This window comes from Lygodium microphyllum, chromosome 25 (genome assembly GCF_053477565.2).
Source record: "Lygodium microphyllum isolate KBCC chromosome 25, Lygodium_microphyllum_v1.1.10, whole genome shotgun sequence".
NCBI classification, from domain to species: domain Eukaryota; kingdom Viridiplantae; phylum Streptophyta; class Polypodiopsida; order Schizaeales; family Lygodiaceae; genus Lygodium; species Lygodium microphyllum.
Window position 1 is genome coordinate 68087611 of NC_141159.1, and position 72089 is coordinate 68159699.

At 42.3% G+C, this 72089-nt stretch overlaps 1 protein-coding gene across 1 annotated transcript; it reads left to right on the plus strand.

Annotated features, from left to right (window-relative positions):
- Positions 1-25579: 25579 nt before the first annotated feature.
- LOC148014332 (calcium/calmodulin-regulated receptor-like kinase 1) lies at positions 25580-50955 on the plus strand. Its single transcript, XM_087667322.1, has 8 exons — positions 25580-25735; positions 26385-26948; positions 27318-27471; positions 33082-33208; positions 49409-49494; positions 49565-49636; positions 49739-49942; positions 50038-50955. The coding sequence occupies exons 2-8, from the start codon at positions 26635-26637 to the stop codon at positions 50341-50343; spliced, it is 1263 nt and encodes a 420-aa protein (XP_087523448.1). The 5' UTR covers positions 25580-25735; positions 26385-26634; the 3' UTR covers positions 50344-50955.
- The last annotated feature ends 21134 nt before the right edge of the window (positions 50956-72089 follow it).

The window sequence follows — 72089 nt, forward strand, 5'->3', positions numbered from 1 at the left end:
ACACGCACATGCACACGCACACACACACACATGCACACGCACACACACACGCACACGCACATGCACACACACATGCACACACACATGCACATGCACACGCACACGCACACGCACATGCACATGCACACCCATACGCACATGCACATGCACACGCACACGCACACGCACACACACGCGCACACGCACACACGCACGCACAACATAGTTGTTATCATTTACACCCTCATGGGCAATTTTCAAATTGTTGGATCAATCATTATAGTATAATGTAACCTAATGACGCAAGTCCTAGAATGACCAAATATAAGTAATATTGCAACTTATTGTCTTGTTTACCTTGTAAATTGACATGTTTCTTTATCAATATGTTTAATCAATTGACAACCAAGACCACAATTGTTGATTGCAACAAAGTGTTTTGAAAGAAGGTGCCAAATCAGTGTTGACTTGGAAACGTGTTTTCATACCAAAGTATGCTCTGAATGTATTTTTCATATCAAAGTAGGCTCGAGATATTTTTCAAGTTCAAACAATCAATATATAACCAAAAATTGATCTCATTGGACAAATTAGTTGAAAAGTGACAAGGGTGAGTGTTTGTGGCGAAAAACCGAGGTTTCATGTCAAGTCAACTAAATTTGCAAAAAAAAAATAAATCTAGAAATTTTTGGAGAGAAAGTTTGTTAAATTTTAAGTCTAGGGTCTCTTTAGTTATTGTGTAATTCAAAATACTAAATATCTCTTAGAAAAGACCTGCAAATTAGAAAGTTTGAAGGTTGTTGTATTGACTTTAAAAAATGATTTCCATGAAAGTTGAAAGGCATATCCATATAAGGAAAAAGTCTATCCTATATATTTGGTGCATCTCCAATGAAATTTTCCTTTAAAAAAGTATTAAAATAGGTTGCTTTCCATCTCTTTTATCAACTCTACTTTTTAACTTTAAAGTAGTATCCTTATGTGATTTCATTGAGCATGTAGAGTAAAGGAGAAAGTGATGATATAACTATAAACAGTTGCCATGGTGTTCCCTTCATTTTTGACAATAGATAGATTTTAATATGTAAAACCAACACATAAGTGCCCAACATCATCAAACAAAATTTTCAATGTGATGCCTCCATAAGAATGCAGAAGCAAAAGACTATTCTCACATGCATTAAAGGAGGCAAGATCCATACTAACATTTGTATGCAAATAGGATAACTCACAAACTATATGAACAACTAGATTGACTATACACCATGACCTTCTCCAAGGAAGTGAAGAGCACCAAGTGAGTGGAGTGGGAAGGAGTCCAATTGTATGTGAACATACCATGAAAATGTATGCATCCAAGCAAAGTGATGTGCTTAACAAGACTTGAACCTACAATCTCATGATAGTCAACCTACCTATCAACTACTAGCCATGACCTACATGCCCCTTATATAGCAAATATTAACATAGATTAGTCTTTAAATGCATAGATCGTATATTTGGTTGGTTGTGAACTAAATATTGAAAATGTTTGACTTATTGGGTCCTTATTTTGAGAGGTTTTTAAAAATATTTTTGGTTATTTTAGTAGACATGTGATAGCAGGGTTAAGAATTTTTTATTTTTTGGAAGGAAAGATGTGAACTTGGGTTTGTTGAGCATGTTGGTGTGTAATTGGGTTAACGAGTTCAAAGTCCCCCATGGTTAACAATTATCACTAGATGACTTATATTTAATTTGATTGAAATCATCATTCCTCCAGCTAGAGGTCTTGTCCTCTTATATCTTATATCCAAATGTCTTATTCTATCTTTTTGTCCCTTCTATATCAAATGATACCCATTAGTTTTCTTCTTTCACCTAGACTTTTAGAATATTACCTTTTGCTTCTATATCTTGTTCACACAATGTTCTTATACCCCTTAATTTCTTGTATTGTATGTGGCAAGACAATAGCTAATTTTTGGTTCATGTTCCTTGTGTCTTATGTCCAGCAACCTACTCCTTTTAAGCTTGAACAAATGATACCATCAAAGTTGCCATTATTTTCAAGCTTGATGACGTATGTTGGGGAAGTGGAGACCACTTAAATACTCAACACATTGTTCATGAAAATTTTTTGGGAATTTTGATGCAAACCTTATCCTTTTTGGGGCAAACCATTTGCTAGACTAATTTCTTTTGAGTTTAGTAGATATTAATGGTAAACCTTGGGCTTTCGATAGCACTATGTATAAGCTTTACAAGGCCTAGTTATGATGGGCTTTGTGCTTTTAGGCTCTCCATGCAACATGATGGTCAAAGAGACACCTACATATTGTTGGATAGACATGACGTTTTCTAGGATTTCATATAGAAATTCAAAGTGTTAATGACAAAGAACACAAACCTCCTTTGACTTGGGGGGCAACCAATCATAATACAAGGGAAACAATTCATAGTATGGGGACACAAACCTCCTGTGACTTTTGGGCAACCATTCATAATATGGAAACATATTGAGGAGAGAAAGTGGAGGTGGCTAGTCTAATCAAGCTATTCAAGAAGTCAATAACCTTTCTAGTATCACTAAAACACCATTCCATCAACCTCCAAATGTGACTAGCCTAGGGCCCATGAGCTAATCACCATGTTGGAATGAGCACAAATGTTTATAGAAACCATTTTTGGTAGCAAGTATAAAAGTCGTCAACGAAGTTTTGGAGGGATTTTCAAGTAAAATTAGATTACAAATTTTTGTTTAATGTTTTGAACCATTGTCATCAAAATTTGAATAGTGTGCAAATTTTATATTTACTTAGCATTTTTAGAAAATCCTCCATGTTGAAAAAGAAGTGCCCTATTCATTCCACGTTTATAAAGGGTCTAGTAGGGAAGGTTGTGGATTATGGTCTACTTGGCCCTCTTTTGAGACCTTTAATTGTGTTATGCAATGCATTGTTAGTAACAAATGTGCACAAAAATTCAATATTTAGTGTCAAGATACGTGTTAAATTTAGAAAAATAATGTGAAATTATTTAATCATGCAAAATATTTCAAGTAAAGAAAACTACATCAATTAAAAATAGCAGGGGATCTTGCATGGGCAAAAGCTATATACCAAAAGTTCTAACAAAAACTTCTTAAGGGTATTGCGAGCTAACTTATATAGTGATTTTTTTTCCTATAGCTTTTGCATTTATTTTTTGAGTCAACTAATATGATAACCTTCCAAAAGCCTAATGAGAGGGAAGTAATGGTTGGATGTAGAGTCAAAGCTATGGACTTAAAGAGGGTTGAGAGAGAGAGAGAGAGAGAGAGAGAGAGAGAGAGAGAGAGAGAGAGAGAGAGAGAGAGAGAGAGAGAGAGAGAGAGAGAGAGAGAGAGAGAGAGAGAGAGAGAGAGAGAGAGAGAGAGAGAGAGAGAGAGAGCACAAAATATAGTTTTGGTGGGTACAATGATACCCTTCGAAGGTTGCTTGGAAGTGAGCTATGGCGGAGAGCAAGAGCAAGAAGAGAGAGAGACACAAATGGGAACTCCAACAGTCACAATGTGTGACCGAGCCATCCTTTATTCAAACTGTTACTAAAAGAATAAAGAATAAAGTGAAGGTGATTGGCGCCCGCCACCCGCAGTGTGTAGTGGCAGATACTGTCAGTGTAGTAATACAAGGGTGACTAGGCAAAGGTGCCTTTATCCCCAACAACCTCCCACTTAAAGGAAAATCTGCCCTAGTGAGGAGTGAAAAGAAAAAGAAAAGACAGTACAATGTACACATGTACAATAGGATGACGAAAAACGTCATCTCATCCAATGCCCATTAATCTCCTGAAGAAGGCAAAGTGCTCAGTAGTCAGGCTTTTCGTAAGCAGTTCTGTAGGATTTTCATTAGTAGAGATCTTGACAAGGTCAACAAACTTGTCCTCCACGACCCCACGTATGAAGTGATACCTCACCTCAATGTGTTTTGTCTTCGCATGGAAGACTGGATTCTTGGCTAGCTGAATAGCACTCATAGAATCCGCATGTAGCATAGGTATAGTATCAATCCCAAGATCATGAACCAAACAGCCCAACCATATGGACTCCTTACAAGCCTTAGTGGTTGCAACATACTCGGCCTCAATGGTAGAGAGACCCGTACACTTCTGAGCCCTGGACATCCAAGAAATAGCACCGCCAGCATATAAAGACATAGCCGGAAGTGGACTTCCTACTAAGTGAGAAGCAAGCTCTCATATCTCGTGTAGATACTGAGGAAGGTCGAGAAGCGCTCGTGAAGGACCTGCTCTGATACCAGTTGAAAGGTGAGAAGGATCGAAGCTTGCACGCGAGAGCTATGGCGGGAGAGCAAGAGCAAGAAAGACAGAGACAAGAAATGGAAACTTCAACAACCATAATGTGTGGCTGGGCCTTCATTTATTCAAATTGTCACTAAAAGAATAAAGAATAAGTGACTGTGACGATGAGCGTTCGCCTGTCAGTGTAATAATACACGGGTGGCTAGGTGGAGGCACCTTTACCCCCAACGATACATTGGTTGTTGCATTATTGAATAAGATGGGCATTATTCCAATGAAACCTTTTTGAAAGCCAACAACGTGCATTATAGCGATGATGAAATTGGAACTCACTCAATGATATGCTTTATCAACATCTATATTAATAAAGATGTAGCCTTGGTTTTCCTCTCAAACACAAATCCATATTGCCATGCATGAAGAATTTGAGGAAGAAAAGCTTTGATTCTTAAGGCCAACACCTTAGCCCTCAATTGAAATGAGACATTTGAAATTATTAGTGGGCACCATTGGGACATTTTCAATTGGCTAGTAGGTTTTGATATAGGCTTAATCGAACCTAAATAGCTTCCAAAGGCACATGACCCATATTGCAGTAGTATTTCAAAAATTAGTAGCAATCATCTTCATGCTCCTTGCATATTGCTTTACAAATTTTAAGTGGAAGACAATTGTTAATCATGGTAATGTTAACCCGAATGCAAAGAAAGTGCAAAGAAAGCAAAGAAAATTAAAAAGACGTAGGATAAAGCAAAAAAGGGCGATCCAACAGAAAAAGAGGAGGAAAATAGTCAAAGACGCAAGAAGCAAACTCAAAAGTCCAAGGCAAGTGCAAAAGGGGAAAGACGTATTTTAAATATAAAAGCACATCCTAAATCCTTATAAAAGAGTGCCAGGCTCCCTTCTATGCAATTTGTAAATACCACATGCAAGTCCCCATGTAGAAAAGCCGTCTTGATATCCATCTGGTACAAGTCCAGGTCAAGCTGTGCAACCAAAGCGTAGTTTGGTCATCTTGACCACAAGAGAAAATACTTCATCAAAGTCAACACCGTGTTCCTGCTTAAAACCCTTAGCAACCAATCGAGCCTTGTATGTCGGCTTGGGGTGTCCAAGGGTACTTTTCAGCTTGTACACCCACTTGCATGGAAAAGCCTTCTTACCTTGAGGCAAGGAAACCAAATCCCAAGTCTTATTCTTATGCAATGAGTCAAGCTCAGACTGCATAGCCCTTTCCCAAGAGTGACAATCACCCCTGTGCATAGCCTCATCATAAGAAAGAGGTTCTCCTACATCTATAATCCATAGAGGGTGCAAAACGGTTAGGAGGTCGTCTATCTTTAGTAGAACACCTCAACCTAGGCTCTGCTACCTGACTGACATCCTGTCTAACATCGGGGCCATGAGCATCAGGTGATGCTGCACGCTATCTAGCTGGCCATGGAGCGGGCTGAACGGGAGCAGGTGGCTCCTCTTGAAAGATAACTCTGTGTGCCTCAACCACTTTTTCAGGCTTCATATGCATTTTGTCCTCATGAAAGATGACATCATGGCTACGGATCACTTTCCACAGCTTAGATCCCATAGACGATAACCCATCTCTCCTGCATCTCCATAGCCAATGAAAATCCATTTGACACTCTTAGAATCCAGCTTATTGTGTTTGTCCTTGGGCACATGGCAGAATGCCTCACAACCAAAGACACGCAAATGATCATAAGAGGGGGGTTTGCATGCCCATACCTCCTCTATAACCTGAAAGTTAATGCCACTGCTGGGTGACCTGTTAATGAGATGCATTGCAATAGTAATTGCCTCAGCCCAAAAGTGCTCTGGTAAGCCAGCCTAGCTAAGCATGCTACGGACCCGTTCCTGAATGGTCCTATTCATGTGTTCAGCCATACCATTCTGGGATGGGTGTAAGGGGCGATGAACTGACGCTTAATAACTCGCTCATCACAAAACTGCTCAAAAGCACGTGATACATACTCACCCCCATTATCTGACCTTAGGCATTTGAGCCTTTTCCCAAACTGGTTCTCTTCCAATGCAAACCAACGCTGAAAGGTGTCTAAGACATCGGATTTTCTCTTTATGGGATAAACCGAAACCTTACATGAGTAATCGTCTATGAAAGTAACAAAGTACTTTGCCCCACCAAGTGACTCACAGGGCATGGGCCCACATACATCTGAGTGCACAAGAGCCAAGGGCTCACCCATGTGTTTCTTACCAAACTTTTTATGTGTATTTCTAGTTTGCCTACCATAGAAACAATTATCACAAGAATCAAAATGCAAAGAGTCAAAGGGCGGAAGGTACTGCAAAGCACATAGTATTTTCATTCCTTTAAGAGACATATGCCCCAAACGAGCATGCCAAAGGGATACATGGGGAATAGAACCCACAGACAAAACATGATCCAATGTAGCTCCTGATACAAGTAAGGGATAGAGGCTGCCAGACTTGACACCTTTTGCAAGTATAAGTCTACTACGAGTAATCTTCCATGCAGAGTCTCCAAAAGACACAAAATACCCTGCATCATCAAGCTGTCCAGTTGACATAAGGCTGCGAGTCAATGGAGGTACATGGCGTACATTATGCAGAACAAAATAACTACCAGAAGGAAATTGCAGCCCAACATCTCCAATGCCCACAATGTCAGGAGACCTGTCATCACCAAGACGCACAGAACCATACATGGTATGATAGGTATAAAACCAATCTCGACAGGGTGTCACATGAAAGGACACATCTGAATCCAAGAGCCAGCACTGCGCATACATAGAATATATCTCAGAAGCTTGTAAGGCATCGCATGAAGAAGTTGCAAGTATGTAATCATCATCTGAATCAGTGGCATGCATGACATTAACCTCTTCTATCTTCACACTAGACTTTGCATGTACAATACTGTGCTCAAAAGACTTTTCCTACACTTTTTCTTTTCCCTTTTCCTTACACTTATCATCACGCATTTTATGGCTGCAAGTATGTCATCATCATTTGAATTAGTGGCGTGCATGACATTAACCTCTTTTATCTTCACACTAGACTTTGCATGTACAATACTGTACTCAGAAGACTTTTCCTGCACTTTTTCTTTTCCCTTTTCCTTGCGCTTATCATCGCACATTTTATGGCTCTGCGGCCTAATATGTCCTGCTTTTCCACAATAATGACATGTAAGATCAGACTTTCGTCCACGGGACTTACTGCGACCACGTGACTTGGATCTAGACTTCTGAGAGTCCCTGCCCTTATGATCATTATCATGCCTACCATTTCTGCCACCTCTAATGGTCAATGCATGTGAAGAGCGAGAAGCATCATTGTTTCTCCTATTGATTTCTTCAGTCAATAAAGCACTCTCAACATCTTTGATTTTCATGTAGTTAGTACCATCCAACTTGGCAATGTTAAAGAGAGCTATGTCTTTCAAATGACCAGCCATACTGTCCCAAATCAAAGCAAAAAAGTAAAATTGCAAGTTGTTGTAATTAGCAGAAAATGCACTAAAATCACTGCTAAAATTGGCTGAAAGGGTGGATTTCACCAAGAGAAACACCTATCCACCAAACATGACCAAGATAACATCAAATAGTAAGCATTACCCTCATAGAAGTGCTCAAAATCTGCAGATTTTAGCTTGCTGTAATAAATGACAGCAGTATATAAAACTATCCCAAAATGAAGCAATCATTGACACATATGTCACTGCAACTGCCAAGTAACAAGATACATCCAATAGTGAGTTTCCAGGGGAGGCAAGAAGGTACCAAGAACTGTCAAACCAATAACCTGTCAGGCAAGAGACATCTCATAGGTCCAGAAGTCATGCATGTAATGGGTCTCGAGGTAAGAGAAGAGACCAAGCACAAGCACAACTGATAGAGCAAGAAGCTTAATGTATAACTATCCAAGATGCATACAAAACTGATAAACCTGTGACAGAGATAGATGCCTACCTCAATAGTCATATCAAATCATCCCACTACAAACAAACTGCAGACATAAAGCTCTCAAGAGAGTAAATGCATGTAAATGTCCCTCAAGCTCAAGCTCATCTGTAAATAAGACTCTGTGTACATCCAAATATACCAAGAGACTCCCATTGGAAGCAAAGTCAGATGCAAAGAGAGCAAGCAATGCTCTAATACATCAAATACATAGCATCAGACATGCCAAATCCTAGTAGGGTACATCCGGAGTATAAATCCCAAGCTATCTCAGACCCATAAAGCATAAGCCTGAAAGCATTCAAAGAGCATGTAAGTGACAACCAAACGTAAAGCATAAGCCTGAAAGCATGTAAGTGACAACCAAATGTAATGCCCAGTAGATCCAAAATGCTCAAATACATCTAAAGATGAAGCTACTATCAAGCTGAAAGGTGAGAATGATCGAAGCTTGCACGCGAGCTATGGCGGGAGAGCAACACCAAGAAAGAGAGAGACAAGAAATGGGAACTCCAACAGTCACAATGTGTGACCGGGCCTTCCTTTATTTACTAGTCACTAAAATGAATTTAAAGAATAAAGTGACGTGATGGGCGCCCACCACCTGCAGTGTGCAGTGGCGGGTATTGTCAGTGTAGTAATACATGGGGCGGCACGGCGGAGGCGCCTTTACCCCAACAACCTCCCACTTAAAGGCGAATCTGCCCCAGTGAGAGAGAAAAGAAAAGAAAAGAAAAAGACAGTACAAATGTACATAGGTACAAGGGATGAGGAAAGGCAACATCTCATCCAACGCCCATCAATCTCCTGAGAAAGGCAAAGCGCTCAGTAGTGAGGCTTTTCGTGAGCAGATCTGTAGGATTCTCATCAGTGGAGATCTTGACAAGGTCAACAGACTTGTCCTCCACGACACCACGTATGAAGTGATACCTCACCTCAACGTGTTTCGTCTTCGCATGGAAGACCGGATTCTTAGCCAATTGAATGGCACTCATAGAATCCGAATGCAGTGTAGGTATAGCATCAATCCCAAGGTCAGCAACTAGACGGCCTAGCCATATGGCCTCCTTGCAAGCCTCAGTGGCTGCAACATACTCGGCCTCAGTGGTGGTAGACAAAGCCGTATACTTCTGAACCCTGGACATCCAAGAGACAGCACCTCCAGCATAGGTGAATACATAGCCAGAAGTGGACTTCCTACTATCTACATGTCCTGCATAATCGGAGTCAGTGTACCCCACGACCCCTGTATCCTGGCTGCCATAGCAAATACACATATCTGTTGTGCCCTTCAGGTACCTCATGATAATTAGACTTTTGCTTTATGGGATAAGCCCACACTTTCCTAGAAAAATCATCAATGAAGGTAACAAAGTACTTCGCACCACCCATAGACATACACGGCATGGGCCCACAAACATCTGAATGCACCAAAGCCAAGGGCTCACTCGTGCATGGCCTACCCGATTTCTTATGCGTAGACCTATTCTGCTTACCATAAAGACAATAATCACACGAGTCAAAACATGCATAGTCCAAAGGCGGAAGATACTGCAAACCAGATAACATTTTCATTCCCTTCAAAGACATATGCCCCAAATGGGCATGCGAAAGTGATACATGTGGGATAGAACCCACTGCCAAAACATGGTCTACAGAAGACCCAGATATAACAAGAGGATAGAGGCTGCCAGCCTTGGCGCCTCTAGCAAGCGCAAGTCTGCCTCTGGTAATCTTCCAGGCAGAATCCCCAAAACAGACATGAAACCTTGCATCATCCAATTGTCCTGCAGCGCGCAGGTACATGACGTACATCCCTGAGCAAAAAGGAATTGCTAGTGGAAAACTGCAACTGAATATTTCCACAGCCCACAATATCAAGAGAGCTGTCATCTCCAAGTCTGACTGATCCAGATACAGTACGGTAAGAGTGAAACCACTCACGGTAAGGCGTCACATGGAAGGACGCACCTGAATCCAATAACTAGCACTGTGCATACATACTAGGTGTCTCAGTCAAGTGTGAGGCATCAGAAGAACTAGTGGCAAGTATGAACTCATCACCACCATTGGAATCCTCGGTCCGCGTGACATTAATTTCTTCAATCTTGACGCTGGACTTCGCAGGTACTATGCTGCGATCAGAGGACTTCTCCTGCACTTTCTCTTTCCCCTTATCCTTGTGCTTCTCATTGCGCAACTCATGACACTGTGGTCTGATATGGCCCTTTTTCCCACAATGATGACAAGTGACATTAGCGTTGCGCCCACGCAACTTACTACGCGACTTTCCACGAGATTTAGACCGACCCTTCTGAGAGTCACGGCCACGGCCATTCCCACGTTCATTCCTGTCATTCCTGCCTCTAACTGTCAAAGCATGTGAGACACGAGAGGCATCCAAGTTTTTGCGATTAACCTCTTCTTGCAGAAGAGCACTCTCAACATCATTCAGTTTCAAAGTAGCACTAGAGGCACATAGGGCAGTGCGGAATACATCCCATGACTCATTCAAAGTCCCAAGCAAGAAAAGAGGAGTTACTTCCTCTCCAAAGGTGATATCCTGCGAAGTCAGGTTCTTCAGTATAGCATGGAAATGGCTCGAGTGAGTAGACATAGTCGCATTATCCTTCATGCGTAGATCCATAAGCTGCTTCAACCAGTACATCTGACTCGCCGGACTTTTCTTATCATAAAGATTCTTGATCTTATTCCATAGATCCCATGCACTCTGTGCTTCCTCAAATACATTATAATGTACCTGTTCAGTGAGAGACAATACAATCGTGGACTTGCATAGCTCATCAAGTTCAAGCCAGTCGTCATTGTTCATAGTTGCAGGCTGCTGCCCGCTCAACCAAAGTGGCTTAATCTGAGATTTCTGCACCAAGACCTGCCAAATTTGACTCTTCCAATAAGAGTAGTTGGTACCATCCAACTTTGTGATGTTAAATATGGCATTATTAGTCGAAGAGGATGCCATAATGCAGGCTAGAAATGCACAGACAGTCTAAAACTGCTTGCTGTTTTATTGCAGAAAATGCCCAAAATCCACTGAAATGAGCTCCAAATGGCGAGAAAAGTGTGCCAAAAGATGCTGCCCACTTAGTACTAGATGGGGTACACCAAATCAGGATATTTCAGCATAAAAAATACTGCTCAGTCCACCAATAAATGCTTGCTGTAATAAATTTCAGAATTGCAATAATGAGAGCAAACTGTCCCAAAACTGGATCTAATGTCAACTAAACAATGCTAGGTCCAAAGCTGGCATAAAGAGGACAAAGCAAAGCCAAATGACAGTGAAAATACATGAGCATAACACCGAGAGATGTCAAATAGCATCTGCCAGTAAGAGGCACATCCCAGATAATCTAGGCAAAATGTAGAACCAACTGCCAAAACCTGACACAAATAGGTGTCTGCTCAAAAGAAAGCGGATCCAAAATTGAGACTCAGCTCATAAGCATCTTGTGAACCAAGACATATACTCAATGCAACATCCAATTGTCAAAGTATAATCCCAAAGTCTCAATACATCTATAACTGCTCAATGACATAGACTGCTCCAATAGCATGTAATCCCTGCTCAAGGTCAAGTAAGCATGCAAGATGCTCCCACTGGCACAAAAGGCGTACAATCGAGTTAAGGGCTCAAGCAACCCAAGACAAAGTACCAGTGACAAGTGACCAAGTCAATGCGTCATACGCTTCCCAAGAGCATAACATGCATGAAGCAACTGATGTAGCAACCACTAAGCAAGACATAATCCCAATGGTAAGATCTCTGTCAAGTCAATACATCTAGTAGCAAGCCAAAGTCAATATCCCTGTGAGTCGGAAGTGCTCAAAAACATCTAAATCAGAGCTCCAAAATATCTATCAAGCATGGAGGAACTAAGAGGCATCAACCACGGACCAAAGCATGTAATGCATAAAGCTTATCCATCAAGTACAGACAATAGGCATAAGTGGCCCAAATGCCAATTAAGTCGACCAAACTGCCAATGACAAACCAATAACAACGGAGCAAATGCGATGCTCAAAAGCATTCCGGAATCACGATCATGAGTTCAAAGTCGATCCCCAAAGTGTAATACATCATGACATAACCCATAGCATACATCCGGCTTCGATAGAGAAGCAATACATGTGACAAATGAGCTTCAGCCCGCTCATGTACAGCACCTCTAAACAGTCCAAAACTGTCAATTTCCAGCCCAAAAACAATGCCAAATCATGGGCAAATCGAATGCATACATTCCCAAGACATTAGGCATCATGTAGACCGCATACGGGCATCAAACAAGGTAACCAGAGTAGAGTATAAGCATCAAATGCCAATGCCAAGTGTGGCTGCCCTGTTTCCAGCACTGTATAACAGTAAATGACAGTCCCAAATCAGCCAATATTTCACGCCAAAATCATGGCATAATCATGTGCATACATTCCCAAGACATTCGGGCATCAAGTAGACCGCATACGGGCATCAAATAGCACAACCGAAATGGAGTGTAAGTAACAAATGCTAATGCCAATGTTGCTGCCCTGTTTTCAGCATGTTACGACAGTTTATGACAGTTCCAAATCTGAAGAAATCAGCCCCGAATGATCAAGACCAATGCGCAAAGCTTGAATGACATCAAACATGAAGTCTAATAGCCCTCTTGATCAAGGTAGAGAGCAAGAAGCAATGGCCAAGTGTGGAGCTGAAGTAGACGAGTGATAACAGCCTGAAAAAAAATGGTGCAATCTGCCCTGTTGGTGCTGAACTTGCTGCTGCTCCACATGGGCTGAAAAGGGGGTAATGGGGGGCTCAAGAAGGGCCTATCAAAGGCCTATGACAAGCCTCTTTGAGCCTTGATAGGTGTAAGGCACAATATGAGGGGAATAAGCTTCAAGGGTTTCAAGCCATGGCTGCCCTTGCTGTTTGCAACTTGTAGACTGAAATAAAACCATGAAAGAATGATCAAATACCTCAATACCAATGCCTTGAAGGTGCCTCAATAGGCCAGGAAGGTGCTCGGGAAGTCGGGGAGTGATGGGAGCTCGGGGAGATCGGATATGGCTGCCGGGATGGAGATCCAATGCGTGAAGGGAGTCGATGCGAAGGTAGGGAAACACCGAGTCGAGCTCGAGCAAGAGGAAGCCAAGCTTTGATACCAGTTGAAAGGTGAGAAGGATCGAAGCTTGCACGCGAGCTATGGTGGGAGAGCAAGAGCAAGAAATAGAGAGACAAGAAATGGGAACTCCAACAGTCACAATGTGTGACCGGGCCTTCCTTTATTTACTAGTCACTAAAATGAATGTAAAGAATAAAGTGACGTGACGGGCGCCCACCATCTGCAGTGTGCAGTGGCGGGTACTATCAGTGTAGTAATACATGGGGCGGCACGGCAGAGGCGCCTTTACCGCAACACAAGCATGGGCAAACCAAGTGGTATCCATATCTAACCAAAGCATAAATGCAAGAGGCGTAAATGTCTAGTAGTGACAATAGGCATAGATCGGTCCAAAGCATGCCAACTGTGTTGGGGTAAAGGCGCCTCCGCCGTGCCGCCCCGTGTATTACTACACTGACAATACCCACTACTGCACACTGCAGGTGGCGGGCGCCTGTCACGTCACTTTATTCTTTACATTCATTTTAGTGACTAGTAAATAAAGGAAGGCCCGGTCACCATTGTGACTGTTGGAGTTCCCATTTCTTGTCTCTCTCTTTCTTGCTCTTGCTCTCCCGCCATAGCTCACGTGCAAGCTTCGATCCTTCTCGCCTTTCAACTGGTTTCAGAGCTTGGCTTCCTCTTGCTCGAGCTCGACTCGGTGCTTCTCTACCTTCGCATCGACTCCCTTCACGCATTGGGTCTCCATCCCGGCAGCCATAGCCGATCTCCCGAGCTTCCGACACTCCCCGGCTTCCCGAGCTTCCTCTCGGCATTGTTGGGCTTCTTCAGGGCCTTGCCCTTGAGGTATTGCATCAGAGTTTGAAGGGTTTTACTTCAGTTCTCAGTTTTAAACAGGTGGAAGAAGAGGGGCAACCATCATTTGAAGCTTCAAAGCTCCGTATCTCCCTTGCCCTTTGCTTTGGATATTCATGGCTTTGTGTATGCCCTCTTTGGGGCCTCTTTGAGCCTCCCATCCACACCAACATTGCCACATGGAGTAGTCACTTCCCAGGATAGCCTGCGTTGAATTTGCGCTAGATTTCTGCCTGCCTACTCATCACGTTTTTAGCCTATATTCCTTGGCTCCTAAATGAGCACTTAAACAATGGTTTCTAGAAGGCATTTGAGCTACTTTGAAAGCCTCTTTAGGCCTTGTGCTTGGCATTGAAGCTTTGGGGCTGACATTCTCTGATTTGGGACTGTCATTTACTCTTATATAGTGCTAGAAACAGGGCAGCCACACTTGGCATTGGCATTTGATGCTTATATTCTACTCCGGTTACCTTGTTTGATGCCCCTATGCACCCTACATGATAACTAGTGCCTTGGGAATGTATGCACATGATTATGCCATGATTTTGGCCTGAAATATTGGCTGAAATTTCTCAGTTTTGATAGTCAAACTTGGCTGTAATAACAATGGGCTGAAGGTACTTTGGATGCTTTGTCACTTACCTATTGGTACTGGATGTATGCTTTGGGATTTGCCATCATGTATCTGACATTTGGGGACGACTTTGAGCTCATGTTTGAGTCTATGGAATATATTTGAGCTACGCATAAGCTCCGTCTTGGTTGGTATTCACTGGCATTTGGACCGATTGGTATGCTCTTGGACCGCTTATGCCTCATGTCTATGCTTGACAGTTAGACTTCATACATTACATGCTTTGGTTCGTGATATATGCTGCTTGGTTCGTCTATGCTTTACCGACAGTGGGAGCTTTGCCTTGGATGTATTTGAGCATTTTCGACTCAGTTTGATCATTTACTTGGTTGCTATCGGATGTCATTGAGTTGACAGAGATCTTATTTTGGGATTATGTATTGCTCGTTGGTTGCTTCCATCAGTTGCTTCATATATGTCATGCTCTTGGGATGCATATGACGCATTGACTTGGTCACTTGTCACTGGTACTTTGTCTTGGGTTGCTTGAGCCCTTGAGCTCATTTGTATGCCTTTTGTGCCAGTGGGAGAATCTTGCATGCTTACTTGACCTTGAGCAGGGATTACATGCTATTGGAGCAGTTACATGTATTGGAGCAGTCTATGTCATTGAGCAGTTACAGATGTATTGAGACTTTGGGATTATACTCCGACAATTGGATGTTGCATTGAGTATATGTCTTGGTTCACAGGATGCTTATGAGCTGAGTCTCAGTTTTGGATCCGCTTTCTTTTGAGCAGACACCTATTTGTGTCAGGTTTTGGAGTTGCAAGTACATTTTGCCTAGATTGTCTGGGGGTGTGCCTCTTATTGGCAGATGCTATTTGACATCTCTCGGTGTTATGCTCATGTATTTTCACTGTCATTTGGCTTTGCTTTGTCCTCTTTATGTCGGCTTTGGACCTAGCATTGTTTAGTTAACATTAGATCCAGTTTTGGGATAGTTTGCTCTCATTATTGCAGTTCTGAAATTTATTACAGCAAGCATTTATTGGTGGACTGAGCAATATTTTTTATGCTGAAATATCCTGATTTGGTGTACCGCACCTAGTACTAAGTGGGCAGTATCTTTTGGCACACTTTTCTTGCCATTTGGAGCTCATTTCAGTGGATTTTGGGCATTTTCTGCAGTAAAACAGCAAGCAGTTTTAGACTGTCTGTGCATTTCTAGCCTGCATTATGGCATCCTCTTCGACTAATAATGCCATATTTAACATCACAAAGTTGGATGGTACCAACTACTCTTATTGGAAGAGTCAAATTTGGCAGGTCTTGGTGCAGAAATCTCAGATTAAGCCACTTTGGTTGAGCGGGCAGCAGCCTGCAACTATGAACAATGACGACTGGCTTGAACTTGATGAGCTATGCAAGTCCACGATTGTATTGTCTCTCACTGAACAGGTACATTATAATGTATTTGAGGAAGCACAGAGTGCATGGGATCTATGGAATAAGATCAAGAATCTTTATGATAAGAAAAGTCTGGCGAGTCAGATGTACTGGTTGAAGCAGCTTATGGATCTACGCATGAAGGATAATGTGACTATGTCGGCTCACTTGAGCTAGTTCCATGCTATACTGAAGAACCTGACTTCGCAGGATATCACCTTGGGAGAGGAAGTAACTCCTCTTTTCTTGCTTGGGACTCTGAGTGAGTCATGGGATGTATTCCGCACTGCCCTATGTGCCTCTAGTGCTACTCTGAAATTGAATGATGTTGAGAGTGCTCTTCTGCAGGAAGAGGTTAATCGCAAAAACTTGGATGCCTCTCGTGTTTCACATGCTTTGATAGTTAGAGGCAGGAATGACAGGAATGATCGTGGTCATGGCCGTGGCCGTGACTCTCAGAAGGGTCGGGGTCTAAATCTCGTGGAAAGTCGCGTAGTAAGTCGCGTGGGCACAACGCTAATGTCACTTGTCATCATTGTGGGAAAAAGGGCCATATCAGACCACAGTGTCATGAGTTGCGCAATGAGAAGCGCAAGGATAAGGGGAAAGAGAAAGTGCAGGAGAAGTCCTCTGATCGCAGCATAGTACCTGTGAAGTCCATTGTTAAGATTGAGGAAATTAATGTCATGCAGACCGAGGATTCCGATGGTGGTGATGAGTTCATACTTGTAGCTAGTTCTTCTAATGCCTCACACTTGACTGAGACACCTAGTATGTATGCACAGTGCTGGTTATTGGATTCAGGTGCGTCCTTCCATGTGACGCCTTACCGTGAGTGGTTTCACTCTTATCATACTGTATCTGGATCAGCCAGACTTGGAGATGACAGCTCTCTTGATATTGTGGGCTGTGGAAATATTCAGTTGCAGTTTTCCACTGGCAGTTCCTTTTTGCTTAGGGATGTACGTCATGTACCTGCGCTTACGCGCAGTCTTATGTCTGCAGGACAGTTGGATGATGCAGGGTTTCATGTCTGTTTTGGGGATTCTGCCTAGAAGATTACCAGAGGCAAACTTGTGCTTGCTAGAGGCGCCAAGGCTGGCAACCTCTATCCTCTTGTTGTATCTGGGTCTTCTGTAGACCATGTTTTGGCAGTGGGTTCTATCCCACATGTATCACTTTCGCATGCCCATTTGGGGCATATGTCTTTGAAGGGAATGAAAATGTTATCTGGTTTGCAGTATCTTCCGCCTTTGGACTATGCATGTTTTGACTCATGTGATCATTGTCTTTATGGTAAGCAGAATAGGTCTACGCATAAGAAATCGGGTAGGACATGCACGAGTGAGCTCTTGGCTTTGGTGCATTCAGATGTTTGTGGGCCCATGCCGTGTATGTCTATGGGTGGCGCGAAGTACTTTGTTACCTTCATTGATGATTTTTCTAGGAAAGTGTGGGCTTATCCCATAAAACAAAAGTCCGATGTCTTGGCAGTCTTTCAACGTTGGCTTGCTCTTATTGAGAACCAGACTGGGTATAGGCTAAAATGACTTAGGACTAACAACGGGGGAGAATATGTCTCACGTGCTTTTGAGCAGTTTTGTGATGACAGGGGTATTAAGCGTCAGTTGACCGCCCCTTACACCCCACCCCAGAATGGTTTGGCTGAGCACATGAACATGACTATTCAGGAGTGTGTCCGCTCTATGCTTAGCCATGCAGGCCTACCACACAACTTTTGGGCTGAGGCAGTTAGTACGGCAGTGCATGTCATAAATCGATCGCCTTCTAGTGGATTGGATTTCCAGGTTGTAGAGGAAGTTTGGGCTGGTAAGCCACCCTCTTATGCGCATCTCCGTGCCTTTGGATGTGAGGCATTTTGCCATGTGCCCAAGGACAAGAGGAGTAAGTTAGATCCAAAGAGCATTAAATGCATCTTTCTTGGTTATAGTGATTCAGGAGAGATGGGCTATCGCCTATGGGATCCGCAGGCGCGACAAATAGTACGCAGCCATGATGTAGTCTTCCATGAAGACAAGATGCACAGGCAGCCTGAGAAGGTGGTTGAGATCCGCAGAGTGATCTTTCAGGAGGAGCCTAAAGCTCCTGCACAGCCAGTTGAACAGCCTACAACTGTAGCAGATGCTCATGGTCAGGGTGTTGGACAGGCAGCTGCGCAGGCAGTAGAGCGTGCAATGAGATGGTTTGCTAGAGACAGACGTCCACTTGATAGATTTCAGCCCTCTATGCATTATGTTTTGGTTATAGATGCAGGAGAGCCTTTCACTTATGATGAGGCTACGCATAGGGGTGACAGTCACTCCTTGGAGAGGGCTATGCAGTCTGAGATCGACTCCTTGCATAAGAATGAGACTTGGGATTTGGTTGCCTTGCCTAAGGGCAAGAAGGCTTTGCCATGCAAGTGGGTGTACAAGCTGAAAAGTACCCTTGGACACCCCAAGCCGGCATACAAGGCTAGATTGGTAGCAAAGGGTTTTAAGCAGGAGCATGGTGTAGACTTTACTGAGGTCTTTTCTCCTGTGGTTAAGATGACCACCCTGTGCTTGGTCTTGGCTTTGGTTGCTCAGCTTGAGTTAGATCTATATCAGGTGGATGTCAAGACGGCTTTCTTACATGGGGACTTGCATGATGAGATCTATATGGAGCAGCCTAAGGGCTTTGCAAAACCTGGTAGGGAACATCTAGTGTGCAAGTTGAAGAAAAGTCTTTATGGCTTGAAGCAGGCACCTAGGGAATGGTATCATAAGTTTGATGCCTTTATGCAGTCACAGGGCTACAGCAGGAGTGCTATGGATCCGTGTCTTTACACGAAAAAAGCCCGTGATGGTTCATTGCTTATTTTGGTACTCTATGTGGATGATATGCTGATAGCAGGGAAAGCTCATGATGAGCTAGATGCTCTTAAATCTCAGCTGAAGAAGAGCTTTGAGATAAAGGATTTGGGACAAGCCTCTCACATACTTGGTATGCGCATTAGACACGACAAGCATCAGGGACTCCTCTACTTGTCAGAGAGGGAGTATATTCATAAAGTCCTTAAGCGCTTCCGCATGCAGGACGTAAAGCCTATTGGCTGTCCATTGCCTTCTTATGTGAAGGTATCACAGGCCAATTGTTTGCAGACAGATGAGCAGAGGGCCGAGATGGCCCAGATCCCTTATGCTTCAGCCGTGGGCAGTTTGATGTATGCCATGATAGCCACTCGTCCAGATATTGCCTTTGCAGTTGGTGTTGTGGCACGCTATATGGCTACACCTGGTAGGAAACATTGGGATGCCGTGAAGGGTATCATGAGGTACCTGAAGGGCACAACAGATATGTGTATTTGCTATGGCAGCCAGAATACAGGGGTCGTGGGATACACTGACTCCGATTATGCAGGACATGTAGATAGTAGGAAGTCCACTTCTGGCTATGTATTCACCTATGCTGGAGGTGCTGTCTCTTGGATGTCCAGGGTTCAGAAGTGTACGGTTTGTCTACCACTGAGGCCGAGTATGTTGCAGCCACTGAGGCTTGCAAGGAGGCCATATGGCTAGGCCGTCTAGTTGCTGACCTTGGGATTGATGCTATACCTACACTGCATTCGGATTCTATGAGTGCCATTCAGTTGGCTAAGAATCCGGTCTTCCATGCGAAGACGAAACACATTGAGGTGAGGTATCACTTCATACGTGGTGTTGTGGAGGACAAGTCTGTTGACCTTGTCAAGATCTCCACTGACGAGAATCCTGCAGATTTGCTCACGAAAAGCCTCACTACTAAGCGCTTTGCCTTCCTCAGGAGATTGATGGGCGTTGGATGAGATGTTGCCTTTCCTCATCCCTTGTACCTATGTACAGTTGTACTGTCTTTTTTCTTTTCTTTTCTCTCTCACTGGGGCAGATTCGCCTTTAAGTGGGAGGTTGTTGGGGTAAAGGCGCCTCCGCCGTGCCGCCCCGTGTATTACTACACTGACAGTACCCGCCACTGCACACTACAGGTGGCGGGCACCCGTCACGTCACTTTATTCTTTACATTCATTTTAGTGACTAGTAAATAAAGAAAGGCCCGGTCACACATTGTGACTGTTGGAGTTCCCATTTCTTGTCTCTCTCTTTCTTGCTCTTGCTCTCCCGCCATAGCTCACGTGCAAGCTTCGATCCTTCCTTTCAAACTGAAGCCAAATGCCAGTGAAGAACAACCAAGTTGGAGATTAATACAAGCTCAAAAGCATTGTGGAACCAAAGACAAGCTCGATGTTGTACCCCGAAGGTCAATACTTCATTGCATATCCCAAAGACATAGCTTGAAGCCAATAGGCATAACCAAACATGAGATAATAGGCTTCAGCCCATTATGGTATATCAGTGATTTACTATTCAAAACTCAGTATTTTCAGCAAGAAAATCAGTCCAAAATGATGGCATAACATGTGCCTTGCATCCCCCAAACAATCAGGCATCAATAGGTACCAAACCAGTTAAGTAGAAGTGCCCAAACAAGCATAGCATTAGATGCTTACTTCTGCATAACATGACTGTGGGACTGTTGTAAACAATCCTGAGAATGTACAGATCAGACCCAAAACTGATGCCAATGATCAAGGAGGCTTCAACTGAAGTTAGAGACCATTGCCAAGTGCATTGCTAAGCCCGAAGAAGCATGACATAGCCATCTATGAGGAGTAGGTGAGCTATTGTAGTGTGCAGTAAAGAACAACCAAAAAAATGGCGTAAATTTTCTAATCCCTTCTTCTTCTCCTATGCATCCACGTGGCCTCAATGGTAGTGGTTGGAGGCTCTGGAGGGTGCCCGGGGAGGCCCACAACAAGCCTCAAGTGCCCAAATGCAAGAGGAAGCAAGATCCAAGCTCCAAGGGTTTGAGCTATGGCTGCCCTGTTTGACTGCACCCTGAGAATTGAAGAAAAACACTAAAAGAACACTTTAATACCTTTGTAGCAATGCCCTAAGGGTGCCTCAATAGACTGAGAAGGTGCTCGGGGAGCTGGGGAGTGACGGGAGCTCAAGAAGTTCAGCTATGGCTGCTGGGAAGAAGACCCAATGCTGTATGTATTTGAATGGAAGCTAAGAATGCCACGAACCAATCTCGGGAAGTTAAGAAGCCTCACTTTGATATTAGTTGAAAGGTGAGAAGGATCGAAGCTTGCTTGGAAGTGAGGTATGGCGAAGGGCAAGAGCAAGAAGAGAGAGAGACACAAATGGGAACTCCAACAACCACAATGTGTGGCCGGGCCTTCCTTTATTCAAACTGTCACTAAAAGAATAAAGAATAAGTGACTGTGACAGGCGCCCGTCACCTGTAGTGTGTAGTGGCGAGTACTATCAGTGTAGTAATACACGGGCGGCTAAGCGAAGGCGCCTTTACCCCGAACAATGCAATCTCCAGAGATACATAGAGAAGGTTGGCCAGAAGCTTAACCATGGTTAGGTGCATAGAGTTTCTAAGAACTTTTGATGCAAGAAATAAAAGTGGCACGGTAATCGTCAGGAAGGAAGGCTCCCAAAAGGAGAGAAGGCCCTAATTGTATGAGAGTTACCTTTTTATACAATCTAAAGACAAGTCTTTTCCTTGGCTCCATATGTGTATGACCTTCCTCACAAATAAAGGGTTCTATGAAATGGGTGTATTTAGACCAAATGGTAGTGGTTTGATAAGAAAACATGACATAATGGAGTAAGGAAATTTGTATGCAAGTGATGAATTGAGAATATGGATAATTGAGAAGTTTGATTATTGTAGATGAGTACGATAGATTGCCAATGCTTCTCTGTCATGTGCTTCTATTACAAAGCTTTGATAGCACACATGAAATATATGAGAGCAAAGGTTGTGTGTATAGAAAAGGGTAGATGTAGCAACAAAATGATCCACACACTGATGCACTAAATAGAGTGTTGCATGCATGCTTTTTCAAGTGTGCATCCAAAAATGACCACCAATGGTAGGTCCATAAATTACACATGGTATCTAGCCTAATGTCCCTTTAGGTCACAAGGGATGAATCCCTCCCTGCCCCCCCGCGCGCCCCCCCCCCCCCCCCCCCCCCCCCCCAACACCCGACAAAGAGGGGCTCTACCCCCCTCCACACCTCCCCCCAATAATGTTGGTGGGAGAAACTGTGCCACAATAGGGCCTCTAAATAAGAACCTAGTGTAGTAATGACTCTACTTATGTATGTAGCTAGGCTGGCAATGTACCAACCTCCACTGTCTCTAGCTATTTGGCCACACTTGGCCACCATCTAGTGTTGAAACGAGGACAACCTACTAGGTTAATGTGTTTCTCATAGATGCCTTCTCCTCATATGGAGGGCTCACAAAGAGTTAGCAATTACCTATGTAGCTACATGAGGGGTGGAGCATTGATCTCCATATAGGCCCATCCTTGGATCTCATACACGTAAGTGATCTAAAATTGCACTCAAGTGGGAGGTGCTTAATTGTCACTACCTCCTCTAAGAGAGAACATTGATCTTATGGTTAGTCATCAACACCAAGATATTATTAGCATATATTTTATCTAATTGGGTAGCTCTCCATAAGCCTTCACAATGATGGTTGTGCCAAGTGAACATTGGCTATTGTTGAGATCCAAACAAAAGACCCAAGTCATGTAGTTGATGGGTAATTTGATGCTTATTCCACTTCTCCCTTTCCTCAATTATCATATGCCCATTCCAATGCGACTATTTCAAACCTCTAAAGTCATCTTCCAATCTCTTACTAAAAACATCTATTATCCATTCTTTCATTGATCAGAGGCCATTAAACTTACTCTTGATAAACTATTATCTTGATTGCAAGAGTAGAACCTTTCTCATCTGACCATATGGTACTTGGATAGGGGGTGTCCTTAATAAGAAGCATAGTGCCACCCTTCCCTTAGGAGCAACTTCCAACACATGTAACATATCCATTAATAGTGAGTTGCTTGGCCTCTTGCTCTCCAACCTTCATTTCCTAAAGAGCATCAACTTCCAGTTTCCTTGTTTGGATTCTATTGCATATTTAATAGAATTTCTTTTATTTAAGCAAAGGCCTTTGGAGTTTCATGAAAGTAAGGTAATTTTATTGAGGCTTGATCCATCCTAATAATAAATTTCTTCAAAGAGCTCTTCGTCTTTCTCAATGGATGTGTAAAGATGATCCATCAAATGTAATCTTACTACCCTTTTGATAGATACTCTCTTAGGCTTATGTTCTTTATTCCTTTTTCTTGTTAATCTTCAAATCAAGATTTTCCTTGTCAAGTGCTTTAGGATCCTTTTGTAACTAGGTTGATGGTAGCCTTTGAGACTCCTCCTTCTTGTCACCTTCTTTGGTCTCTTTGACAACCTCTTTTTTTGCAGCAGCAACAAGTTTTTCAACTACTAAACCTCCTCTCTTTCCTCTTAGAGAGTTGCTCTTTTGCCCTTGCATGCACCTTTAGTTTCTTCAAACATTCATGCAAAAAGTACCCACCCTCTTTGCAAATATAACAAACATCAAGGAATGTGCCAAACCTGACTTCTAACACCACCTCCATTCCATGAGGTTCAAACACTTTCAAGTATTTTGGGGGATAACCCTCGTATCCCAGAGAATGCAAGGCTTTCTGTGCGGTACGAGAGCTTCATAGGTTGATGCAATTGTTGGCACATAAGGTACTCTTCCCAACACTTTGTCAAGACTAAGATTTTACCATCTAGCTAGAGTACGACATTCGAAATGATATGGAGAGAGGATATTCATGTTGGAGGATTGCTTTAGGTGAAAGGTTGAAATCCAAGGCAAATAATAGACATGATTGCCTTTATATCCAATTGCACATCCAAGCACCTGACTCTCTCCATAACATATCTAAGTAGTGACGCAAAAGAAACCCTTTCCAATGGATCTATATTGCTAGAAAAAAAGCCTTACCTTGGATATAGTTGAAAACCACCTCTTAAATGCATCTTTGATTGGGGGTACCCCATAAAATAGAAAATGATCCTAACATATGCAAAGTTTGCATGATGTTGCTTGACACTTGAGATTAAGAGCACAACATGAGCCTTGAGAATTAGAACACAACATGAGCCTTGACATATCTTCTATCTAGCCATTGTTGCTTTAGCTCCCTTTTTTGCAATCGAAAGTGCTTCAATCACTTCACAATGTCTTCTCCATAACCGTTGTATCAATCCTACTGATGTGAGTAGCAACAACATAAGCCATATCCATTGTGGCATTCTCCTAAGTCATCTAGAGCTTCCCATCCTCTTTGCTTCTCACACACTCCCTTGAGAGGGATCATTTCGCACCCATAGGCATCTCTTGCATGCACAAAGGATATTGGGATGCCACATGTAGGATGGGGGGCGATGGCCTTCAATGATCCTCGAATGGCCTTAATGTGCTTTCATATCCGTGCCTGCACTTTTGGACGACCGCTTCTTGAAATTGCACTTTCAAAATTTCTAACCTTCATCCAACCATGGAATAAATATATGGAGAAAATTTTCTAAATTTCGAAAATCTAGGGTCACTAAGTTATAATCCGGTCAACACGGCAAAATCTAAGAAAAAACTTGCAACTTATCATGGTTAAAGGCTCCAGAATCTAAACGTGAACACTACTAGTAATGTAAATGTAGTATTAAGGATTTTTACTAACGAGTGGCAGCCCATCAAATCCCACAATTGGGCGGCTCTGCGGTGTCCTTACCTTTAGGTGAAAGGTGGGATAATTGCAGTGAAAATTTCCACTGAAAGGTGAATAGAAACACATTTAAAAACTAACGGGACAGGTTAGGGGCTAGGGCTTAGCAAGGAAGCTTGTAAATCTCAGTTTCCACGAAAAATGGAATGTCCTAATCTCAATTATGGTTGCATTTATTTAAAAAAAGTAATTAAGGATTCGCCTTTGTGCTCACGATAAATGTTCTTCCGATCCAATGGGAAAAAGGAATAGATTTAACCCCAGCCAGTTTTGGGAGGGAAATAGCTGGTTTTATAACTAAAATGCCCAAAAAAATGCGGGTTTTCATAAAGACAAACTTCAATCGCAATTGGTCTTTTGAGAATCTTGCCTTGGAAAAATAATACACTAAAGGACGGTTTTTTGTGAACACGTTACATTGCTTTGAACTTGAAGGTTAAAAAGTCAAATCCGCATTTTAAAAAAAATGTAATTAGGGATTCGTCTTTGAACTTGGAAGGTTAAAATTTGTTTATCAACGTGTTTGACCGGTCTCTTTTCTTTACACGTGGCAAGAATGAACGAGCACTTTTTTTCGAGGAATTTTCTCGTTTTTTACTTTTCTGGTAACAAAAATCTCTCTCTCTCTCTCTCTCTCTCTTTTCCCGTCTGGACTCCGGCACTTAACGGAGCTTCCTCCGCTGCTTCTGCTTCTTCTTCTTCTTCTTCTCCTTCTCCTTCTCTCTCTCTCTCTCTCTCTCTCTCTCTCTCTCACTCATATCTACAGAGAATCTTATCATGCAATATCGCCATACTCCAGCTCCGGGTAAGATCTTCAAGCTCAATTCTGTTCAATTGGCCAAGCTCAATCCTGTTCTATTGGTTGTCCTATCTTGCGATCATGGTAATTTCTGCTGCAGTAGTGATTCCGCTTAAGAGAGGGAAATCCCTTTTATAACCATATTGCATGCCGACTGTAGCCCTGCATGCCAATTGCAAATTATGACCTCTCGGGAATCAAACATGGCTCGCAGACATTGTTTCCTCAATGGCTAGAAATGATCGTTTTCTTCCTTCTTTTGAGCTAGCTTTTTTTGAAGAAAACCTGAGAATTTTGAGCTAGCATTTCACAACAAGTTTTTGACATTTTTCCACGTGGGAAAAATGGCTTTTTCCCCTGGTTTTCTCCTGTAGTGTTCAACATCGTGAACTTCTGCTTGGGAGGTGCCGCATACCTGGCTAGGTGCGGTGGGGGGCAGCCAACTGCACCTAGCTAGGTATGTGGTGCCTCCCAAGCAGAAGCTCATGATGTTGAACACCCCAGGGAAGGTATTATGTCCCTCCCTCGCAGAAGCTCATAATGTTGTTGTAATTTACAATGTGGGAATTTGTCTAAAATTTCATGTGTCTGTTTTGGCTGCATTGGATTCGACATGGCCAACTGACGGGCCGAACCTCTCTACACATATTACCAGGACTTAGCACTCTTTAGTGTACCTGCAACGGCTCTGACAGATGCAGCTCTGAGCATGCAGTGGCAAATGATATTTTGACAGCAGAGTGGGCAACAGCAGAAAAATCACCATTGATTCTGAAAGCAAGACTGGCAGGAGCCTGCTGTGCTAAGAGAATCAATTTTGTACTCAGAGAACTACTTTTGTGCGTGACAAAAGCCAGCGATTACCAGATGGACATGACTCCCTCATTTGCTGCCGCCCTTCTGATATGGACCACCCAGTGATAGTAGGGATAGCATTTGCTGTGGCGGTCAGCGCAGTCATCATCATTGCTTTCATCATCTTTTTTGTGCGAGTGTTACTAAAGAGGAGCAGAAATACCAATGCTGTGAAGAAAGAAGCTGCGACTCTGTCACTTCGATTGAATGGAGTAAATTCAAGTGTATTCTTGTCCGATGCCAATCCTCAGCATCAGTATATAGCACATTATCCAGCTATCATGGAGTGTTTTCCATTTTTCAGGAGAAGCAGTAAGAACAATTCAGGTTCATCACACCACAGGATGATGAGATTCACTTACAAGTAAGTGCATGCTGTTAGTCTTGTGGGTTTAAAGTTAGGCAACAGGGACCGCATGAATCGTGAATTGCTGGCTTTTACCTTTTGCTTATTTGAAAATTTGGGGGACCTCAACAAGCTCAGAAAAACAATTTTTTAGACTTGGGCTAGTTCTGTCTATTTTTTGTGCTAGAGACCTTGGAACCGAATGGAGACACATTTTTCAGTTGGTCTTTCTTGTTGCTCATGTGGGAAATTTAGGAAATGCGGGGATTTGGGGTTTGTTTTGCTATCCAGAACATTCAGGAATTCAAGCAGTTTAATTAAGCAATTGCCTGAAGTTGAACCAGTCAAAGGTCAAATCTCTGAAGTGTTTTGAGATTTTTGGATTAGGGATCTGCAAAAAGCGACAGATAATTTCACAACATTAATAGGAAAAGGAGCATTTGGAACTGTTTACAAAGCAATGTTACCAAACGCTGCAGTAGTTGCAGTGAAAGTCCTGGGAGCAAATTCTAAACAAGGCGAGAAAGAGTTTCAAAATGAGGTTTGTTTTCCCATCTGAAAGCAGGTGTTGTTTTTGTTCAGACTGGATACTATTGAAGCATCTTGTTGATGAATGAGAAGTTGAGCTGGATAAATGGATCTGTCATGATTCAAGCGAAAAAGTTTAAATGCCTCCTACAAAAAGTGAACCATTGAAGCTCGTTTACAAAAATTGCTATTTTTCTTAAGGAGGTATTACCACAATGCTAACCATAGTCTGTAAGACTAAAGATGTCGTTTGTCTAGTAATCTTTCTGAGGATGTCATGTCATAGAGTATGGCAGCTCAACTTCCGCCCATAAGAAACGATCTATTTAATCAAGGAAAAAAAAAGAGAGACACACCCAAACACCCACGAGGGTGTGCATTCTGCTCCAAACACCAGCCGAAACAACAAGCTAGAGCCACACTAGAATTGTTCCTATGCATAGATAAGATAGCCAAATGAAGAACGGAGCTTGATTGCATTCAGTCTCTATTGCTCGGTGATATAAGGAGGCCCAACTGGGCATTCAAGTGGGCAAGATCCTGGACTTACATGGGCACACGATGTGAACATGGGTTTTCGGCCAACTGATGTGTCAAACAAGATGCTTCCAGAACCTCACTGGGCTATCACCTTGTGAGCTTCAGACCTCAAAGGACAATTTAGATTTTATTATCAGATGATCAGTAAAGTGTCTTATCCTTGTTACTCAATTCTTTGTGGGATCACCTTAAATCTTTCTTCAGTAATATAGCCCTTTGATGAACATTCTAGTCATGTGTGACGCCAGTGTGTGTCCCACATGGAATTAAGTGACAATACTAACTGAAATGATCCATTAAATGTCGGCGAGAGTAGCATCATTCAATCTGCACAATTAGAGAAATAGATTTTTTTCCTGCTTTTGTCCATGCTTGGTTGAGAATTGGATAATGTGGCACACTGCAACCTCTCATGACTGTATGGGTGCAAGGAGTCTCCGTTGATGCTACAAACTGCATTGTAGCAGCTCTCCTCTGCCTGCAAAGGTGGCCTAGTGAATCAGACCCTGGGCACAAACAATGGTGAGAATGTTATATAATGCCTAGTATAACTTTGGAATATGTCTAAGGTTTAGATCAGTAATGAGTATGCTGCAATAGAGAATGTTGTGGGTGTGTGTGAGGGTCTTAAAAGAGATATTAAATGGTGTGAAGGTGTATGTGGATTAGTCATGTTTTCATGTGAAGATGTCCCTCACAACTGGTGCCACATGTTTGTTGAGTTCTCAAATGTCCCCTATTTTGCTCTTGCCACGTTGGAAAGAAAGAGGGGGTTCATTATGGCGATTGCTTGCTCTTGTATTGTAGCAATGCTATAAATCCTTCTTGATTCATAGGCTTCAAGCTTTGATTGGGAGGTCATTGACATGGGAGGCTGAAACCATCTTCGTTTTTAAGAAGAATGGTGGAATCCTAAATAACATGGGGGCACTTTTTGCCCTCTTTAGGAAGAAACCACACACTCATGTGCACTTAGATCAAGATGGAGTTAGAGGAAGCTAAGTGGATTAGAGATGGCTCTCATACCATGTTGAAATATCAGAGTGGCAACATGGAGATGTGTGCACAAGAGGGAGAAGAGAGCTCAAGTACAAAAACAAGATCTTGCTTATTAAGTTGCTCAAGGTACTACTGGTTTGTAAATCTTTTGTATTGATACTCCTCAATATAGTTTTGAGTTGTGCTCTCTCAAGCTTCTTCTTTTCCAAGCTCTGCACTTGCTTTCTTGCAACCCTAAATCCAACTATCAAAGCGGGCTTTGACCTCTTGGGTTGAGTTGTCAACACCCTCCACTTGATTTCCTCAAGTTGGGACTAGATTTGATAAGTGTTCGTAGGACAACAAATACTACGATTGGCCCTTAGGGTTTGGCGCCATTAGATTTTTGATTCAGGCTCATTTTGGCTTCCATTTGCACTACTAGTATTGCGTAGGCTATTTCATTTTTTTGTGGAGAAATTTTGACATCAGTCAATTCTACAGGTAAGAGCCCTTAGAGTCTTCTTTATGGTGTGCTGCTATATAGCAAATGAAGACAATTTTCTCCTCTTGCCTTTGGTGCCCTTCTTTAAGGGGTTCAAAAAGTGCATGAATTGAGGATCATTTGCCAATTGCATAAACATTTCAGCTGCTATCCTTAGCTGATCCTTAAACTGGTTATCAAATTCCTCTTCCTCATATTGGTCATCAGCTTCAAGAGACCTAGAAGGATCCACCTCTTGTCCAATTTCCTCATTCTCAGCTTGCTGCCCATGTTGCGTGCCTTGTCCAAGATCAGACATTGCATTTTCTCCAACACTGTGAATTTTTAGAATGAGAGCATTATCCTTGCTTGATCCCACCTCACTATTTGAAGACATTCTTGTTGTAATGCTCAACTGAATACAATTTCAGCACTAGAGCAAGGCTTTTGACCTTCGATCAAGTGCTTCGGGCCTGCCGATTCGAGGGAATTGATGGTATCCCAGTAATGGAACCATGAAACTAGCCTTCCTGTTTGACAAGGGTGGTGAAACTTGATTAAGCTCTTAATTACAACAAGTAACAAATTCACAAAACTGAAATGCACACTTTACCACATAATCTTGGACATTGGACAGCATGTCGGCCCCAAAACTAGCACCCCTTGTAGTATTTCTTTAACTTTTATTGCAAATGGATGGAGTACAACTGAGATCCTCTGTCCCTCTCTGCTACTCCAAGTACCTCTTGTTGTCAAAGCTGACTAGCAAGTCTCCAAATCAATTTGCCTTTTGGTTTAGGCCTTCACCTTGCTCCTTGAAAGATAAATTTAGTCTCAAATTTGATATTGGCTGCTTGGCCTCTTGAATCTCCCTAAAATTTCTCAATTTTAGGTGTTGGAATTTAAGTCCTAGGTCCTCAATTCTAAGCATGCATCCCGAGATGGTTGTCAAACCCTAATTTCTGCTGTAAATTAATTAGGATTTACAGCAAAGATTGATTGAAATCTCTTCCTCTGATGGTTCAAACAGCTAGAAAATGCTAAGATAACTTGAGAAATGGGTGGGGGATAAGAGAGAATGCTATAGAGAGAGAAATTTTAGAGTTTCATTGTGAGAAACACATAAAAGCTACTGCTGCCCTGCTCTAATAGCTATGGAAGCTATCACCTATAGCTTAGGACTACTAGAAAGACTGCTGCCCCCTCTTGTATGTTGTCATCTGCACCAGAGGACCTTGGGCTTCTGTTACCTGCTCTTGGAGGGCTCCAAAGTGTTGTCACATGCTTGTAGGACTGATCCTTGGTGTGGCTGAAAATCACGAGGCTGCTCTCTAACAGCCGCCTTCTCTCTTACAATGGTTGGAATAGACTTCCACCAGCCCCTAAGAACATTTTTTTCACTTGTATGGGCAAGTTTTGCCAAGTGGCAGCCTTCTAATTCCATTTTCTAGCATTGTCCAGCTTATTGAATTAATTTTCAGAATATTAATTCCGAAAATTAATTCAATAGCTATTTTGGTGCTTAGAAAAATAATTCCACGAGCCAATAATTAAATTTCCCAAGCCAATTTGTCTTCCAAGTATCCCTAAGCAGTAATTGACTCTTAGACTAGCATTAATTTATTAATTAATTAATGCCTAGTCTCTAATATTACCACTGACATTAGTGCCCGATAAATTGGTCTAGGCCCAAATTTGACACCGGGTACCACCTACTACTTGTCAAGCATAATTTATTATAACTTTTGTCTTTGGCACTAATTGATACCTCGGGATCCTGGGTCCCACACTGTGAAACAATTAACTTGCACCTCACATTAGCACATTTGATTAACTTTTAATCAAATGCTAAGCAAAGCAATTAAATTTTACATCCTCGTGATAGGTGAAGCAGTCACCAATAGCTCAACATTAAGGGTGATAGGCAGCAACTTAGAATAGCTAATGCCTGGATAGATGCTCCTCTTCAGTTGACTCTGGCTCCCACAAGGCGATGATACCATGTGAGAGTGCACAGCGGAAAGGAAAGTGAATACGAAGTGAATAGAGAAGAAGGAAATTGAATGAAATACGGAGAAAGAAGGAACAAATTGACAAAGCATTGAATGACACAAGGTTGCAATAGTTAGCCTCAATATGTAGCTCAGAGTATCAATGTGGGCATTGAACGGAAACAGGGGGATGAGATAGAAGAATGAGGAGGGCTGGCTGATGGATAATGACTAAATGGAGTGGGGGGCATGCCACTAAATACGTAAACTAAGGCCACAACGAGTATACAAACAGGCCAATCCCAAAATGTGGGTGCCTAGGTCATCCCACGCAAATGACCAAAATGACCACCATGCCAAAGACGAAATGCAATGATGTCACTTCCATCTGAAGTGTCTAAAACATGTAAAATGATAGATAAACAGTGTCAGAGCTCCAAAAGTCCTTGCTCGACTTAGACTAAGGTACATAGGCAGGAGATTACTAAGCATGACGCATATCACTGCTAATAGAACATTGTTATAGGAGTCAGACTCTTTCTTCTTGGACGAGTGACTTTGGGAGTTGCCCCCATGTCGACCTAAGGACTTAAGGATTGAGCTCTTTCTAGGAGTAGAACCTCCCTCAAAGGCACCCTACCATATGAGCAAGGAGGTCGAGGAACTTCAAGCACAAATTTAGGACCTATTGGAGTGGGGACTGGTTTGGTCAGTTCTAGCCCCTTAAATGCTCTGGTCTTGCTGGACAAAAAGGACGGGAGCTCACACCTATGTGTTGACTGCAGCACTCAACAAGCTCGCCATAAAGCTATTGCTAGGTAGATAGATGAGCTATTGGATTAGCTAGTAGGAAGTGATTTTCAGCAAGCTTGGGGGTCTAAAGTCCAGCTATCACCATATCATGATTACTTTGAAGGATATTCCCATAACTACATTTTGAGACCTGATTTGGCCTATTTGAGTTTGTGGTGCTTCCTTTTGGGCTGTCCAATGTAGTTCCTTACTTTTCTAGCCTCATGACTCAGGTGCTGCAGCCTCTCCATGGGAAACATATAATTTTTTTTGTAGACAATATCTTGGTCTAGGATAAGTCTTGAGAGGAGCAATATGTTCACTTGCAGAAGGTGCTACTTGGGTTGTGGATGGATATTGAGGTGCATGTTATGTGGCATCCTAATTGAACTGGTTATGGTAACATGAATATGCAGATTGCCAATTCACAAAGGGGTTCTAGACTTGAACATTGTGTCTTTGTCATCTCACATGACCCCAGCAGCCCACCTATGCATGCACACTGGAAGTGAAGGGTTCACTCTTCTATTAATACTATCGTAGCACATATGAATCATTGGATCTGCATTCCCTTTTTGGCTTGTATCTTACAAAATCTTCTCTCCGAGAATGTAATCTACTGATATGAAGAACATGAATGAAATAAAAAATGTTGGGGAAGGAAACATTGATGCTGAGAAAATAATTGGACTTGAGGATTGTTAAAATAACACAAGAGATTGAAAGCATAACCTTCGCTTCGCAAGTAAGAATTTGATTATGTCAGAAGTCATCTTCTTATTGTCAATTAGTTAATATCTGGCTTTTTGAATGTAATTTGTAAGTTTTGTAACAACAGGTGATGCTACTCGGCAGACTGCATCACAAAAATCTTGTGACCCTTGTGGGATATTGCTCAGAAGGAGGTCATCGTCTACTGGCCTATGATTATATGCCTAATGGAAGTCTAGCGACAAGACTTCATGGTAAATTGAACCAGCATTTCGAAGTCTGTTTTTTTTTACAAATGTTGGTACTCTTATTTTATTGTGGAGTATATTGAGTAAGCATCATGCTTGAACTTTAAGTTAGTGCCTCTTTATATCATATATCTATAACAGGCTGGCTAGTGACGATCTAAAATTGGACATAGATCTAGAGGCAATGCCTTTTGAAGAAGTTGTGACTTTGGGAGGTTGCTATAGAGCTACATGGTGGGCTGATTTTACCCTCTTCCAAGAGGAGAGAAGCAAGAGATTAAAAAATTGGCATGAGATATGATGCTCATATCCATAGCATACAAAGCCTTGACAGAGCTGATTAGCAGCGGGGCAGTTTTCCAAGATACAGCGGTTTTTTCTGTCCTCATTTTTTGTTTTCTAATTGCAACACGTTTGGTGTCTTCACTATCCAGAGGTGATGATGGGGACACTGCATATCATTTAGAACATTATATCTGAGGTTCAATTGGAATTTCTACATATGCCATCTGATGTGCTTTATTGGAGACCTTAGCTACCACTAACAATCAGCTCTACTAGAACTTTCAAGCCTTTAAAAATGTGAAGATCGTTGAGAAAATTGCACCCTGGAAATATTCTGTTGAGATGTCAGCTGCATTTTGTGCAACCTTCTGACACTGTAATACATTTGGGCATCAAACTCAGTTTGTAGATTGTGTTGGCCACTTTCTTGGGCAGCACTTCAGTTTCTATGGTATGGGGCCACTTTATGCCCTACCTAGATTAGCGTAATATAAACTGGAGTCAGTTTATTAAAGACTGAACAGATTATCCATGCATTATGAGTTTTGCACCAAAAAAGTGCCATATTAACAGAAGTAAGAAATTCGTGAAACCCAGTCTTGGACATGCCATTCCGTCCTTTCTTGGAGTTGTCTAGATGTTGTCCATTGCTACCACTGTCATACATGTCTGTTCCTCTCAGACACCTCCAAATGTAGAGGGTAATCTATATGCCAGTTTCTAGGGAACGTCCAAAACCTCTAGAGGAGGGCAGCAACATGTTCAAGGAAATATAAGCCGGCTGTGTACCAAAAAGTGATCTGACAAAATATGTCACAGAAGATTTCTTGGAAAAACCCTAAACCTCAGCAAAGCTGCTAGAAACAATCCTGGAATTGCTTAAAAAGCTCCAAAACAGCATCATCAACTGTAAACAGCTTTGATTGGGCTGGTCTTGCACATTATTACTTCGCGTATGGTGATCCTGTAGGACTCACATCCAATGGTCACTGAAAACCATGAAAAAAGGAAAATACTTGATGCATATTACTTAACAACTATTACCTTGTCTATTGACCTCAATACTCAAAACAAAAGCAGATTGTTGAATTGAAACACTTTTCACTAGTGGTACCATTGTTGGTTGTCAAGCTGCAGATTGAAATTCAATGGGCTGTCTCCCAGCCACATTAAGATCCTGGATCGGTGTAGTTTGTTGTCTCCCCTTTGCCAGGTCAGAATAATCAGACAATATAACAAACTTAGCATTCCTCATAAGCTGGGCAAAAGTCTCCACTGTAGTCGAAAGCTAAGCAAACCTGTCAATTGCACTAAGCTTGACTCACAAAATCTTCGGGATAGATGTATCCAAGAAGCCTTGAACCTCAGCAAAACTACTAGAAACAGTCTTGAAACTGCTCAAAAAGCTCCAGAACAGCCTCCTCTACTGCATACAGCTTCACTCAGGTTGATTTGAGCTTCACTGAGCCTTGGACAACTCTGCCTAGGCTGATATCGACGTCATTAAGCTATGGAACTGCTCTATCAGAACAGAAACTGCCATGTCTAGTCAAAGGAAGTTCTGCAATGGCTTGGACGGCCTTTGCCTTGCTGTATTTGCCATCCTCCAACTGTGATCAGCTCCACCCAGGTCTGAACAGCTCTGGCGTGACCTAGAAACAGATCCCTCCTGTCTTCTATGGCTTCGCCCAAGATGGTTTCAGCTGTGCTGAGCCATAGACAGCTGCACCCAGGCTGGTTTTGGTGATGCAAAGCCCTATATCAGCACGAATAGTAGTAGAGTGCTCTTGATCAACTTCTGCAGGTGATGATTTACTTCTAGTGGTCATGGATGTCTCTCGGACAACCACGCCTCATTTATGGTGAACTCTAGCACTGGAAAAGCTATGTTCTACATTTTCTTTTGTGTTTTCTAGTTTTTCCCTGCATTAACTTGTTAACACAACTTTCCAAAAGAATAAGTAAATTACATATTATAATTCAAATATTCAGCCTCATAATTTATTAAATTCATTTTTCATTTGGAATAAAAAATCTGGCTTAAATTATTTGTGAGAAATTAATTATGTGTGCACCAAATTTACACATTAACTAACTATGTTTTTAGTTAACTTTTTAATTATTGATGAACTTGCACAACTTGCATGATTTTCCTGGACCTAACATCAGAGACTGCCAAAATAAATCATGTCCCTGTGGCATGTGGATGAGGATGAGGTGATGATCGAGCTAATTTTGGCAGGAGGGCAAGTGTGGGTGGTTGGTGAGGGAGGATGAGTGTGTGAGGGGTGGGGCAAGTGAGGAAGGGTGAGTGAGAGGAGGGTGAGGGGGAGACAATGGTGCGGCGGGCTGCTTCTTTGTTCAGCTTTTTCTTCTTTGTTTTGTTTTTTTTTTCCCCCTTTTAAAGGAATACAAAGGGGGAAGTTAAGAGTGAGAGAGAATGAGTGGAGGGTTGAGACAGTTTTTTCCCCTCTAAAATAATGCACAAGGCAGAGAGGGGGAGTTGGAGTAGTGTTGAGGGCTACTGGGATGAGAGATGTAGAATGCATGAGCTCAAGCGGAGTGAAGGTGAGCTGGAGCAGAGATGAATGGAAAATGTCCATTGCTGGAATGCCAATGGTGTGCTAGAGGGGCTTTGAGGGCCAGCTGTGCTGACTCCCAAGGGTGTGTTGGAACAAAAGAGAAATGCTTGGTTGAGGTGGCTCTAATGGTGGTTACAAGTATTGAGGATCTATTGGGGATGACCATGGTGAACTTAGAGGGAAGAGTTTGCGAGTGGTAGAGATGATGATAGGTGAGGATGCAATGGGTTTTCTGAGAGAAGGGAGAGTGCATCTATTTAGCCTGAAACTACAAACAAGAGGCAAGAGATCACTTGCTAAGGTGTTCAACTAGATGGCTCCTTGGGGAAGGATTTCGATCACCTTGGACCTTGTCATTCTCATATCAGCTTACTTTTACGCTTTAGAAATTTGTTGGAGTAGAACCAAATCATCTCATGTATGGTAGTCTCTATGGTAGTACATCCTTTGGTAGCATACGGCATATACCTCTCTATTTTCCTCATCATTGACACCTTGGTGAGTGGTTGGGATCGTCTTTTTGATAGTGATGTTGGATCTAACCATCCCTTTATTTCTCCCATGGGCACAAATTTGCCTTTTTTTTTTAAAGAAAAGAAAGTTCAAAGTGGTTTCATTGCCTTTATAGTTCCTCGTAGGCCATTGGGCAATTGACAAGAATCCTTTGTCTAACAGGCTGCCCACCATTAGTCTCATCCTCTGGTGCAAGTTTCTCACTCTACTGTGTAGATTTCAGCTATCAACCACCTACCATCTATTGTCCAGCCATCACTGACTACATCCCATCACCATCGAGCCCTAGACGGCCTATTTTCAACCATCACCTTGTTGCAAGGTGTCCATCTATTGCATCATCATAGCACCTGATCAACTTATGTTTTCAGCATCTCGTGCCAAGTGACAAGCTACTACCATCTCTCCCACTGAGCGACTACCGCAGTACCTACGTTTTTGCTATCCAACAAGCAAACACCTCTCCTATTGTCGTCTAATAATTCTTTGTCTCGGCACTCTCTCATGTCCAACTAGTGATTACTGCACTTGGAATTCGTCTCCACTGGATGTCACTCTCCAACACTGCATTGCTTTACCCTTGAGCATTCTATACACTCTTACAATCATTTAGAGCATTCATTCACTTCAGAGTTTCTTCTCTTTGTGTTTGTCTCTGTGTTTGAGTTTTGCGTTTGAGTTTCGCTTGTCTCTGTCTACGTCTTTGTGTTTCAGTCTTGGTCGTACATGCTGTGTTTCCTCAGTGCAAACCCTAGCATATCTTTATAGATCCTCCCAAAAGTTTGGATGTTTGCTTATGGGACACAAAAACTTTGGTATAAATGGAGTTTTGGTGTTGTTTAGGAGAGCTAATGAAGGTCTAGCAGGTAATTCGCCTTGTTTAACTGGTAATTCACTTGTCTTAGCTTAGCACCCCTCTCACGCAAAAAACTAGTTCAAGAAGGGCTGCAAGCATAGCCTAGCTCATAATACTCCAAGGCATCGCACCCCAAAGTAGCCAAGGCATTGATCCAAGGGTGTACCATGGCTGCCCAAGAACCTACCAAGACCACAAAGGCAATGGTTAAAAGGGCCACCCTAGAGAGGCTACTTATAGATGTTGAAGGGTACCCCCAAAAATTAGAGTTTTGGGGAACCACCGAAACTCTCTCAAATTGCATACCAAATTTGCGTTTTTCATTAATTAAGCATGTTTTGGGGTTGTTAAAAAATACTAGTCAGCTATAAAGTGTGTTTTAGCTCAACACCTCCTCTAAGGTCTAAAACTGAGCCTAAAAGGGAAGGCCGGCAATGTTTGCCCCAAGGCATCCACCCCAAAGCAGCCAGGGCATCGGACAAAGGGTGCACGTTGGTTGCCTAGTGGCCTACCAAGACTAGAAAGGCGATGGTTATCTTACCAAGGGAGTCCAAGTAGTCGCCCCAGAGAGGATAGGGCATTGGACAAAGGATGCACGTCAATTGGCCAGTAGCCTACCAAGCCCTACAAAGGCGGATGGAACCACATAGAACTTTTTTTTGTTTATTTGTTTTTCTTTTTGTGAAAAGTTAATTTTAGGGGTGGTGGCCAATTAATTAATAGTGACCCAGAAGATGGGAGTAGGGATGGTACACCCAACACATCACAAAAGAGTACAACTTGACCCAACCACTTAAGGATGTCGACGATGAGGGAAAGGTAATGAAGTATCGTGGGAAGACGGATGGTGGTGTAATTTGCTAGAAGAAATAACTTAGGATCCGTTTGGTGGTGCTTTGCACAATGGGATGCATAGTATGCTACATGTTGAAGAATGCTTATGCAAAAGGTGCCACTTGGGCAGTGTCCCTTGTGGGAAAATAATGCAGTTGCCCAATCGCCCTAGTACAAAGATTATGAAATCATGGAATGCATAGGGGAAGGTACAACGGGGGGGAATGCCGATGTTGAGGACAAGTGGCGAAACTTGTAGAATACTAAGAAGGGTAGGAACCCTCGACCTCAATGTCGATGCCGAAGAAGCAAGAGGAACTTGAGGATATTGGTCTTTGTGTAGTGCCAGGAACCATGTGGATGAAAATTATGAAGCATCCCTATTGGAAGAGCAAGGATAAAAGTCACCGCCATGATAGCATCAAGAGAGATATTGCATGATCCACCGCGGGAGGGGAAGCCTTCATGCTGGTAAAAGAGCAAAACTCCAACTAGATGGAACCATGAAAGGAACGGCGTGCATCTCCTCTCTTTAGCTGAGAAGGATTGGTGTAAGCTTGTATGTTAGCCCTACACTAAAATACAAAACCTTGCAAAAGAGAAAAATTTTGCGAGCATAGAGGTGAGTAGTGAAATGCTCCAAAAAACATAAATTGAAAATAAAAGAAAGCAACGCTAAGTGCAATGTGATGAGTATGTAAGTATGCAGTGGAAGTCTAAAAAGGGAAAGGCTAAGTGTGTGGCCACCATCGCGTACGGCGAGGTGGGGAAGTGGTCTTAGGAGGTGCAATGGATGTCCTAGGAATGGATGCGTAAAGTACAATATGTGAGCCACTAGCAAACCAATAAGCCAATTCTTCAGGAGTAGTGAAGGAGATAATTGAGGCTGTCTGTGTATTACATGTCTAGTAGCCGCTAGGATAGATGGAGCAGTAGTGGGAGGCGTGTGAAGGAAACTGCTAGGGTTTGCACTGAGGACACATAGAGTGTACGACCATGACAAAAACACAAAGAGAGAGACACAGACACAGAGGGCAAAACTCAAACCCTAAACGCAAAACTCAAAAACTCAAATCCTAAATGCAAAACTCAAAACTCAAACACAAACAGAAGAAGAGAGAGAGAACACAACTCTGAAGTGAATGAATGCTGTAAATGAATGTAAGAGTGTACAGTGTGCTCAAGGGCAGAGCAATGTTGGAGTGTGACGTCCACCGAAGATAGATCCCATGTCTGTGACCACCAGTCGGAGTGTTGAATAGTGAATGGCAGCAGGCTAGTCACCAAAATGCAGCAGTCTGGAGGCTGGAAACTGGTAAACGCAGCAATGTACCACCGATCAGAGTCTGGAAACTGGTAAACGCAGCAGTGTATCACCGATCGGAGGTTGGAAATTGTGCACAATCTGTTGTAAACACAGTCTGCTGTAAACAGCAGGCTGAAACAGTGTCTGAGAGTGTTAGGGCCTGCAATGCTGAAAACGTAGGTTGGCTGACCCTGGAGATGATGGATAGCAGGCTGAACAGCAGTCTGGGACGGTCTGGAGCAGTCACCAGCAGTTGAGAGCTGTCGCCTACAGCAATGGACAGGCTGAAGATAATGTGGCTGTAGTCCATGATGGTTGGACAGCAGATGGAGGCAGGCTGCAGGCTGGAAATTGGGCGCCAACAGCAGCAGAGGATGTGTGGATTGGTGTAACTTGCAAACAAGGATGATAGCTGAATGGGGGCAACTTGTCTATTTATAAATGTGGAAGGGTGCCCCAAAAATTAGGGTTTCCACTAAACTCTCTTGAACTGCTCCCTGTTTTAGGGTTTCCACTGAACTCTCTCGAACCGCTCCCTGTTTTAGAGTTTTACTCTAAAAGAGCATTTTTTGTGTGTTTTGAGGTTGTTTAAGAGGCTAATCAGCAAGTAATGTATATTTTAGCTCAACAACCCCTCTCAGGCCCAAAACTGAGCTGAAAGGTTAGGCCAACCATTGTGATGTTTCTGTACCCCAAGGCGTCCCACCCCAAAGCAACCAAGGCATCGGACAAAGGGTGCACGTCGGTTGCCCAGTGGCCTACTAAGACTACAGAGACGATGGTTATCTTACCAAGGGAATCCGAGTAGTGACCCCAGAGAGGACAGGGCATCAGACAAAGGGTGCACGTTGGTTGTCCAATGGCCTACCAAGCCCTACAAAGGTGGATGGAACAACATGGAATTTAAAATTAAAAAAAAGTGAAGTAAAGTTGATGGGATGCGGCCGATTGAGTAAAAGTGACCCAGAAGATGGGAGTAGGGAGGGTACATCCAACACATCACAAAACAGTACAAGCTAATCCATTCACTCAGGGTGCCGATGACGAGGAAAAATAGGTGATGAGGTATTCATGTGATGAAGAAGGATGGTGGTGTGGTAACAACAGCCGCTGTTGGAAACAGCTTAGGATCTGCGCAAGTGGTGCTCTGCACAATCAGATGCAAAGTATGCTACATGTATGCTAAGCAGCAGATGCCACTTGGACAGTGTTCGTCGTGGGGAAATGGTTCCCTTGCCTAAGCGTCCTAGTACAAGGATGATGTAATCATGCAATGCAAAGGGTAAGGTACAATAGGGGAAAGAAGCCGATGTCGAAGACAAAGTGTTGAAGCTTGTAGAATACCAAGAAGGGTAGGAACCTCCTCTCATCCTAGATGTAGATGCCGAAGAAGGAAGAGGAGCCTGATGTCGGTCTTCATATGGTGCCGAGAACCATAAGGAATGAAAGAAGATGAAGTGGATGAAACACCCCGCTAGAAGAGCAAGGTAAAAGTCACCGCCATGATAGCATTGAGAGAGATGCTGCACGATCTGCCTCGGGAGGGGAAACTGCCATGTTGGAAGAAGAGCAAGCACTCCTAGGATGATGAAACCATGAAAGGAACGGTGCGCATCCCCAAGTCTCTAGCCCAGGTGAGACCAAAGCAATTTGTAAGTTAGCCCTGCACTAAAAGACAAACCCTGCAAAAGAGATGAGAATTTGCAAACACAGAGGTTATGGTGAGATGCTCCAAAGCAAAACATAACAAAAAGGAAATCTAACTCAAAATAAATGCAATGAATGTGTATGTGTGTGAGTAAATGCAGCGGAAGTGAAAAGAATGGAAAAGCTAAGGACAATGAATTCTATGGGCCCAACTCTAAGAGTGCGAAAAATGAATCCTAGACTGACCTAGGGTATCCGAAAGGACCTAGAGACATGCGAGTCTAAGAAGGTGGCCACCATTGCGTACGTCCAGTAGCAGGGCTCTGCCAAGGCAACGCCTGACAAGGTGGGGAGGAAGGTGAGATAGATGCATGAAGTGCAACGGGATCAAAACTTGCAGACCAATCAGTCAATCCCTCAAGGGTAGTAAAAGAGATGGGTTGCTGAGGCTGTACTTGAGCCACACGTCCAGGAGCAATGACAGGTGCTGAAGGAGCAGATGAAGTAGGAGCGGAAGGCGTAACCCCACTGGACTGTGTAGTCGTAGTGGTTTGCGGAGGCTTTTTAGGTGGAAGACCTTGGGCCTTGGAGCAACACTCCTTGTCCACATGGCCTGCTCTCTGGCAATGTGTGTAAAACCGGTTTTTCTTAGGGAGTTGCTGCCAGATAGGTCTAGATTCTTTGGTTCCATCTGAGGAAGAGGAGTCACCCTCTGATTGGCTTGCCTTCGCATCTAGCGAGTTCTTGCCACTAGTGGTTGTCCCTCCCGAAGAAGAGGCAACCAACCCCCTCTGCTCTAAATAAGGCTGTGATGAGGAGTTTTTGTGGACTTGATCATACAGCCTCGTGTAACGCAAGAACTGACACTCAAACTCATAGAAGGTTGGCAATGTAGGTTGGGAGATGATGTGTTGAATGAAATTGAAGTACTTGTTGAGCAACTTATTCAAGAAGAATGTAACTTGATCGTCATCTGACTTTGGAGAGCCAGTAGTGGCGAACTCGGCAAGTAACCGCCTATATTCAGCCAGCTTGACTTTCAGATCATCCCCTTGCTTAATAGAAAACTCTTGAAGCTTAAAGTCGAGATTGATGCGCCGAGTACGATCACGGGCCACATAGCGGTCGAGAAGGTGACTCCAACGCTCTGACGTGAGTGGAAAGTGCTACAACTGAGAGTGAAACTCAGGAAGCAATCCCTATATCAGCTCAACATTGGCTCTGGCATTGCGGGCTCTCCATTGATGGATGTAATTAGGGTGAGCTAGTCGAGGGTCCGGCATAGGCTCTAGACCAATGACGAGGTCCCAAAGACCCTGAGACTCAAGCACTTGTTGCATGAAATTAGACCAAGTGGTGAAATTTGACCCGTTAAAACGTGTCTTATCCGTGAAGGCATTCTTGGCCATTGCAACAGGAGTGGTAGTGCTCGGAGATGGATAGTGTGAAAAAGTGTAGTGTGGGTAGGATGGGGGAGTGGAGTACACTTGGGAATGGGCTCCAGAGTGCCCACCAGGCATGCATGTAGTGTGCAAGGTGGATCCATAGGTAGGGATGGGTTGACTAGGCATGGGAGCCACATGAGGAACCCAAGGAGGTGGGACGGGAACACGGTGAGTAGAGGATGGAAATCCATGCGTAGGTGTAACCCAAGGAGAGTGTGAAGACGCACCATAAGCTGAGGATGGAAACCCCTGCATATGAGTGGTCATGGTAGATGTGAAGCTGGGGATAGTGAGGGGGATGCCCATCACAGTCGTCCCAGGAGTTATGGGTGTGCTCATATGCTGAATGGTGAGAGGCACTGTGTTAAAGGGTGGCATTCCCCCTAACGAAGTACCATGGTGCAAAGAGGTAGAGAATGGGGTGGAGAAGGGAAAGGTGCTAGGAGCGGAGATGGAAGATCCAACCCCTAGGGTGTGTGATGCAGATGTGGAGTGTAATCCAAGGTTTTGGAAAGATGATGAGAGGTGTGATATAGAAGAGGTGGGATGGGAGGGAAGTGAGAAGTGTGTGCGATATGCTCAAATGAAACAAAAGTTGTAGATGTACCTGAATTTCGTCTACTTCGTGAGCCCCCTCTATTGAAGTTCACATACGCAAAGCCATCTGGATCCTGTACCTCAAAAGAAGAAACAGGCGGGGTTTTTAATTCATGCAACACAAAAGAATTGTACAAACCTGACATTGGGCCTGGCTGAGATGATGAAGATGGATCGCTAGACGTTTCAAATTTTGTATGTCCTCCATGATCGGAGAGGTGGCCAGTCTCACCAACCGGTCCGGATGTGGTAGCAAAATTGGTAGGAGGGGTGTAAACATCACCATACTTGTTGCAATAGTACTCCTCAAAGTCCTCCTCTGTCATGTTAGTGAAATCTGGTGAAGGTGGAGTGTCGTCCTCCTCACTGAGTCCATAATGCCGTCTCAGGGCCTCAAATGATGGAGAAGCCTAATAAGACATCATAGGAATTGGAGAAGGTGTTTGGGACATTGTGATTCGGTTACGAGTCGTATTGTGTGCCTCACACAAAGACTAGCTCTCCACAATATCCGCAGGATACTCTTTACAAGAGCACCGGCTCTGATACCATGTGAAGGAAACTACTAGGGCTTGCACTGAGGACACACAGAGTGTACGACCATGACAGAAACACAAAGAGACAGACACAGACATAGAGGGCAAAACTCAAACCCTAAACGCAAAACTCAAAACTCAAACACAAAAACTCAAACACAAATAGAAGAAGGGAGAGAGAGAACACAACTCTGAAGTGAATGAATGCTGTAAATGAATGTAAGAGTGTATAGTGTGCTCAAGGGCAAAGCAATGTCGGAGTGTGACGTCCACCGAAGACAGATCCCAAGTCTGTGACCACCAGTCGGAGTGTAGGAGTGCTGAATAGAGAATGGCAGCAAGCTGGTCACCAAAACGCAGCAGTCTGGAGGCTGGAAACTAGTAAACGCAACAGTGTACCATCAATCGGAGGCTGGAAACTGTGCACAGTCTGCTGTAATCAGCAGGCTGAAACAGTGTCTGAGAGTGTTAGGGCCTGCAATGCTGAAAACGCAGGCTGGCTGACCTTGGAGATGATGGACAGCAGGCTGAACAGTAGTCTGGGACAGTCTGGAGCAATCGCTAGCAGCTGAGAGTTGTTGCCTACAGCAATGGACAGGTTGAAGATAATGTGGCTACAGTCGATGATGGCTGGACAGCAGATGGAGGCGGGCTGCAGGCTGGAAACTGGGTGCCAACAGCAGCAGAGGGTGTGTGGGCTAGTGTAACCTGCAAACAAGGATGATAGCTAAATGGGGGCAGCCTGTCTATTTATAGATGTGGAAGGGCACCCCCAAAAATTAGGGTTTCCACTAAACTCTCTCGAACCGCCCCCCGTTTTAGGGTTTCCACTGAACTCTCTCGAACCACTCTCCGTTTTAGGGTTTTACTCTAAAAGAGAAATTTTAGTGTGTTTTGGGGCTGTTTAAGAGGCTAATCAGCAAGTAATGCATATTTTAGCTAAACAAATGGAAGTGTTTGTCGGGCAACTTGTTCAAGAAGAATGTCCAACTTGACTTTTAGATCATCCCCTTTCTTAATGGAAAACTCTTGAAACTTAAAATTGATATTGATACGTCGAGTGCGATCTTGAGCCGCATAGTGGTCAATGAGATGCCTCCAACGCTCAGATGCAAGGGAAAAATGCTGTATTTAAGAGTGGAATTTAGGAAGCAACCCTTGTATCAACTCAACATTGGTTGTGGCATTGCGGGCTCTCCATTGGCGGATATGATCAGGGTGAGCTAATTGAGGGTCTGTGACATAGACACCAACAATGAGGTCCCAAAGTCCCTGAGATTCAAGCACTTGTTGCATGAAGTTTGACCAAGTGGTGAAATTCAACCCGTTAAAACAAGTCTTATCCATGAATGCATTTTTTGTCGTTGCAATATGAGTGGTAGTGCTAAGAGATGGAGAAGGTGTGTAATGGGGATAGGGTGAATAGGGGGGATAGGGTGGGGGAGTGGAGTACACGAAGGAAGGAATCCCAGAGTGCCCACCATGCATATGAGAAGTGTGCACAGTGGCTCCAAAGGTGGGCATGGGTGAATTGGGTATGGGCATGGTAACCACATGAGAAGCCCAAGGTGGAGGGATAGGGACATGAGGAGCAGAAGTTGAAAATTCTTGCGTAAGAGTGACCCAAGGAATGTGTGACGATAGACCATAAGGAGAGGATGGATATCCTTGCATTTGAAAGGTTGTGTGGGGGGTTTGTGAGTGTTTGAAGGTAGTGAGGGGTATGCCCATCACAGCCGTACTAGAGTGAAAGGAGGCAGTAAAGTGGGGGTTGGTGGAAGGGTGTTAAAGGATGGCATTCTACAAACAATCAAGGACTTAATTGGAAGGCATTTAGGAAGGGCCTTGCACTCTGATTGACCTTGTAAGGGCCATGAACTTCTTCTACTAGATACTCTGCACAAGCCATCAACAAAGATCATCACAAAAATTATAATTGATATGTGGAAAGGATCGTACACATAGCATACTAGTACGCATTGTATATGATGAACACAATAGAAAAGCTATAATCAATAATTCTCAAAATACAACTCTACAATAATTAAGCTTATTCATTGATAAAACTCTTTTTGATTATAGCACTGCATTGTTACATAGTATTGTGTTTACAAGTTTTCAAAATTAGATAGAGTGAATCTGTCAAACGAGCTATTGCTAGAGCTTGACTTTGACAGATTATTGGAAGCAATTGCGCCTCCTTGCATTTGTTCAATTTGCATTCTTAAATCATCGACAAGACATCGGAGCCCAGCATTTTCTTGTTGCACTGTTGTGTTATACGCTAGTAGACGCTCTGTCCTTGTGACGATAATTCGCCTCCTTGCATTGCCATCCCCAAAATCTATTCAGATAGTAGCACAATAGGTCTCTTTTCGGGCAGTTGTGGAGCTTGCCCTCTGTGTGCTTGCACCTTATTCGTGATGCATCTGTGGCCTACTCTTGCATTCGATGGCTTGTTATTCCAATCTACTTGTCTCCTTGGAATATAATACATGTAGCGTTGTTGAATGAAATAGATGGCTATTTGATTATTGTTTTGAGAACTACTTTTTTGTCAAATGAACTTGGCTAGAAGGACTTGGCCAGTCTTGTGCTGTATCCAATACTAATTATAGTAGTTAAGAACTCACTATCCATCATAGAGTTGCTGATCATTATGAAGAAAGTCCTCTTCTCCTGTGTATTGAACTGTCGCATTCCTTCATGGAGTTCACAATATCATTCACACAGATTCGATGATTAGAAATCTCTGTCCCCCATCATTTGAAGCGCCTTTGGAGATAGTCATGGACCTCCCACCATACGTCTACCAATGTTTGGATGGCTGTGCTAAACTAGCTAGATTTCCAGATGTTTCAGGAAATCCTGCTATCCAACATCTCTCAGATCTCTTAATACCCCACGCTGGTTGCCAAGGTATCATCTTTTGGTGCTTCATGATATTGGCATGTATCATCTGACATGGCCACCAGCTGGTCCATGGTTCAAGTGATGCACGTGATGAATGGCCATCTGATCCCTCCAAGTGATTTGCTCTGAGAGGGTATCTACTATCTAGAGAGGCAGTGTCAGACCTCTATCCCTTTCTCCTTGCCCATCTGACCTTGTCCAACTTGGCCCATTCAAGCTATGCCAAATACTCAATGCAGAGACTAGTCTCTTCGCTCATTGTCTTCCTCACTGTTTTTGAGTATAGTCCATGACCCCTTGCAATAGCTGCAATCAAGCATGAAATCTTTGTGGAAGGATTGGAAAGTGCCTGGACAGGGGAGATGCTGTATTCATGCCAATGTTGGGTATTGTGGGCCGGAAACTTTTATCTTCCTCCTCTACCTTGTGCCGTACGTAAAGAGTGGTGGGTCATCTGGCTTGTTTTGGGATCCATTTTCCCACTATTACCTCTTCAAGTGGTGGGCCTCTGTAATGCCCAGTTTGGACCTCTGTATAGGCTTGGGGCTCTGCTACTCAGTGTGCTTATGGTGAGGATTTGGCATTGCTGGCTGCTATCAACTTTACTGGAAACACAGCAGACAGTCACAATAAACTATTCTTGCCACAAGTGGGACTTCAAAATGGAAGCTAAAGCATTAAGATGTCCACTAATGGAGCAACGGAAACTCCACCAAAGTCTCCTACTGGGGAACTGGAATCAAAGCTGAATCTGAGAAGATCAGGGTTACAGAAAAGGTCCTTGTCTTCAGTTTTCAATTCCTTTTATGCGAAGATATTGTATCATTTGACGAACAAGCCATTTGCAACTTAAATAAGGTATTTCTCAAGGATAGCTGCCATATCTGTAAAGAAAATTTCATCATGAGCATTTCACATTGAGCATGGCTTTCAGAAATATGGTAGTATCTCATGTTGAGCATGGCTTTCAAAGATATGGTAGTATGTTGCTCCCCAATTTTTCTGTCTGTGAGTAGCTGGCAGTGCATTCCTTGACTGTGGCTGTTTGTTTCTTGCTTATGATCATTGGGTACACTGCATGGCTTTCATTTTGGATTAGCATTTCTGTGCAAGTGTGACTGTTTTTTTGTTGAGTCCTTCAAGGCAATTAAAATACTTGCAGAAAGGGCAGGACAGGCTGGGAGAAAAAGAATAGGACTAATTGCACGACACTGAAAAGAGTGGCAAGGAGGAGGTTGGTTAAAGGGTGCAAGTGATAAACCTGATTGGCTGATTGTTTATCACACGATGATTGAGAACATGGGATAGGTGATTGAGAAAGTAAACCAAGATTTGGTCTTCTGGGGATATTAAAGTCTTTTTTATCCCCTTGGGATAAGACACATAGACCTGAACACCCACAAGGGCGGGGCACCTCCCCTCCAAATATTAGCCAAGAGAGTGAGCAAGAGCCATGCTAGTATTTTCTATGTACAGATACGATAGCTCTCAAGCAGAATGAATAGTGGAGCTTTATCAGACTGGCTTGGTGGAGGACCAACCGAGTGTTTGAGTGGGCAAGAGCCCAGACTTCCACAAACACACCATGTGAACAGAGGTGTCCAACCAAGTGATGCACCCATCGAGACCTGAACCCACAACCTTGCGCCCAAGTGCTAACCGTTAGGCCATCACCTTTGGGATCACTAGGGGAAAGTCTTTATCTCGAGGCTTCTTATAAGGGGTCTTCCCATCAGTGATGTGCTACACCACCACAGATCTCCCATAATAGATTCATCTTTTGTATCACATGTAATGAGACTCCTACTTATCTCTTTATTTCCTTCCCAATGGCTTAATAGGTCTGGGGTTTCATTTCTCAAGTGTGGACTCCAATGACATGGGAGCGTACAGTTGTTCATTCCTGGTTTTGGGCAAGATGCCATCGGCAGCTGTTTTATAGGTGGAGCATCCCTCTCTTTTACATTTCCTGGATTGGATTGGTCTCTGGCACATTTGGAGGACGTGCAATGCATCCATTTTTTGATTCAGCATCAGATATCTCTGGTTATGTGGGTGTTCCATGGATGGAGATCATCCGTCCCACCCTGGTTGTGCCCACTTTGTGATTCTGTTCTCTTGTCATTGTAGCTTTGTGGCTTCTTGGGTTGTTTTCTACCTCTCTTTGAGTCTGCTTGGTAGGCTGGAAGGCCCTTTGCAAATATTTTCTTTCTTTAATTAATACGTCACAGAAAAAAAGAAAAAGATTGCAAGTGAAAATAGTGTGAGCAAATAAATGTTTTCCTGCTTATGGGGAGGGTTTGAACCTGGGGTTACTTGGACTCTGATATTGGTTTCATACCCTATGGAAAGAGAAAAGGTAGCTTTCATTTCCTTTCTCCGCCAGTCCATAAATATTTTCCTGCTTATGGGTAGGGTTTTGAACCTGGGGTTACTTGGGCTGTGATATTGTTTTCAGATCCTATGGAAAGAGAAGCCGTATCATTCATTTCTTTCCTCTGGCAGTCCTGTCATAGCTAACCTCTTCCATGAAAAGTAACCAAACGCCTTTTTCTGCAGTGTAACTAGTTTCTTAGATATGATATATATGTACTTTGCTCTTTTGCATTGTTGAGGTTAAACTATTAGCAGCCAAAAGATTTGTTAAACTACAAATGATCCTAATCTTATGGTTCTAGTTTTGGTTGTTTAGATCCAAATTCTGAAGTTCTTAGTTGGGGTCAACGAGTGTCCATAGCACATGATATAGCAAGGGGCATCGAGTACCTGCATGATGGGGTAATACTGAACTACACGAAATTTGGCTCCATACATTTTTGGCTTGCATACTTAATATTGTGGGATGCAGGCAACACCACCGGTTATTCATCGTGATATTAAGGCATCAAATATTCTGCTAGACTTCTTTATGGCTGCTAGGGTATGGTTCAAATCGTTGCAGTGCCAAGACTTGTAAGCCTAAATCTTACTCTATCTGCAAATTGAGTGGTGGTGTTCGCTGATATCAGTCAATGCTATACAGGTAGCAGATTTTGGATTGTCTAAGGAAGCTGAATCAGAAATGCCAGCTTCTGGCATCCGGGGCACGTATGGTTATCTTGATCCAGAGTACATAACTACAAACAGTTTGACTTACAGAAGTGATGTTTATAGCTTTGGAGTACTGTTATTTGAAATTATATCTGGAAAGAGCCCTAAAGGTGGCCTCATGGAGTCAGTTGAACAGGTAAATGAGGTATCCAATTGTAAAAAAAATTTAAATGGTTATAATGAACTTAAAAGATCTACATGCTTTTTCTTGTATGTCCATTATGCTTGCAGTTATTGATGGCCAATGAGGGAAGGGAAGTATGGCTTGAGCTTCTAGATCCTCGTCTGGAAGGGTCCTGTAACCTTAATGAACTGAGAGCAATGGCTCTAATTGCAACACAATGTGTTGAATTAGAAGCAAGGAAGAGACCAAAAATGAGAGAGGTGGTTCAAGCGTTGGCGCGACTAGGCCCGAGAAGTGAGAGTACAAGGCTTGACTTTCTGAAGTTGGCTTCATCCAAAGCCCTGGGAACAATGGATAGAATGGGAAAAGCTGTAACTACTAAGGTTTCTAGTATGATTGAAGCACGAGGTTGAACAAATGAACCACAATTTGCCCAAAGTGCACATTTGGAGAAGATTTGGCTGAGGATACTAATGAACTGGCTCCATGTTGATGAAAGGTTTCGAGGAGTTGCTGAGGAAATAGTTTAACACCAGGTGGCCAGACACCACCATCAGCAGCAAAATCAACCACTGCAAAAAGTATGCAATGGCATCCTTGCAAAACTTGAACATTTCCTGTTTTGCTGACCACCAAGTCACTTCTCTTGTGTGTGGTCTTTAAGAATGTTTAAGAGAACCATTGCATGGTTTTTCCAATACTTGCACATTCTAGCAGTGATTGGTTCCTCTTCATCCTCTTCACTGCATTGTACTCTTACAAAAGGTCTCAATGGTGTCCTTGTTTTTCTTGTTTTTGGCTCATCTCTAGGAAAAAGGGGCCAACAAGGTGCTGAAAGCAAAATGCATCCCACCCTGATTAGTTACAATTTTGCACAAAAGATGCATATATTGAAGTCACTTGAACCTATGACACAAATTCTTATGTATTGTATATAAGTTTAATGTGAGTCAAACAATTGAGCCATGCTTTTAAATTTTTGATTTTGTAGAACCTTAAAACAATGCAATCTTTAGTGTCTCTCTTTTGGCCCCTTACTGTCATTATCCCATTTATGACTAGGTCTACCTGACAAAGATATCAAAATGCCCCAAATTTTGCAATTTGTGTGCCATATGATGTATATAATCACAATTTTTTAAAAATTATGTAACTCGCTTGGACAAGAAAAGATACAATGGAAGATTGCCAAATATCACTTTATTGGCCTCGTTATCCTAGTGGTTTCTAAGCGCCCATTTCAATGTGGCCTATAGAGGTGTTAGCATTTGTAAACAACTCATCGATTTAGAGCCAACAAAGTTGGTCCAAAGTATCCTATTTGAGGAGAAAGGGTGGATAACATGATTGATTGATTTTGGGAAGTGTGAGTAAATATATATTGCTAGGATTTGTGTTTTGCTGGTGTTAAGTACATTAATAATTTGTTTGGGGTTCTTGAGATTGTTCACATTGCTAATTTGATCCATTGATTCAATACAAATTGTTGTGTAACAAGAGGTTAATTGTACTCAAAGAAGTGGCATATTTATATGGGAGGCTTTAGTATAAATTGCTATTTTTGTTTTACTTTTAAGTTATCAAATCTTCATCTTGTAACGTCACCATGAATTGTATTAAAACAACTTGCTATTTTTAATGACTAGTACAATAACACATCATGGGGATTGTTGGATAATTTGTAAATTGATCTAGCAATATGTGAGACTTCAAAACAAATTGCTATTTTATTGAAGAAACCACCACATTGTCCTTCATTGATCCAATAGAGCATAGATTACACCTAAATATTTTTACCTCCAAAAGATGCCTTATATTGAGTTTTTCAAGGAGCAACAAAAGCAAAGGGATGCTTTAGTGTAAGAGAGAAAGGCAAGCAAGAGGACATTTCAATGAGGGTTATAAGCTTGTATAGCATTTTCTACAATTGAAAGCTTCTTTAGTGATTGTACAATTATATATATCAAATCACATTTCAATGAGGAAATTTTTTCCTATAAATGGTGGCATTTTAAATGGTTGTTAGATAATAAAGACTCAATTTAATCTCTGTACCAATTTGGATATGTGAATGCTAGCATAGAATAGTGTTAGGAAGATCATTTGCAAGATCCTTCATGAATTACATAGCCAAAAGCATCTTCCAATGCATGACATGATATGAATGTTTTGGGGTTTGTTATCAAAGATGTGTCTCAACATAAACAATCAAAAGCACAATCTCTTATAGGAATGATTTTTTTGATGCACAATGTATTGCTTGTCAAATACACAAGTTTATAAACCACACCATCAACAGGAGAACTTTAAAGAGCACATACTTAAGTCATTATAAATTGTGAATTTAGTGAATGAAGAGAAAGAAATGAATGCCTTGTCAATAGTAGAAAGCTACTTGGTATGTGTGCAAGACCAAGTATATATATCCAACTCAAAATTTAGCTTGTTATAAGTAGTTGAATGCTTCTTTGGCAAGCATGCGATTGACCAAGGATGTCCAAGTTTAATCATAAATAGCTTGTTCACATTGGTATAGTGGTATCAAAGGGCAAGAAAAATTGCAATGCGGTGTAGACATGATGTTTGCATCATATGAATTGGATATAAAAAGGGGTTGTTGATGAGGGATGATATATACATACATTCAAGAGTAGGGGCATTTTCTCCTAGGAGAGCACTCATTAAAGGACTCATAACAATTGTAAGAAGTATCACAAGGATAATGGGAGTCACTAGTTGCATATGAAGGATGGCCACCCACAACCTAAAGGAGGAAAAGCTTAGGAATGGTGGCAACATGGAAAGAGGGCGTAAAAGTAAGGCATGCAAAGAGCAAAGGGGATGAGTACAGGCTACTTTGGGTTATGTTGGCAAGTCGTGCCGAGGGTGTAATGTACCTAGCCAATGCTATAGGAGATTATGTTTATTAGTTACTGGAACACCTTTCTCAAATGGCACTATTTGAACCAAACAAGGTTGATGGGCATAGCTAGTCATGTGACTTAGGAGTCTATCTTGTAATGAAATATCAAGTTCTCAACCCAAAAGGATCAATCTAAGAATGGCTATACTTCTATGGTTACCCTCATAGTAATCTAACATCATCTATGAAGGGTCATTTCACCAACCAATCAAAGATGCGAGTAGTTAACATTGCACTTGATTCAAAGAGAGTGTGAAGTGAGGGGAGCTAAGTATTGATCTCTTATAGTCACACATCTAGCCCCCTAAAATAGTGTTAGTTTGAATTCTAACTTATTACTAAGGTAGTCACCATTGATCGAATCTTGTCCTAAATAACAATGTAAAATCCCACTCAACTAAATGGGTCCACTTTTCCTTAGCATAAGATTGTTAGGACCACAATCCTTCCACTTTCCACCCAATGTACCCACTACCATGATATGAGCACATATAAAAACAAATCCCTTAATTATACCATTATACAGGGTACATCGAACATCCTTTAGGCACTTACACAAAAGCAATTGAAAACGTTTCTTTTAGTAAAATAGTTATATGGAAAGAAATGATGCAACTCATCCCCTTTGAGATAAATATCCCATGATTGGATACCATGAAAATGTTTAGATTCCACCCTACCCTTATCTAGAATCGGCCTTTCAATGCCTATATATTGGGCTCAGGGAGGGTTTCTTCTCAATTTTAGGGTTGGCCATGGGATTATTTACATGACTAGCGACCCACCAATTCCCATGCCTATATATTGGGCTCAGGGAGGGCTTCTTCTCAATTTTAGGGTTGGCCATGGGATTATTTACATGACTAGCGACCCACCAATTCCCATGCTGCCATAGCACGAGGGAGCCTTCCTCTTGTGGGTGACTTCTTGCCTTAGGCTCTAGTCTCAATGCTATAGATAGATATACTCTAGCTCATGATGATGGAGCCCTAGCAAAGACCTTGGAGAGGTGCAAGGTTGATTCCTATTTTGTTAGAGTGCACACACTTCATACTAACTTTTCGACCATAATCAACAACCAAAAATTAGTTGTGCCAAGGTACAGATATTTCTTTCGAGGCCTCTTTCCACTTCAAGAAATTACAACTACATCATTGCATAACAATGCATTCACATAAGCATGAAGTGCTAATAAAAATAACACACAGTGTAACCATACATATATTTATAGCTATTACCTTCAACCAACTCTTTTAGGAGGACCTTAAGGAAAACCTCAAAGTACCATTTTCTTTTGGCTATTGATCATCTTATGTATGGGTTGGAAAGACCCTATTTAGTATACTCTAAATATTAGTTTGTTTGATTTGAGACTTGATGGTTTGGGATTTTGAAATATTGAGTTTGGATGCTTGTTATTAACAACTTGTGAATCATGGAAATAGGCTGATGTATCTTCTAACCTTATATTGGTGGTTCTTCTTAACCCCTTTGACAGTCATACTAGCTTAAGAGTTTATGCCATGGGAAAAAGAGTCTCTTAAAACATGTGTGCATTGGATCCCTTTTGAAGACTTAGGGCTCCTCATGCTAGTCATCCATAATAACTATTTGGCTCTAAGTATTCATGCATCCTTTTAAGCTACTTCAATGTACCCTTACTTTTTCCTAACAAGTAGGATTTTATGGCTTTTAAGGTATTCCTATCAAGGGTTCTTGATTTGCACTCCTAGCTAATGTAATGAAGGTTGTGTTACTTATAATGGTGTATGACTCTTTAATCTTGTTCACCAACTCCTTTTTAGGATGTACATCTCATTAGTTGGTCTCTAGGGTCACTACTAACCTAGGGTTTTTTGTCTATGTCAAGGGTATCATTCTATTTCTTTCCAATACACTTTACTCCAATGATGATCTATTAGCTACTATACTTTATTCTTTCCACTTATAACTTAGGTCTTATTATAGTTCGCCACTTGTAATGCAATTTCTAGGCTAGCAAAGGGATTACATAGTTTAGTCCTCCATAGCTCTTGTCTACTATAATTTAATAATTCCTTATGTGAATAGCTTCTTTGTTCTTTGGACTAAAGGCTCAATTAAGTGATACTCACCTTAGATATTTTCTCCTATCCCTAATTTTAAGAGGTAATCATAGTATTTTTCTTGGTGTATAGACTTTATTAAGGGGTATGGCCACATGTTGGCTACTTGTATGAGTTTTATTTATTTAACATAATGTATCCTAATTCTCTCTAATTGAATTTGAGAGGGAAGCAATGGTGGGATACAAGGCAGAAGCTATGGATTGCAAGAGGGGTTGAGAGAGAGAGAGAGAGAGAGAGAGAGAGAGAGAGAGAGAGAGAGAGAGAGAGAGAGAGAGAGAGAGAGAGAGAGAGAGAGAGAGAGAGAGAGAGAGAGAGAGAGAGAGAGAGAGAGAGGAGATTTTAGTGGGTACAATGAATGGTACTCTTAATCTTAGTTATCATCACTTATATATGACTATACAGTTTGTACTTATATATGGGGTGCCCACCTAGCTATTAACCATTGGTCTTTAAAGCCCAATGTGGCTTTATGGAAAGAAGAAAGTGAAGATACTATCACATGCCCATAAGCACTCTATTGCATGCAAAGCACTTAGAGGGCAAACTCTTCATAAGAAGATATGTAAGATTATTATTCATATAGATCTTGAAAAGCTCCATGCGCGTTTCCTTAAGCATCTCCCTGATGAAGCGATACTTCACCTCAATGTGCTTTTTCTTTATATAAAATACAAGGTTAAGCACTCTATTGCATGCAAAGCACTTAGAGGATAAACTCTTCGTAAGAAGATCTACAGGGTAATTATTCATAGAGATCTTGACAAGCTCAATATGCTTGTCCACAACAACCTCCCTAATGAAGTGATACTTCACCTCAATGTGCTTTGTCTTTGCATGAAAGATAGGGTTACATGCCATATGAATGTTATTGTAGCCATAACATTACAAGCAATATTCAAGTTTCCCACTAAACAACTAAGCCGTATACCTTCGTTATAGGCCTCAGTGGTTGCAACGTACTTAGTCTCAATGGTAAATAAAGCCATCCATGGCTGCTAATGAGAGACCCAAGAGATTGCACCACTTGTGAAAGTAAAGACAAACCTATAGGAGACCTCCTAGATTCTACATTCCCTACAAAGTAGGCATATATATATCCAATACATGCATCATTGTTTTGGAAGCATATACACATATCTCTAGTGCCATTCAAGTATCTCATGATACTCTTGACTACCTCCTAATTCTTACGAGGATTTACCTTATACCTACTAATCACTCTCATTACATAAGCAATGTTTGGATGTATAACAATAACCATGGCATACATCAAGCTACCAACTATGGATGCATAAGGAACCTTGGCCATTTCAACATTTTGTTCACCTAATTGGGGCTATACTCTTGGCTAAGTTTCAAATGTGGAGGCAATGGAGGATTGTTTGTCTTCCCCCTCTCCATGTTGAAATGCTCCAACACCTTCACAATGTATTCTTTTTTAGATAAATAGAGTACCTTTTTATGTCTATCCTGCATGATGTGAATGGCAAGCATATGAGCATCATTTCCAATGCCTTTATGTTAAAGGTTTCATGCAACCTTTTTTTCAATGTATCCACATCCATGATTGACTTTCCAATCATGAGCATGTCATCCTTATTTATAAAGAATTAAAATCATAAGGCTATCATTCCTAGCCCCTATTGTATAGACAATAGTTAGTCTTACTTCTAGTATACCCCTTGGATCTAACAAAGATATTAAACTTATGATATCATTCCTTGGAATCTTGTTTCAAACCATATAAGCTCTTATTATGTAGCTTACATACCAATTATTATTTGCTTTCCACAACAAACTCTTTAGCAAACTACTCTCAACATTAGCACTTGTAAGACCATTTGTGGGTGTAGAGTAACTAATGTTGGCTATCCTAAAAGTGCTTGAACTCTTAGGCAAGTGACTAATAAAAACATAGCCTTGATTGAATCATGAAAGGTGATATTTTGAGATGTCAGCTAGCTGAAAATAGTGTTGAACTCATTGAGATGGTTAGATATAGAGGCCCCCTCTTCCATCTAGAGATCAATGAGTTTTTTAACTAATAAACTTATGAAGCTACACTTTTTTTCTCATATAGGTTGCCAAGTTTTTTCCATACAACAAATGCACCACTTAGACTTTTTGATTCCTAAACACATGAAAGTGATCTACGCAAAATCAAGCTTTCTTTCTTTCTAGAATTAAGGTGCATGTGTGCAAGCAATGACATAAAGTATCATAGTCACCAAGATGTCAATGTGTCAAGATTAGCCTTATGCAATGCAAAGGCCAGACTAAATTAGGGTTAGGGTTAGGTCCCTTCCCTAGGGTGGTACCCTTTTGTATTTTAGGGTCTATGTCCCTTTTTTTAAGGGTTTGCACCTTGTAAATTAGAGTTTGTAGCCCACTTTGCATTATAGGATTTCCACATATGTGAATTAGGGTTTGCATCCACTTTCTCTACTTCTTCAAACCTGGTCCAATTTGTACGTCTTCATTGATTTCAGAGAAAAGGTAGAGAGGAAGAATAATAATAATAAATATATGGAGAAGATATTCTCCAATGGTCCCTCTCTCTCTCTCTCAACCTCTCTTCTACTTCTCAATTTCCAAGTTATGGAAGCCAAAGAAGAAGAGAGGAAAAGTAAGAAGAGAATATGAGTTTCACTCTCTAGACCCTTAATCACACACACACACTCTCTCTCTCTCTCTCTCTCAGATAGCAGATAGAGTATTTTCATGGCAGCAGGAGGGAGTATTGAGGTCACTGGATCATATGTATATTTGGGAGTCACCTTTACAGCAGCTTCAGGGACTTTCTCGATGACACAGGCAGCTCGTGACCGCCTCACTAGAGGATACTCAGCATTGGCTCTTATGGAGCGACAGTGTCATCAGGCACATTTCCAGGAGCCCCGCACCAAGGGGTGGCTCTTTGATACTCTAGTCACTCCAGCACTGATGTATGGAGCAGCTATATGGGGACCAGGCCTTGTCGATTATGTATGGACATTGATGGAGAGACCTCAGGTGATCATGATATCTAGATTGATTCGCAGCAAGGCCTCGATCCCACATGACATTGTGCGAGCAGAGCTTGCCACACCGCCCATGCTAGTCGAGGCATTATTTCAGACAGTCTGCTTCCTACACAGATTTCAGGATATGGACAGAGATCGCATTGCATATAGAGCATATATGGCATCTCAGGAGATGGATCGAGCGGGGGATACCACATCATGGTATGCACAGACTAGAGCTTGGTTTGACAGACATGGGCTGGACATTGATAGACTCCCACCTCTTCTATATGATACTCAGGCTCCCACTTACACCCTCTCTCTCTCTGAGAGGAACAGAGTCATCAGACAGGAGATATGGCATATTTATATACAAAGGACATGGGTCAGCCCTGCACAGCCACTGCCATCGAAGATGGCACATTATTATACACAGTTCTTGAGGATATCAGAGCAAGGATTCATAGAGATTCCGAGATATATGCAGATCTATATGCCACATCGATTGAGAGTTCTTATTGGACAGCTCAGGGTATCATCACATCAGCTTATGATTGAGAGAGGCAGAGCCAGCGGCATCCCACGGGAGGAGAGGATATGCCCCCTTTGCAGATCAAAGGTGGAGAGTGAGGAGCATTTTGTTCTCAGATGCCCGGCATACTCAGAGTTGAGATCTAGATACACATTGAGTAGCTCACTTCAGGGATGTATGACTGATATGGATCAGAGATCATTTGGCCGTTTTCTGGGAGAGGCATGGCACATCAGAGAGCAGAGCACACAGTGGGTCCCAGTCAGAGAGGGGCCCACCCAGACGACTATTACACAGTTCTTTCAGACAGACAGAGTGAGAGCTACTGTACCAGCCTCCAGCCAGACCTCCGGGCTCACACTACAGCAGGCTGAGGACCAGCGTACCCGACGCCGCACGAGGATTCGTGGGTTTCGGACCCCACAGCCACACCAACAGGAGATCCGGAGGATTCTTGATCTACATCGATAGCAGACTGAGATCCGATGACACTCGACACATTGGATCTCAGATCTCCAGTTTGCTCTTTCTCCACCGCCGATGTACCACATCTTGCATCCAGGAGGGATCACCTGCTATTAGCGACTTCGACGACTGCTACTACATCCCAGGATAGTATATCTCCCTGCATCTGTTACATATACACATCGCACCACTTTATCACAGCCGACAGTTGTTCCCCTATCACATCCGACATTTGTTCCCCTTTTGTAGGCATTATCTGGAGTACCAGAGCTACATTCGCACATACACATACACGACACTTATCACACTCACAGCACCGTATTTTCAGTTTCCAGTTTTTAGCTTTTCATTCAACACTTTTATTTTGGATAGCTGGACCTCATCAGTTGTATCACAGTTTGTCTCATAGGCCAGTTTTGGTCTTTCGAAGACGTTAATATAACTTTCTTTCTTTCTTTCTTTCTTTTCTTTCTTCTCTCTCTCTCTCTCTCTCTCTCTCTCTCTCTCTCTCTCTCTCTCTCTCTCTCTCTCTCTCTCTCTCTCTCTCTCTCTCTCTCTCTCTCTCTCTCTCTCTCTCTCTCTCTCTCTCTCTCTCTCTCTCTCTCTCTCTCTCTCTCTCTCTCTCTCTCTCTCTCTCTCTCTCTCTCTCTCTCTCAAAAGCAATGGTGCATAAGAGAATAGACAAGAAGAAAGAAGAGTAGAAGCTCCAAACTTGCGTACACAAGAATAAGCTCCCTATTTAATTTACATATTATATACATAAGGGTTTGATTTTAGGGCTTCAACTTTAGTTTGCAACACTCTACTTCTAATTTTATGACTAGTTCTTTTTATTTTTGCATGCACTTTGTCTTTTTGGACGTGGTTTTTGTAAATTGAATAGAGTTTCCTTGCAACCTTCTTATTCATTGTTGTAGGTCTTCTAAATGTAAGTTCAAGTTATAATACAATTTGCACAAGAGTGACCATGGCTTATACTAAATGTTTCCAATAATGAATATGTGTTCATCCATATGCAATAAATCAAAAAATTGCACAAGCACCTTGCGGATGTGCAACACCTAGATTAATACATTAAGCTCTTTAACATATTCTCACAACCCCAAATTTCAAATTGGGCACCCTTGGTCGTTTCCAATCATTCGTGCTTCTACTTTAACTCGCCTTCAACACTCTTTTATTGTGAGGTTAACATCTAGTTTATTTGTCTATGAAAGGGGACTTGGACTACTCCACCCCAGGCATATGACCTATTCCATTATTATAGCATGTTGGCCATGTGTTCCTATCTATAATATGCTTGAATTTCCAAATAACTTCCCTTGAAAAAGGTCTCCCAAGGAATCATTCATGCAAGTCTTGAGGGACATGTCCCAAGTACCTTTCCTTCTCCATCTTATATGCTTTGTGTCTAAATGTCTCCTACTCTGGGAATCACATGATTCTATTAATTAGTGTAAGAATGTTTTCAATTTCAAGTTATCCTAAGTTGGGTTTGCCATTATAAGGCCTACTTTCCTTTTGGGAGTTAAATTTTCCAAGCCACTACATGAGCACATGTACTTGTTCATTGGCTCTTGAATAGCCTAATCTGCCACTTTACCCTTGTGTAGATTTTGACTTCTTATGGTTTCAAGGTGTCTGTTGGTTTGTGTAAGTTTACTTAGTTTACTTGAGAGCTTATTTATGGTATGTGTTTTGATAGTATTCTTTCCATTACTTTATTCCTTGATCCTTATACATGTGAGCTCTATCTTACCTCCATTATTCTATTCCCACTCAAGGGTGCAACCTAGGTTTTTGCCAATATGAGTTTGATTTAAAAGTTTTTTATTATTATGATTATCATTGTTGACTTTTGAATTTTTTGAGTATGATCTTGTAGTTCTTATGTTTAAGATTTTGATTAAGCTTGGTGTGTTTATTTGTAATGATGTTCCTCATAGTTAATATGTTTTGATCTACCTCATGTCCAATTGCCAACTAGACTACATGCACAATTGGTTCCTTTCTTTTCTTATGCTTAATGCAAGTAGGTGCATGGTGGTGTGTGTAGAATTCACATGCCAAAGACAAGAACACGGACAGACCCTTATTGTTTCAAGGGTTCGACTCACTAAATCTAGCTACCTCTCACCTAGCCTACTCACGCGTGCATAATACATAACGAACTCACCTACCAAAGTAAGTTGAATTATTGAGATGTTTGTAGTGAGTGTGCTTACCAACCTTTAGCATATTGTATTTGCAACACATTTACAAGCGTTGCTCCATAATACACATGTATGCCTACTTGCTTGACTTCTCGCTTGCATCATTGTTGTACTTGCACAAACCACCAAGGCCCTAGCTCATGGATGAGAAGAAAGATGATGGAAACTTCACTTCCCACGTCCCTTACATCCTCGTTCTCCCTACCTCACAAGCTCTCACTATCACTCAAGTTTATCTAAGAGAATAGATTAGGAAAAGAAGAAAGGTGCAAAAGCTTCTTGCTCAATATCCCTTACTCTCACACTACCACTCACCCTCTCCCTCAACCTCACTCTCTCCCTTGCAAGAAATGATAACATAAGCATGAAGACCACAAGTTTGCATACACATGAATAGCTTTTTTTGTTATCTCTTATCCCTTTCATACAAAATCTTTAGGGTTTCCTACCTAAGAGAGAAGCAATGGTGGGATGCAAGGTGGAAGCCATGGAGTGCGAGAGGATTGAGATAGACAAAAGGACACAAGAGAGTTATATGGGTTACAAAAATGAATGGTACCCTTATTTTTTGTTATCGTAACTTATATATGATTTTGTTATCATAACTTATATATGATTGTATAGTGTGTACATATACAAGGGATGTTTTCTTGGCTTTTGGCCATTGGCCTTTACCCCAACAATCTCCCACTTAAAGACCCCGTGCCTTTATGGGAGTATAAGAAGAAAGAAAAGACACTATCCAATGCCCATTAGCACTTTGCAATCTACAAACTTCTCAAAAGGTAAACTCTTCATGAGAAGATCTGTAAGGTATCATTTGTATAGATCTTGACCAGCTCACTACACTTGTCCTTAAGCATCTCCCTAGTGAAATTATACTTCACCTCAATATTCTTTTTCTTTGCATGAAAGATATGATTTTGTGCCAATTGAATGGTACTCTAGTAGAGATCAAACTAGCCCCTCTTCTACCTCCTGTAAGTTATTGACATTAGTGAAGAAGTGGGAGGAGAAGCATCCTTGCTTTGTAAGGATATCCCTTTGAGCACTCCTTTATTGACTTTGCTCTCAATCATTCTAAGGGCATATTTGTAATCATTGCAACAAGAAGTTGTGGCAATGTGCATCCTTTCCTCAAACCTATGTAAAGAAAAGGGGGATGAGCACATCCCATCTACAAAAATCTTCATCAAGGCATCGATGAAAAGGATGCTTACCGTATTTCTAAAATTCTACCGAAAGCCCTTGCATTCAAGAATGGCAATGACAAAATTTTAGCTCACCTTATTGTTGTAGCCTTTGTCAAAATCCATGTTTAGAAACACAAACTCATTGCTTGAGCTTAGTCTTAGGTCAGTGGAGAGAGCTAGTCTCAAAATTGGGTCACAAACTATCTAATTAGATAGTTTGGTATTGATTATCTTATAGGCTAAATTAAGCATTATCAAGGGTCTCCACTATTTGACATGATTCTTGTTCATAGAAGTGATGAGAAATTATTCTATTATAGAACTTTAGTTGTGTTGTCAAATCTTCTCCACATGCCTCCCAGATACATCGAAACAACTCTATTAGTACATCTAGGCCAAGAATTTGTCACTTTTTACTTTAGCAAAAGACAATTCTAACTCTTCCTTGGTTAAGGACAAGAGACAATTTTAGCTCTTCCTTGGTTAAAGGCCTTTCCAATTTAAGCATTGTCTACATCAAGATTATTTGGAGTATCCTATCATAAAGATAGAATGTTTGACTGAGTAGTCTTCATTAAAATCACTTGTACTAAGAAAAGAAGCCTTCGTGTGTTCATAGTCTAGCAACAACCTCTTCCTAGCCAATTAAGGCCAAAAAGTGGCTCCAAAATAGCTCTAGAATTTTTGCAATATCCTCCCTTGACAACCCATTTGAGCTTTCTATTGAGACTATGACTTCCTCTTTCATTTTTCTTTTGGAGAGTTAAAGTAGAACTTGGAATGGGTCTCTACCATCAAGTGCCAACAAGTGGCCTTTACTTAGACCTTAAGGCCTTCATTGTGATAAGCCTCTTAAGATAAAGGAAATCCTTAGATCCTTGTCAGAGCAGGAGAAGACTCCCATCATGATAGGGGCTTCTTCCATGATCAACTTGACTATAATTTCCTTTTTCCTTTTTTCTTTGAGCAACATCTAATAGAATGCATTTGGTTCATGCCATAAACCTCACATCTTCCTTTCAATTGTGCCTTAAGGTTGTGGGTGTAGATGTGACCGCCAAGACCCACAGACCACTTATTGTTTCAAGCGTTCCAAGCCGAGCACTAATGGCTACCTCTCACATAGCCGACACACTATCTATCTCTACGAGTGTAGTGAGCTTACCTCCATGCCTAATCGAGTTACCTCATCTCCCAAGAACTCTAGTAGCTCCACGATCCAAGTGCAAGCTTCAAGCAAGCTCCATCCTCAAGCTCCACGCCCCAAGCTCCATTGCCGCGAGAAAGACAAGAGAAGTGAAGAGAAGAAGAGAGGAGAAGATGTAGAGCTTCTCCTCCACGGTCCCTCACCCTCACACACTCACACTCCCTCTCTCAAGCACAAGCTCAAGCTCAAGCAAGCAAGTAAGAAGAAGAAGAAGAAGAAGAGAGCTACGTTTGGCCACACACAAGAATGAACTTCTCATTCACTTTTCAACTTTATATACGAAACCCTAATTCCCTTTTGGGCGGTCATCCCCTTATCCCCTTTTTTACATGGCCAATCATGGCCTAAGCCCTTTTTTCCATTGTCCTCCTATCTTCCTAGCTTCCTTCCTACCACCCATCTACCTTTACAAATTGCACGGGTGAGAGCTCGTGCTCTTAAAATCAATCATGTTGCGCCTTGTGCTCCTTTATAAAAATATTGACTTGCGCTTTTTCTTGTGTGCCTTTCTCCATTATTTAGGACTTTTCTGTACTTCTTGTGTTTCCAGATTCTTCTTGGCGCACCTTCGTCTTCAGTTTCACTTTTGCCTTGGCCTTGTCTTCTGCTTTAGATTTTCTGAATTCTACACCTTGTTCATTTGAGGGTTAACATTATCCCCCTCCTAGACATCCCATGGCACTCACTGTCGTAGGTAGCAGGCTTTGGCATGCACCAAAGACACAGGTGGTAGGGACATCTGTGGTTTCTGAATTCTACACCTTGTTCATTTGAGGGTTAACATTATCCCCCTCCTAGACATCCCATGGCACTCACTGTCGTAGGTAGCAGGCTTTGGCATGCACCAAAGACACAGGTGGTAGGGACATCTGTGGTTTGCCATGGAGGAGTTTTGGTAGTGGTGCGGATGAAGGTCATTGGGGGCAGGTTGTTGGCTTGGTTGGCTGATGGTAGGGTTGTTGGAGTTGGTGATAAGGTTGTTCTTTGTTGGAAATTGCACTAATGGTGGGCACATGTGTTGGTTTTTAGGGATTTGCATGTGAAGATTTGTTGGTGGGCTTGCATGATGATATAGGACAAGAGTTCAGAGTTGAGTGTTGATGAAGAGCTGACGGTACTTTTGTTGGAGTCTTCAATACCTACAATTGAAAACCTCCCATATAGTCTCTCCCTAGGGATTAGTGCTAGCCTTCTTATTGTTCACAAGACATAGTTTGATTAGTTTGGGAGACAAGTCGAACTCTAAGCAAGCTGAGAGTATTGTTCTGCACTTGAGGACCCAAACTGTGTATATATCATGGTGTAGATATTATGTGAGTGTGCGTGCATACTTAGATATTACGTAGTTAGAAGACAGCTGGCCTGGTTCCTCATAACAATGGGTGGATGAAGCAAGGGTTCAATGAGGTGGGAAAAATTGTTGATGTTGAGGAGAAGTACACTTGAAGGCTTGTTGAGATATCATTTGTGTTTTTGACAACACGATGTAGCATAATTGAGTTCATTGATGCCTTGGCTTTGGTAGCTAGTGGCTACTTGTAGTGGTTGAAGAGTACAATGTACTTTCCATGGTCTTCCATGCCTTTCTTACCATTGTTGATTACAATGGCCTTGAGATGGAAAGCGAAAAAGAATTGTGCAAATGGTTCAGGGTGACAGGTCTAACCATAGGTGACACGAGCTCCCTAGGTATATCCTGCCCTTGATATGCCCTGAACAATTGTGGGGGATGTGTAAAAGGGCTAGGGGATTAGGGACGGAGCCAGTCGACCAAGGTCACGGGACGTACCCAATTTGGGGACCCCTAGGTGTTGTGCTGTGATCGTGAGTGCTTTCTTTTGTTCTTTTCGTTTTCTCCCCCTTTTCTTCTTTTTTGATACAATGGATACACTCAATGCAATACATTGAGGCAATTAGCCTTTCATTTGGACTGAGAAATGCCAAGATCCAAAGGCTGTGAAAAATGGATATTACAAGGATGATTGTGTTACTAGCCTCGATGCTAGAGGAACAGTTGATGGAGAGATACACTTGAGATTTTGCAAAACTTTTCATAACATGTGAGACATCGGTACAAATGAGATAGCAACTGCAATGAGCCAGATGTAGAGTTTGGCCAAGAAAGAGAGAGTAGCCAATGACTATGCTTTGGGCCATGCTCAAGTGCAATGTGTGCTATATTTGTAGGGGTGATTTTCTCTTTCAGCAAACGGGGCTTTCGTCATGGCTCTTTGTTCTTAGTATTTTTGTTTATTTTTCTGTAATGTCTCTTTGTGGGGTTGGTGGTCTTGTGGTGACTTGGACATTGAACGCTTTCGTACAAAGACCCGTATCGTCCTGCATCCACTTGACAACTCGTGAGAGTACATGCAAGTCATATGCTTCAATCATAATGAGCACGTGCAACTCAAAAAGACATCACTTATCTAAATCCCCTGGTGTTGACTTCGACGCATATCACCTATGCTTGATTATCATTGCTTCTGCATGTGCTGGCTTGGATTTTTTAGTATTATCTATACACAGTCTCAAAACTCATTGTTTATTTATGTACACATTTATGAATCCATGTCGCTTCGTGAGGATAAAACCAATTGTAGAACTCAAGATTGTATTAGAGTGTGGCACACACATCCAGTACTCATGGCAGCCTACTCAATAACAATAGATATTTTGCAACATCGAGTAGCATGGTACCTTGTCCAAGTATACTCGCAACATGTAGCTCCTCCTCAGTGAGAGAACCTTATCAACCAGAGAGTTTTCTTGGCTAGTTTTGGCTAAGTCCATACCCTGAATGGCAGTTAGCACTCGAAAGGAAGTTGGCACCATATAGGTTGGGTCTCTTTGAGACCGCCATCTAGCCAATTTCTCCTCTGAGACCATCATAATCTGGGCTCCTAGTTCAATCATTGTAATGCGATTTTCAAACCAATGTTTTTCAAATTGACTTCGACCCTCTGATTGTCGCTTTAGTTACTCTATCTCTAAGAGATTTGGTTGGCAAAGCCCTTCATTGAACATCACAGTTAAGCATAAGTTGTCGGCTTCCTCATCAGAGATAAGTTGCATGTGCATATGTAGGAGCTTGTCATAGTGCTCGTCAAGATATTCTTGATCTTCCTAGGATAGAGGAAATGGCAAGTATTCCTCAAGCTACTCCTTAGGGAATGTACCCACGTCTGCAACAAGGATGTAGACACGTGAGAATAATTTGAGTTAGCATCCAACTTGGTTAAGCATTCTGTGATACTTCTGTGTTCTATGAAGGCTTGCTCGGTAGCCATCTCTTGCAAGGTTCTAGGAGTTTCTCTAGACTTTAGCATAGCTGGGGGGTCGAGTCTAGATCAGCAAGTTTGGTCAATGCTAGGATTGCGTACATCTTTGAGGTTTTTGTGTTTCTCCCGAGGCTTTGCTGCTATTGTGTCATGGTTTCCCTTGGATGTGACTAGTATAGTTCTGTCAATGTGTTGTGAGAGTGTTGTATCCACTCTTGATTGGTCAAAGTAAGTTCTATTGTCGGTGGATTGAATGTTGCAAGCAACCGTTGATGGTAATGGTTGCTTGGACTTATCAGAGCACACGGATGTGTCTGAGGTTTCACCACTGTTAGGGGAGATGGCAATGGGTTCATTGGTAGATAGGCTCGATGCTTTATTCCTTAGCTCTTCAGTGCTCTTGGTCTCGATCTTCTTAGTGCCTACAGCCACTAGCAACTATCGTTGTTTTCTCCTCTTTTTCTTGGGCAGTTGCGATGTATCCTTTAAGGACTCAGGACCCTGAACTAGGTCCGATGTTGATATGCTTGGTTGGGCCTCAACATCCTTTTTCTCTAGCATGTCCTCACGGTACGTAGCTGTGACTTGTTGAATAGTCTTGCTAGGTTGTGAGGGTACAAGCTATGATTCCTTATTGGAAGTAGTAGCGGCTAGGTCAGAGGACATTGGTCGACTATGATGTCGATTCCTTAGGCAGATTGGAAGTGGTCGTGTCTTTTGTTGCCATTTGAGCATTCACCGGTGCAGATCAAGCATCCATTGAGTCAGTCACGATGGATTGCACGGGCACATCCCTAGATTAAGAATTAGGGGTGTTGTCATGTCCCATACCTTGGGCATTTGGAAGCTCAAGTGGAGATAGAGATTGGGATTGAGTAGCTGCACTTGACGACTGTTGTTGAGCTTCTTGTGTCCATTTAGGGAGAGAGGGTGTGGGAGACTTGGGACTCGTAAGAGGCTTGGACACTTGCTAGAAGACTTGCTCGTGGCTATTAGATGATTTTGCCATTTGTTTTGTTGGGCATTTAACCTCACCATGAGCACTGTTGTGTCTATGATACTCATGATCCTCTTGGCCAATCAAAGGCTCCTTGGGCACTAGTGGCTTTAGTGTACACTTGACAAGTATATCTAATATCTGCTTGTCAAGCACACTAGGCTGAGTATCTACCCTTCGAATAGTCTCATTTGGTTTCTTGCTTTCAATCGTGAGGGGCTTGGTCACTCAAATGCTTTTGACTCGAGACTTGGTTTTTCGTTTAGATTTCCTCCCCGCTTCTTTGCTCTTGATATGTCCTAGCCTTTGGCTGACAGAGGTGGTTTAGCAGGGGGTTTTGGTACCCAAATCCATCGGTTACCTGCATAATACCCTTGAGTACATAGCAACACTTTGGATATCCATCATGGCGTTGTGCTGGCTCTCCATTGATACCTTCGTCTACAAGGCTTTGGCTTCTTTTATGGTCTTCCACGATATTTATAAGTCCAAAGCCTATCTTTGGCATTGTCTCTTGACCTTCTTGTTTCACGCAAGGCCTCGCTCAATGGTTCTCTCTGTTCAACATGTGCTTCTATCAACTCTTCCAAAAAGTCCTTGCTCTTATTACCAGGCTTGCCTAGCACATCAAAATGTTCCTTGTCCTTCCCTCAAGGTTTGATGAGGTCACCTTTACTAAAGGTTGTCATTACCCTCACCCCCAATAGTGTCAAGTGTATCCTCTATGTCACATAATTGGCCTCACACTTCGTCGCCCTCTTAAATGGTCGTCCTAGGAGGGTTTCCTTTCCATAATTAACGTTATTTGGAGGGACATGGAATAGGACAGGCAAACTTTTAGTTTCAATAGTTACAAGGATTTTGCACTTCCCTACAAGTGCTTGTGGATGTCCCCCATAAGGACTAAGAGTTTCATTAGTTTGTGTGAGTTCGGGTTAGCCTAGCAAGGTCCATGCTTCATAAGTCAAGATATGAAAATCAGCTCCATCATCGATGAGAGCATCGACTGTGTGCTCTCTCGTTGCAGTGAGTTTGACCCTAAGATAAGCAGACAGACCCCCAAGTAGGTTAGAGAGAAAACACGCACCGTGACAAGTTCTCCAAATTGGATCCTAGTGTAGTAATGGCTCTGCACAAGCATAGATTCTCACTTGCAAAACAGCAACCAAAAGCCCATACCCGAACAAAGACAAATAGAGATCCTAAAACCTCAATGGGCCAATCTAGCCAACAAGGGCAAAAAGGCCACGCCACGAAAACATGTATAGGTTGCATTCAAACTGCATCTAGTCAGAGCGGAACGGAACAACATCAAGCTACAATTGCAAGGATGACTGGACATGACAGTCTTGATGGTAGATGCACCTTGAATGGCGTTGCACACACAACCCAAAACATCAGGGGAGAGTCCACATCTGGTCATGCAATTGGAAACACAAATGCATTTTTCAGAAGGCTTAAATTTATAAGCCAAGACTTGAAAGGGCAGAGCCCTCTCTACAAGGATCTGAGGGGGGCAATCCCCCCAGCCCACAGGGTTGTTACGCTAAACACCATGCGCGGTTTAAAGGACTGTTCATAGCCAAGTTCTGAACTACTTGCTCTAGATTTTAGCCGAGTATCTATGATGTGGTTTTGGCTCTATATGGTCTCTGGGTCGATTTTAGGGTCTACATGTAAAAATTTTCAAAAATCAAAATTCGGCCCAACAGGTCCAAATTGCAGGGGGCCAAATTCCTGATTTGGCCCGTCCAAATGGCCGAGGGTCGAATGAGGAAATGGCCGAATGCAACTGGGCCGAATGTCCTCTTCGGCTAATCCAAATGTGGTTGTCTAAGGGCCCCGACTGATGGAGGGACCGAGGGCCGAGTCAAGTGGGCCGAATGTCAGGTTGGTCCGAATGGTCAATTCAGCCAAGTCGAATGTCAAGTCATCCAAGTGGGGTTAGGGCCGATTCGTTTGAATGGGTTTGGGCCGAGACGGGAGTCAGGTGGGCCCAATGCCTAAATGGTCCGAATGGTCGATTCGAATGGGGCGAGTGGTGGGTGTCCGAGTCGAGTGGATCAAGGGCCGAATTTTAATGCGTCCGATTCGAGTGGGCCTAGGGCCCACTCGGGCCAAGGGCTGATTCTGGGACTCAGCCCAAAATCGCCGCCACTCGAATAGGCCGAACGCCGAGCAATTTTGGCCGACGCAACAATAAATCGCTCAAATCACACAATTTAGGTCATGGCCTATCGCACGCACCTCCAGATCAAAGCTATGGGTAGAGGGAAAGAGTTGTATATACCTGGAATAACAAATAAACTCAAAATGCAAATCGACAAACAAATCAAACCCTCTTGCCTTGTTATGACAGCAGAAACCCAAATGCTTGTTTTTCTCTTTTTTCTTTGTATTTTCCTACCCTAATGCATCCAAATCACAAAGCAAATACCTACACTACTCCAACATCCTTTTCCAAATCCAAAAAACCAAAACCTACTTGCTAAGGAGATCGAATACCTCTTCAAAATCCCTTGCTTCCTACCTATCTACCTCAAGCACCAATTCGGGAAAAACCCTACTTCAATGCTCAATTCGAAGTGCACAAGCGCTCAAGGCTTGAATCCGTTGGTCCTGGCACAACAGAACCAAAATGTAGAGGCGATCGACCGGCAAGACCCATGGACCGCTTATTGTTTCGAGTGTTCCAAGCCGAGCACTAATGGCTACCTCTCACATAGCCGACATGCTATCCATCTCTATGAGTGTAGTGAGCTTACCTCCATGCCCGATCAAGTTATCTCCTCTCCCGAGCACTTCGATAGCTCCACGATCCAAGTGTGAGCTTCAAGCAAGCTCCATCCTCAAGCTCCATGCCCCAAGCTCCATTGCCGCAAGCAAGAGAATAGAAGAGAAGAGAAGAGAATAAGAGAGGAGAAGATGGGGAGCTTCTTCTCCACGGTCCCTCACCCTCACACACTCACTTCCTCACACTCTCACACTCCCTCTCTCAAGCACAAGCTCAAGCAAGCAAGCAAGAAGAAGAAGAAGAGGAGGAGGAGGAGGAGGAGGAGAAGAGCTACTTTTGGCCACACACAAGAATGAGCTTCTCATTCACTTTTCCCATTGTCATTCTATCTTCCTAGTTTCCTTCCTACCACCCATCTACCTTTACAAATTGCACGGGTGAGAGCCCTCGCTCTTAAAATAAATCATGGTGCACCTGTGCTCCTTTACAAAAGTATTGACTTGCACTTTTTCTTATGCGCCTTTCTCCGTGATTTAGGACTTTTCTACACTTCTTGTGTATCCAGATTCTTCTTGGCGTGCCTTCATCTTCTGTTTCACTTTTGCCTTGGCCTTGTCTTCTGCTTTAGATTTTCTGAATTCTACACCTTGTTTGTTTGAGCATTAATAGTGGGTTTTATCCCTCTCATGGGTCTCTTTCAGGTCTTGTAGCATATTTTCATACATAACTTCATCATTAGGGTTAATATTAATAGCATGCAACAAAATAGTCCTACACCTTGGAACATTATCTTCACTTGGCTTCCTACTTCGAGCCTCGGTCTACCATAGTCCTTGAACACTTGCATGCCTCCAAAAAACTTTGCTTCCATACTTGAATTTTGAAGGTTGCAACATCCTTTGAAGGCGGTTTCACCCTTGCAAAAAAAGGTTAGTATTACCTTTCAAATTAATGTAAATTAATTTTAAAATGAATCGGATGCCCTTCCAATATCTTTAAAAGAAAATGGCAATTTTTTAAGGCCTTCCAAATGAAAATTTGAGTGACCCTTCAAATTTCAAGCAAAATTTATTATAATTATTGCTTCCTTTCTCTCTACTAGGTTAAGCAAACTCATGCCTACTTGCTTCCAACCCTCTAATACCTTTGCCACCATTGTAGCTTCATCCTTAAGAGACTTTGAAGGAGTAGGGGCTATGCATACTATTTTCATATGCCACAATTAAAAATAACAAGACCACCATGTGATTGAAGGGTGCGATTATAGTTAGTAGCTTCATCCTAATAGGCTCTTGGGTTCCACCAATGGCCTCAGTTTAGGTAGATACTATTAAGCCTAACTATCCTCTCCAAAGTGGGCCTTTTGGTTTATTACATTATGCAATTTGAATATAATTCAATTAGGGGCAAGATCTTCATCTTTCCTCGTGTAGTGTCTCATATACATTTTGCTAATTTATTCTTGGGGTCCCCATATCTTCCTTGGGACAATCCATTGCATAGTGTC

Coding starts and splice junctions, on each gene's coding strand:
- LOC148014332 (XM_087667322.1), top strand. CDS start 26,635: ATGGACCACCCAGTGATAGTAGGGATAGCATTTGCTGTGGCGGTCAGC. Junction 49,495..49,564: donor TCGAGTACCTGCATGATGGG/GTAATACTGAAC, acceptor TGTGGGATGCAG/GCAACACCACCGGTTATTCA. Junction 49,943..50,037: donor TCATGGAGTCAGTTGAACAG/GTAAATGAGGTA, acceptor TTATGCTTGCAG/TTATTGATGGCCAATGAGGG.